Genomic DNA, 72,089 nt, shown 5'->3' on the forward strand with positions numbered 1-72,089 from the left:
AGTTTCTAAATAAAATCACAACTTTTAAACAACAGAAAGAAAGAGGGAATGCATTCAAGCTAAGCAAGTAATACAAACTTTTTCAGACACAGTTGTTCTTATCATGAAGAATAAAGAAGTCAACCTTTGCTCTTAAATAGTTTCTCTATAACCGATAAAATTGACTTTCTGGGAGCAGACAAAATGAACTGGAAGAGACTAGTAAAAACCTCACATCTTACACTCAGCAGTATCAAGAACTACAATGGATAGTTCTCTATTTTATACTAAACAAAAGAAGATGTTTGGCAGAAAAGATATTGTAAATAAACAATTGAATAAATAAGATATAGTTCTGCAATATTAAGATATTTAATATAGTAACTATTGTTGGCTCAATGATTGGTGCTTCCCCATAATATTTCAAATAGGTGAATTTCAGATGGAGCAAGTATTCGCCCAAGTAATAACTCTTTAGTTTCTTTTGTTGCAGTCCATATAGACTTTGTTTTAGTGACTTGGAAATTCCTCCAGTATTATTTAGGATAATTGTTGCAATTTAAAGGCCAAGTATCTCACAGCCTTTGTTATATTTTTTTATTTGTTTGATTTAGTCCATTTTCCTGACTTTAGGGGCAGATTTATCAAGGGTCGAAGTGAAAATTAAAATTTTCTCAAAATTCGAATTCGATTTTCAAAATGTATCATACATTGGCCCTTTATGAACTCAGATTTAATTATTTGCCACCTTAAACCTGCCGAATTGCTGTTTTAGCCTATGGAAGACACACTGGGATCAATTTGGAGAAGAAAAAAAACTTGAATTCGATTCGAATTGGATTCGAATTTGTGGGTAGATCCTACTCACCCGAGTTTTAATAAATTGCAATTGGTAGAATTTTGAGTTCATGGTAGTTTATGGGAGTTTAAAACAACTGCCATGAACTCATACTTCGATCCTTGATAAATCTGCCCTTAGGAGTCACTGGATATTTGCATTACTGGTATAAGTAACTTCCTCTTTTTGCCTAGGAACATCTAGAGGCTTTGTTAGTGCCATCAGGGCTAGCTAGAGAAAAGTAGTGGCAAGTGAGGTCACTGTAGTAGTGAAAGTTAGAGAGGGCTAGCGAGCATAAATAGCATGTAGTCCCAAAGAGGACTACTAGTGTATCTTACAGTAATGGGTGCCCAGCAGCCACAGTTGGCTCCTTTACAAACATAAATACATTAAAGCATCACAGCCCTATTGCTTTTGTAATGTTTAAATAGTTTTGTTAACCTTAAGGTGTGTTGCACCATCTGTTTAGTATCTTAGAAATTGCTTGGCATATCTTTGAGAGTAAAGTCTCAGGACTCTAAAGTAAAATATTCCTTTTGGAAAATATTGGTAAATATACATAAACCCATACATGCATTGTACTATATACTATATACATTAAAGAAGAACAACAACTTGTAATGTCTAATGACAGGTTGCATCACTCAAAAATTCAGGGCCTTACATTTTTAGGTGTTACACGCCTACTTCTAAGTGATAAATCGATAGTATGACAAAATAGTATGACAAAATGCTGCAGATTAACCATTGTGCCATTACCCTAATAGTCTAACCTGGGGCAAGTAAATGGATTTCACTGCACCTAGATAGTAAGGTCTACTGTGGTCTACAGATATATATAATAACAAAAAAATTCCGGCCTTAAAGGTTCAATTAGAGTAACTGATTTTAATAGAGAAACAAAAGAAATTCCGGAATTTCTTTTGTTTGTCTATTAAAATCAGTTACTCTAACTGAGCCTGTTGAGTGCAGTATTTTTTTGTTATTTTGTACACGTTTTACCTGCACCCAGGCATGCTGTGTAGTGATGGGAGAATTTGCGCTGTTTCGCTTCGCCGCAAAATTCGTGAAAACGGCAAAAAATTTGCGAAACATCGCTGGCGTCTGGTTTTTGACGCCAGTGGCCGTTTTTGATGCCGGCGTCCCTTTTTTCCGACGCGGCGAAAAAAATTTTTTTGCCACCGGCGAATTTTTGCTGCGAATTTTCACGGGCGTTTCGCAAATTTATTCGCTGGAGGCGAATCATGGAAATTCGCCACGAATTTGCGCCTGGCGAATAAATTCGCCCATCACTAATGCTGTGTTTTTATTTGGTCAGTGCTCCTCCATGTTCCATATATATATATTTATATACTGTATATATTATTTTCCATAACATTGTTTAACTATTGTATAAGGAGTAAGCAGATCATGCTGAAACAGTCGCACCATTACGCTGTCAATTAATTGCATGGCCTCACTATAAATCTGAAATAATTACATCCTACAATTTATAGCACGTTATTTCATTCTTATATGTAACATAATTTATCAAGGCAAAGAGTAATAAACTTGTTACTTAAATGGTTCGGGTTTTTTTATTTTACTTACATTATGGACTTTAGTTTAGAAAATCCATTGACTTATTTTCTTCATTAGAGCCTGCTGAGTCAGCTTGAAGCTCTGCAAAAGCATCTAATTAGTTTCCTGTGCCTCTGGTTAAAAATAGCACCCAGTAACAATCATCAATGCCAGTCTTGTTCACTTTTCCATGAGGTTAAATATTTCATTGGAAGTGCATTTACCTTATCTTAGAACAAAAGTCATTCATCATGAAAAAACATGAGGGGTTTAATCAACTTTGTTGGTTGAACTTTTCAGCCTCCTAAAAACAAGTTAAGCATTTTCCTTTACTTCAACCATCTATTTTATATCAGCACATTGTACCCAACAGCATACATTGTGTATATATAGTGTCTATTAGACAATATTTAATTGGATTATCTTTATCTGACTGTATGTATACTGTATGTTGCGCGTAAAATCCAATTTATGAAAGGTACTGTACTTGTGTCAACATGCTCTCTTTTTACTTCTGCATAGTTGCACTTGGTGCAGCTCAATCCTTCCTGCCTCTCATTTTGAATTGAGTGCAGTTACACCCATTGGATATTTCCATAATTTGGGTTATCATACCTTAAAGGGGACCCGTTCCCCAAAAAAAATATTCACAATCCTATTTTATCACATCAGTCAAGCAATATGAACTTTAATTACACCATATAAATTATTTGAATCTTGTTTCCTCCAGTCTGGGAATTCATAATTATAGCAAGCAGGCAGCAGCCATTTTGTGGACACTGTTATTAAGACAAGCCTTGTATCATCTCAGAATCTTGTTTGTGCACCAGAATGGGAGACCTGATGTCCAGCCCTGGCTACACAATTAAATGGTGAAGAGAGAGGGGGAATGTGGGGAGAGCAGTGACATCTAGGAAGTGCTGAATGGAAAGTGAAAGTAATTGTCTGCCCCACCTCTATGCCCAGGGCATAGAGGAGGGGCAGACAATATTTGATTGACAGCTAAGATGTTGAAATGAGTTTACAACAGCTATGAATGCTTTAAAAAAATAGAAATTGGATTTCATGTTTAATTTGAAAAGGACTTTTATCATACAGCTTTTTGTGTCTGGGTGACAGGTCCACTTTAAGTCAACTAGAAAATCATGTAAACATTAAATAAACCCAATAGGCTGGTTTGGCTTCCAATAAGGATTACGTATATCTTAGTTTGGATCAAGTACAAGGTACTGTTTTATTATTACAGAGAAATTAAATCATTTAAAAAAATTGGATTATTTGGATAAATTTAAGTCTACGGGAGATGGCATTTCCATAATAACAAATGCCATACCTGTATATCTTGTATCTAGATCTTGAAATAGATATCAGGAGATAGAACTGATATGTTATTGCTATAACTCTAAATCAATCATTAGAGGGATGGAAGACATAAATTATGAGGGGAGACTGTCAAGGTTGGGGTTGTTTTCTCTGTAAAAAAGTCGAGGGGACATGATTACACTTTACAAGTACATTAGAGGACATTATAGACAAATGGCAGGGGACCTTTTTACCCATAAAGTGGATCAACGTACCAGAGGCCACCCCTTCAGACTAGAAGAAAAGAACTTTCATTTGAAGCAACGTAGGGGGTTCTTCACAGTCAGGACAGTGAGGTTGTGGAATGCACTGCCGGGTGATGTTGTGATGGCTGATTCAGTTAATGCCTTTAAGAGTAGTTGGATGATTTCTTGGACAGACATAATATCAAAGGCTATTGTGAACTAAACTCTGTAGTTAGTATAGATATGGGTATATAGAATTTATGTGAAAGTATGGAGGGGTGTATGGATGCTGGGGTTTCATTTGGAGGGGTTGAACTTGATGGACTTTGTCTTTTTTCAACCTGATTTTACTATGTAACTATTAGGGGCACTCAAGTATTATGCTAACACAGCCTGAAGGTATGGTGATTGACTGGCCCATAAAAACCAGCCCTCTGGCTTTTCAAGGGCTCCATTCAGTCAATTATTTTCCATCTATGAATGTAAATAGTTTAATCATAACCCATAAGGTTATTGGAAAACTCAATATTTTGTATTCTGCAGGTAATGAAAGGCTTAGAGAGAGCAATGAGAATTATCCGCTAGTCAGATTTCTCTACAAGGCCAGATAAGCAGCTGTGCTGGAACCCCTCTTGTTTTATTCATACTATATCATATTTTAGTTATCAGTATGCTTCTTTATTTCAAGTTCAAGTTTCAAGTTTTAATAAGCGAGAGTAGAAACAAGTCAGGGGCTTTATCATGGAAACTCCTTTTTTCTGTCAGAAGCAGGAGCCCGTGAATTTGTTTTGTTGTCAGAAGTCACACCTGCTTGCTTTCCGATATCTCACTGCCAATGGAAGGATAATAGATCTGAAGGCTGCTGTCCAAAGTTGGCGGCTCCATGCATAGATCCAACTCTAGCAGGTGTTGTTTTGGAACATAGGATGCCGAATAATATTTTGCAACATGATTTAATGGATTTCAAATGTTATCTTCCCCAGAAAACACACATATATTTCAGTGCACACTTAAAGTTTTATTGTAGTATTATGTAACAGACACATAAAGCTACAGATTTTATTTGTTGTGACGTGTTCATTTGAGATGCAGAAACACATCTGCCTTTAATAAAACAGCAGTAAGACAGGGGGCAGACTAACTTTAAAGCTTGCACTGTATACTGGTATGGGATCCGTTATTCGGAGACCTGTTAACCAGAAAGCTCTGAATTACTAAAAAGCTGTCTCAAATAGACTCCATTTTTTCCAAGTAACCCACATTTTTAAAAATGATTTAATTTTTCTCTGTAATAATAAAACAGTACCTTGTACTTGATCCAAACTAAGATATAATTAATCCTTATTGGAAGCCTATTGGGTTTATTTAATGTTTAAATGATTTACTAGTAGAATTTATGTTATGAAGATCCAAAAATGAAGGTCCCATACCTGTAATACACCTTTCAGCATCTTCATGTCTGCAGCCTTTCACTGTGCAGTGATGCAGCAATCATTTTCACTTCAAATCTTTTAGTTATAAGTAGTGATGGGGGAATTTGTCTAGTTTCAATTCACCCGAAAACGGGTGAAAAATTCGCGAAATTACAATTTTGGCGTCTAAATGGGCGATAGCGTCAAAGTTGAGGCCGGGGCCCATTAAAGTCAATGGGTGTCCATTAATCCTCGCCGGCGCCTGAAATTGTCGCCGGCGTCGATTCCATCGCAGGCGTCACCAAAAATTTGACACCAGCGAATTTTCACTGCAAATTTGCAAATTTATTCGCCGATGGCGAAACTCGCAAATTCGTCACAAATTCGCGCCTGGCGATAAATTCGCCCATCACTAGTTATAAGGCCTTAAGTCTATGGTAAACAACGTGAAGTAGACCAGTTTCAGGGCTGACCCCTCTTTCGCTGTTCAGCAGAACACTAATAACATTTGTATCTAGGCTCACTATGAATTTAACTACAGTATATATAACTATAACCATTACAGACAGTGGAAAGAAGCCTGTGGAGATTCCAGACAGCTGGATCATATACACTCTGCATCAATATTCAAAATAAAATATGTTTAAAAATTGCGGTAATTTATTAAACAAGGGGGGAAAGTGAAAAATGCAAAAGGTGGTTGCAAATTTGAACTTTGCCCAATTAAATTTACATCTAGCTCCCATAGACAAAACTCCTTGTGCTCAGAAAGGAGTGCGAGTTGCACCTGTCTCTGTGTAAACTGTGAGTTTAGAAGCCAGCCCATACAGAAAAGACCTACCCTAACTAGACATATTGAGCTTGTGCATGCAACTCAGGATTAGCCCACATGCATCACCAGAAGGTAAAATCCACATATTAAATCAGTGTTATTGTGCCCCATGAGATAAAAGGGTTCATTTAAAAGCAAGTATAGAGCACTAAAATGGATGCAAACTTTGAGCTTACACTATTCTGAAAGGTACTTGTACATGCTCTTTTGCAACCTGCAAGGAGTGCCAATGTGCCCTTCCAGCCTGATCTAATAAATTACGTGCATGTATTGACTCAAGGGTGTTGTCAGTCTAGACCTGGACAGTAATTCAAGAGTATCTTAGACACAAATGACTAGTATGCCAAAACTTGCTGCAAATGTACCAAAACTGACGCTTATTTACATCTATATTGTACCTTTTTCCTATGTGTACTTATTATGGCCCTAGTAAATTATTGAGATGCTATGACAATTACCATCAGCATCATCCTCATGCAGATAAAGTGATATCCTTCCATTCCTGACTTCATCAGGTTTCTCAGTTTCAACCTGATTCCTCCAGTATGTTGGCACAGGTTTAGCAGGCCACCCAGAGTTGGACTGATCTGGCAGGACACCGGGCAAAATAACTGCCGACCCAGACATTCACACATCTGCTTCCCATATGGGCCAGTGCTGGCCCTGATTTCCCCTGGAACCATTCGCAGCTGCAACTAGAGAAAAGTTGTGAATGGAGGGTGCACAAGGGGACCTAGATGGGGTAGGAGCCCCTTTGACAGAAGACACGATGGGCCTCAGACCCTCCAGTCTGATGTGGTGTTACCTTATGAAGCAGGTGGCCAATAACCATGCATGTGCAGATATGGGCTAGTCCTTCCAGATTGAGTGCACCCTGAATAAAATTAGAAGCACAGAGAACAATATGCTATTACAGGAATCTACGAAATGCTCTGCACCTAGGGTAAGTTGGATCCCAATACTTTTAGTCTACTAATTCATAATTTAAACATTAATAAATAGGATTGCTGTGCCTCCATAAGAATTAATTATTAGCATTAATACTTATGCTACTTACATGTGACAGATTAGAGTAGTCCCAGAGCTTTAGTTGACCTTTATATTTTAGCCATGAAGCAATGAAATGTCAAGGTGGCAGCCTAAGTTAAAGCTGATTTTGTTTACAGTTTATAATATTGTTGTTTACAGTCAGGTTATATTATTATTTGAAAACCATTCAACACAGAGCAAAGTAAGGAAAATTGTAATTATCACGTAGTGTGTAGGCACAAGCATTTAATAAACATATGTTTATTATGTTTCTCAATGGAATATTCCTGCTCGCATGAAAGCACTTGAGCATGAGAGACGCTAAGCTGGCAAGCTCCTAAAACACAATTGTTTTACGCACGGGAAGCTCATTTTATCAAGAGAGCAGTTCAGGGAGTCAAGGGTTGTGCTTACTGCGCTTGTTTTCGAAGGAAAAATTTTTGCTATCTCTTCAAATCAGTATCCTGGAATAGGAAGTGCCAGGTCTGTAGTAGGAAAGAATCTCCCATCCTGAGGAACCAAGAAATGGCAAATGTTTCACAGCGAGTGCTTTTCACATGTAACACACAATTAGGGTTACAAAAATGGAAAGATCACATAACAAAACACCTTCACAGGAACATTAAAAGCAGTTAAAGGCTGCTGATTACTTCTGATTTGATGAAACTAGGGGGCAGTATGAGTTTAATTTAACCGTCACAAGATTCAAAAGGGGCTAATCCCCATTGAATGGAACAACAGAAAGGTTGGAAGAAAAAGGGGGGTCACCTCGTACACCCTAGCTGTCCGAATCTCGTGACACCTGGTGCTCGATGAAGGAGGTATTGGCAGCCTCCACAACAGTCAGAGAAGAGAAATTTTTTATTAACCTCTTAATTTTTATTATTCTGATGGATATTTGGGACATTTTTTACAAGTCCCCTTTTTTTGAATCACTAATTATATATTTATGGCCTTTTACACTTGGGGGCCGATTCACTAACTTCGAGTGAAGGATTCGAAGTAAAAAAACTTCGAATTTCGAAGTATTTTTTGGGCTACTTCGACCATCGAATGGGCTACTTCGACCTTCGACTACAACTACGACTTCGAATCGAAGGATTCGAACTAAAAATCGTTCGACTATTCGACCATTTGATAGTCGAAGTACTGTCTCTTTAAAAAAACTTTGACCCCCTTGTTCGGCATCTAAAAGCTACCGAAGTCAATGTTAGCCTATGGGGAAGGTCCCCATAGGCTTGGCTAACTTTTTTTGATCGAAGGATATTCCTTCGATCGTTAGATTTAAATCCTTCGAACCGTTCGATTCGAAGGATTTAATCGTTCGATCGAAGGAATAATCCTTCGATCGTTCGATCGTACTATCTGCGCTAAATCCTTCGACTTTGATATTCGAAGACGAAGGATTTTAGTTCCTAGTCGAATATCGAGGGTTAATTAACCCTCGATATTCGACCCTTAGTGAATCAGCCCCTTAATATGTATTAACTATATAATTATTTTTCACTAATTATGCAATCACTTTAACCAATTATGTCTAATTGATATTCTTTTAAATGCTATGAGCATTGATTCCCGGTATGCTTGACAAAGGGGTTACGCCCCAAAACGTTGCATCCGCAAATAAACGAGCAAGGGTTTCCCTGCTAGAAATATCCTGTTGTGCTGGTGATTTTTCTCTTCTCTGACAACAGAAAAGTTGCCATATGTTGTATAGGCTCTCATAATGTATCTGTCGATTTGACCCATGGCTTGATAAGTGGAATAACAAAAAATATAGGTCACTATATGACACACAAATTTTGGATTAGCACGCATAACACAATGTGGTACACGCAAGGAATTTTGTTTGAAAATGTTTATTCGGGGTCCCTCACCTCTCTGCAAAAAAGTTATTTTTGAGATAGATGCTTTTAAAGTACACAGGAAAGGTCATTCATTTGTGCCCCAAAGATGGAATTGTGAATACAGGTATATCTTTTTTTTGAAAAATGTTTTCTAGAAAGATGTTCTTTATATTTTTCAGGTTATATATATATATATATATATATATATATATATATATATATATATATATATATATATATATATATATATATATATATATATATATATATATATATATATATATATATATATATATACAATATGTATGTCAGGTTATAATTTTAATGGAATGATTTGGCAAATAAATGCATGCATTGTTAATTCTGTGCCATGGACCAATTCTTTTAATATGAGACTATAAAGATTTTCATTCATCCAGTTCATGGTATATCTAGTATAAGTAATTCTAAAATGACTGGACTTGCTAAGTAATCATTGAAGATGTTTCTTTTAATATAAACATGAATGTATAAATAGTATTTAGACCACTCCCTCCACAACAGATACTTGTATATGAAGAGCAAAAACTGGCATTACTACAACATCAACATCACTACACATCAGGAGCAATTCCTCATGTTAAAATACAGATTCATATAACCTCAAAAGCAAGAGCAGTGTGCAAAGTCATGGTTGAACTGGGGCAGTGGGACACAGGGAACAAACCAGGTGGGCACCAGCCATTATGGGCCCTGCTGACCCAGACCTGTTCCCCAAGTATGCTACAAGAGGGGGAGGCAAGCACCCGAGAGGGGGGCCCTTGTGAGGTCACATTGGGGGGCCTTTGAGGTTGGAGCGCCAGTAATACGCAGACACCCCAGTCCAATGATGTAAATTGTCATGTTTTTTACCCATAATAAAGGGTTCTTTTGCACATAATTTATCAGAAGCAGGATTAGGGTTGCCACCTTTCCTCTCATAGGACTCCAGGTGGGGGGGTGATGTGGTGACCTCAAGGGGCAGATATGTTGATGTCAGGGGCGTATCTGTTAATGTCAGGGACAGGACAAGTTACATAAGGGGTGGGCTATCACCATTGGCGATTGGCCAATCACCACGTCAATCACCAGAATTCCTGTCCAGATTTTCTTTCTTGGAAAGTCGGGCAGTTTAGTCCTGGACAGCCACTCCAAAAACTGAGCTGTCTGGGTCGAAAGCAGACAGGTGGCAACCCTAAGCTGGATGGACATAACCATGTGAATGTACAGGGGCATGTTTGGATGCAAGTTCCTTAATGATCGTGTTAATATGTGACCATTTTAGATGCACATACTGGTGCATTCATAAGTGACCCTTTAATGATGAAGATGCTACATGCTGATTATATAATGCAAATGTATACTACTGAGTTAAAGCCTCATGTTTTTACTTAGTTTATTAAATAATTGTTGTGCTTCTATGAAATATATGTCTGGTTTCTACAATACATTCTCTACCATGGCACTTGCAATGTTCCTGCACAAATGTGTTTATTTTATATTTTTATTTCTCTTCTTGATAAATGCCTTTTCTTTAGACAAGAATGTGACTTTGGTGGTGCTAGTGAAGGATGAATCTTCCCAAAGTTTCTGTATCAATCTTTACTTTTTTGCACTTGGAAATATTAAAAAAAAGGCTTAAAAGTTTTACTATTCTTACTTTGAAATATAGCCGTTTCTTCTGCCTGATGCTACGCTCACCACATTTCTCTTAATAATATATATTCAGGAAATTGAATGAAAGGCAGCAGCAGTAGTTGAGGATATTGGTGCAGATAAAATCATAGAACTGGGTAAAACAGGAAGACTATCATTTCATCTTGATAGCCCTGACTAAGTGAATTACTCAAAGGCTGGAACGTGTTCAGTTAGGGGAAAGCCATCCATCTTTCCACAAAGTGCCATTGAGTTGGGACTAAAGCACGTACCCATGTCAAAGCGTTCTTTATGCGACTTTTAGAGTTTAAAGAAAAATTAAAACCACAATTTCCCTAGATTGCATGGGCTGCCATAATTGGCTGGTAGTCATCTGGAGTGAAGTGGAGAATGATATCATGTTCATCTAGAAATGTAGACCTAAAAGTGAACTGTTTAAAATTTCCTACATAACATGAATAGCAGTAAACAGGCAGCATGGTGGCTACGTGGTTAGCATTGCTTTGCTGTACTGGAGTTCAAGGTTTGATTCAAGTTGGGGCACCATTTCCTCTGGCAAATCCAGACAAAGAAGTATTGCTCCCTCTCTAAACACACCACACACCAGCCAGCTGTTCTGTGCTCACATAGATCCCTACCACTGGCTCCTTTCCCCACTGATGCTTCCCCCATTATTTTACTCCCAACTGTACTGAGGCAAGTGCCTCTGCTGCCTACCCCTATTTCTGCCCCTGTCCTCTGGATACTCCAGGTTTGTCCTACATACCGATAACATGCTGGCTCTTGACCATAGTGTGGGTGAATGTGGTTGGGACCTCATATTGTAAGCAGGGTCAGACTGGGCTGGTGGGACACCAGGAAAAAACCCAGTGGGCCCCAGCTCTCATGGGACTTGCTTGTCCAGACCCACTCCCTGCACAAATCCCTTGCCACTGCCCCCAACCTCACTACCTGGCCCTAGTCACGGCTACGAGAAGAAAAAGGTATGTGTGGGGGGGCTGGAGGTGGCTTGTGGCTCATGTGGGATGGCCAGAGGGGGCTTTGCGGCTAGGATTGGGCCCAGGAGGGTGTGGGGGCCCTTGAGACAGCAGCTCCGGTAGGTCCCAGTTCCTCCTTCCATTTTGACGCTGATTGTAAGCTCTACTGGGGAAGGGACTGATGTATTATCTCTGTAAAATTATGCTTAATATGTTGGCACTCTATATATAAAGGATAACAATAATCAGGGTCAAACTGGGGGGGCCGCGACTGCCCCAAATAAGGAAGATCAGGGAAGGAAAAAGAAGCGCAGGGTGCAAATCGGGGCCAGGGGGCCCACAAGAGCCTGGGGCCCACTGGTTTTTTTCCCGGTGTCCAGCTGGCCCAGTCAGACCCTGATAATATTCTATATGTAGGGCGTTCTTAAAAAGAACCGTATTGCAGAAAAGGTTATCTGATTTTCAAATAGCTACTAAAGCAAATATATTATTAGTCTGGGGAGACAATGTTTCAAGGTATAGTTTACTTTTGTGCTTTGTCTTGTTCAAACAAACTGTGCACAATTTAGGGAGCAACAGGAGATGGAAGTACTTGTTAGATGAACTCTAAGGGCTGCACTTTTGCACCCCTTAATACTCGAGCACTTGCATCCAGAGATAAAATAAATGACCCCCCAAAGTGTAGCATCTGTTCCCATCAACAATCACACTTTATGCAATCCTTAAAAAACATGAAATTTATATATCTTTAAATCACTATGAATTGCTTACTCTGTTACAGCTAATTTCTCTTTCTGTCTGTTGCAATGTAATTCTGAGACTGCTACACTATGCTTTAATTTCCATTGATGCCAGTCCCTTTAGAGAATGTTATGGAAATTCCTTGAGCCTAAGCAAATGAGGCTGTGCCTGCTGAGCGTAGCTAACAGGTGCTATGCAGTCAGATTTCATAGCTCGTGTCTGATGTGACTCCATAGAAAGTGTTATCTTTGTAAACTGTCAGATGCCTTTCTTTTATTTTCTAACACTCGGGTGGCATCTTGAGCAAATTGAAATGTAAATGACAAGTAAAAGTGTGAAGAACCAACAAAATGTGCATTCAACTCCCTGCGTAGTCTTTCTATATGGACTGAGAATTCCTTTGATTTTTGCAAATTGCCTGAACTAGTGTCATGCTGGAATGAGGAATGAATTTACTTAAAATCTCTTAGTAAAATTAATTAAGACAAGTATATGACAGGTAAACAAAGGTGAATTCATCTATATAAAGTTCATTTTTTTCTAATGTCTCTTCTGTTTCACTAATTAGAAGACGCTTGCATGCTTATTGTATGTCTGCATTATATACATGTGTGTGTGTGTAAATAATGGCTTTGTATAGTTTATGGCAGTTGGTCAGTTCTGGTTTGTCTGAGTAGTGTAAAAAATAATGGCTGCTCAACACTTCAGAATGGTTTAGACCAAGTGCTCTTGATTTGTGTACATTATACCTGTTATTTTGTCAATTGAAAGCCACCTTTATGTTTAACCTTATTACATGGTTAAACCTGAGTATTTCAAGGCACAAAAAATCCTCAATAAAAATGACTAGTGATGGGCGAATCTGTCCCGTTTTGCTTCACAGAATAATTCACGAAACGGCAAAAAAATTTGTGAAACGGCGAAAATTCCCAAAACCCATTAAAGTCTGTGGGCGTCAAACTAATTTTGACACTCATCAATTTTTGATGCACTTTACTGTTTTTATACGCTCGACTATTTTGTCCGAATGCATTAAAGTCAAATAATTTTATTGCACAACAATTTTTATGCAGCGGATTTTTCATGGGCAAATTTTCTCCACAGTTTCATGAACACATTTGTGGGCGACGAAATGTGGATTTTGCTCCGAATCCATGTCTGGTGGATTTATTCGCTCATCACTGAAAATTACCAATTTTAAAAACACATTTAATACAAACACTTAGGGGCAGATTTATCAAGGGTCGAATTTCGAAGAAAAACTTCGAAATTCGACCCTTGAATTGAAAAACTTCGAATATCGAATCAAAGGATGTTTCACTGAATTTGGCCATCGAACGATCAAAGTAAAATCGTTCGATTCGAACGATTTTAGCGTACGATCGAATGATTTTACTTTGATGTGTAAAGACTTAGAAAAATAGTCTAGAAGGTCCCCATAGGCTAACATAGCACTTCGGCAGCTTTAATTTGGCGAGCTATTGTCGAAGTTTTTTTAATGAGACAGTACTTAAATTATGGAATATTCGAATATTCTAACTATTTTACTTTGAATTGAATTCGAAGTAAATTCGAAGTCGTAGTATCCTTTTTGATGGTCAAAGTATCCAAAAAATTACTTTGAATTTCAAATTTTTTTACTTCGAAAATTCCCTTGAATTCACTTCGACCCTTGATACAACTGCCCCATACAAAATCCACCAGGTGAAGGAAATCCTGCAACAGGCTGCATTAATGTTTGCTTTACTCTCTTCGACTGATACATTTTAACAAAACCGGAATCCTAAAACTATTTTCAAGCTAGAATGAAAAGAAATGCTGAAACAAGAAACATGACCCAACAATATCTCTGTCTTGAAAAAACACCAAAGAAAAAGATCATTTATTTAACCACTGGAATTTATATTTTAGCAACAAAAAGATATCATATTGTCCACTGCACAAGTAAGGAAAAAAGCCTTACCCATGGGTGTGCTTAGATGTATGTGCACTTTGGGATGAGTAGGAAGACAGAAATGAAAATTGAATTTTTCATTCTTTACTATATGGGGAACAGGTATCTTTAATGTACTCCTGGAAGCATGTGCAATGCATGTCAGTGGTAATTCAGTGTATTGCAGTGATCACTGGAACCTATGCCGTTTATCATTGTAGCTGTACACGTCCTTCATTTTTTGTATTGTCGGAAGCCAAATTCGGTGACTTTCAAAAAGAGCAGCAACTCCACATCTATGTAAAATGTAATTATATATTACAAAATTATAGATTATCTTTACTTGTATAGTCTTTCCACAGCTTAATGAACAAAACTATTAATGGTATTTATCGCTATGTATGTATATTCAATACCTATGACCTTACTCAATGGCTACAAAACTGTATATTGTCTGATTAGCCCTAGGCCCAACCTCTTATCACTATGGACTATCAGTTTGATCAGTTACAATAAAATCTGTATGAACTGACCGAACAAAATTGCTGAATGTTTCTCCTATGAAGTCTGCGCCAAAGGCATTACATGGAAACAGGGGGGCTGGGTTGTCAAGCTCTGTTGACTGAGTTATGCCCCAGTAGCTACATAATGCAATTCAGAGCTCCTCGGGGATATCTGATTGACTGAATGAAAATACACTGGGTCTGTGCTATACAGCGTTGACATGGTGTGCAGTGTTTTTCATGGGAAATTATAACTGTGCAAAAGGGAGCCCTATTCTTGTGGGAATTGTGGGGAAGTAAGGTTGTTTTTGGATATAGGAGAACTGTGAGTAATATAGATGCACTATGATAAAGATTTTGTAATGCACTGCAGGGTCAATCATAGTCTGTGTTAATCATTACTGAGTGCTCTGTGATGCAGTGCAGACTGGGGGCCATGCAATACTTTGCATGCACAACTGGTGGACTGTGTAATGTATGCTATGGTGTGACTGAGGGATGGTTTTCAGGGATATTATGACACAGTTCTGAAGGGCAGAAAAAAGAAGCAAATCAGATAGCTTGAATAGATTAAAACTGGAACGAATGAAGGAGAGAAGAAAGAATCATGTAAAAGAGACAGACAGAGATTACAAAGGCATAGAAATATTAATGCTAGAAAAAAAAGAGGTTAACTAGAGAAAAGAAAAACTGAAGGCAGCGGAGATTAAGAACACATTTCTTATGTGGCATTAACTTAAGAAGGCAATTTTTAGTTTTAAGTGGCCATTGTTGCTTTCAGGACTATGGCACAACAATCCAAACAGCTTTAAGAAAAAGCAAAACCATTATTCATGTTCTACTTAAAACAAAACATCTTCATTTTCAACTAATTTGCTTTTTCTCTGTATGGGACCTGTTATCCGGAAACCCATTATCCAGAAGGCTCCGAATTACAGAAAGCCTGTCTCCCATAGACTCATTTTATTCAAATAATCCAAAATTTTAACTTTGTACTTGAACCCAACTAAGTTATAATTAATCCTTATTGGAAGCAAAACCAGCCTATTGGGTTTATTTATTGTTTACATGATTTTCTAGCAGACTTGAGTAGACATGAAGATCCAAATTACGGAAAGATCCATTATCTGGAAAGCCTCAGGTCCCAAGCATTCTGGATAACAGGTCCTATATCAGTAATGATGAAACAGTACTTTCTATTGATAATACCCATGCTAATATAAGTATATGTTTATTAGTAAAAATCCTATTTTTTCATGTAAAACAATATTTTTGTAATCTTTAGCCATGGTGTTTCACATTACAAAATGAAATAAATTCCAGGTCCCAAGCATTCCAGATAACAGATCCCATTCCTGCACAAAGCTGACATTATTATTGCGTCTTTTGTCAATAAGTAGATAAAAATAAGTATTAAATGCCTAATTTTTAAGATGCACATTGTAATTTTCTTTCAATTCCTCATTCCATTAGAAGTAATATATAAATAATAATTTTTCCTTGTAATTCAATTTTCCTTGAACTTGTCGCAGATTACTGATGCAAGAATTTAGCTATAGACTATTAACAACATAGAAAAAAATGCTTGCTGTGGTTTTATAACAACGTGTGGGCTGTGTTTTGACCTAAAAAAAAAATGGGATGTGAGTATGGGAAAATATTCCTCTTTTGTTCTTGAATGGCAGGGCGCTGCATATGTATCCGAGCCAACACTGCGTGTATTCTTTGCAAAACTGCCCCGTCGATGAAATATTTTAGTAAATAACAGAGTATATTTTGTCTTCTATAATTAATGTGTAATCGTGAGAAATGTTTTTTTTTTAATAAAACAGCAAGTGTCAGACATGAATGTTCTTTAACCTCCATAAGTAGGAAGAGATCTGCATGGTAATCCCTGCCAGACTTTGCTCTGTGGAAAAGAAGGAAATGATATACAGTATACCAATGTCTGTAGGCTGCTCCACATAAAAGGATATTACAAAAGGAAAGCATGATAGTGGTATTTTGACCCAATGTACTTTGAGTATTAGTGACTTAGTTCTTCACTACTTAAATACAAAAGATTACTGTTCAAATATCATTATCTTAAATAAAATATACGGTAAATCAAAAGAGTTGTTAAAAGCACCTGTTCAATATAAACTATTTCCTGCTTTGTACAATTATTTGCTCTGGCTAGACACTTAAATCCAGCAATCCAGAACAAAGAGCAAAACAAGTAACAGATACTTATGTCACTTACATAGAAGAAAAATGTTAGACAAAAGAATTTATTGGAATAGCAGATATGCTCATAGCAATAATACAATAAATACTTGCCATTAAAATGAAATGTTCTGCTGAATAACAGTAATAAAAGGGTGCGTGTTTTGTTAATAGCGACCATGACTAAAATACAGCTTTTTATACTGTAGCCAATTAGAAATTCTAAAGGGAAAAAACCTTGTTCTGAACTGTCTGTGCTGAGTCTACACAAGGACAGAATTACTAGTATCAAACCAACACATAGTGATGGGCGAATAAATTTGGCAGGCGCAATTTCGCAGCAAATTTCTGCTTTTCGCCGCCAGCGAATAAATTTGCGAAACTGCCACGAAAATTCACCAAATCAAAATCATCTGAAAAGTTATTTGCGTCAAACCCGTTGTGCGTCAACATTATACTGACACCCATTGACTTTAATGCCAGTGTCAAAACTGACACAGGTGTCAGAATTGATGCATGCATCAAAATTCACGTTTTGCTGGAAATTCGCAAATTTTTCGTCTAGGCAAAATGGGACGAATTCGCCCATCATTAAAAAAAAATAATACCAAACCATTTTTTTAGGCTCACACAAATATTTGTAATTTATTTTTCTTTAAATCAAATTGCAGTAAATATTTTCTTGTTCTTGAAAATATGTCCTCGGTTACAATTTGCAGAAGGTCAATCAACAATAATTAGAAAAATTGTTTGAATTAGATTAATTTAAAATGAATTATTTGGAATCAATCCAATTCAGAACTGTGTTCCAGGAAAGCAGTAATTCGGTAAATATTGATCAGGATAGAGATTTGTCATGTTAATACAGGGATACTTAACCTATAGAATTAATACCATTCTGTTTAGGTGGGTGTCCATAATTGTCCTTAATAATTTAATTTTCTTTCTATAATAAAAAATGGTTATTAGAATAAGATGTGTGACTTAATCAAAACCGGTTTTTGGGGCAAAAAAGTCGATTCTGCAATTTAATGTGGATCCCCTGAGAAAAAAAGTCTAAAGAACTGCAAAAATGTAAATAAAAACACAATTGCCCATTTTTTTGGTTTGTCTGGGATATCAAATTCTGAAGACTAAGCAATGATAAATATTGATTTTAATCTGGCCTATCAAACCCATTGACTCCAACAAATTTACAAGTTTGAATGCTTGCCAATCCTACAGGATTCCCCAATCCAAATTCCACAATCTGCCCCTTGATCTGTCAGATTTTGGCGCCAGACACAAGCTTAAGTGTCAGCTAAGACAGTCGCTTATGAACACTTCAGTAAACATCATTCCAGTGACAAGTTGGCTAAACCCCATAAACTGTAGTCAAACTAAATTTGGCATATGGAAGATGTGAAATTCATTTTGCCTTTCAAATATTTTAAATACAAAGATTGCACATCCACTGACATTATACAGGTATTGAACCCATTTTCTGGAAACCCATTAGCCAGAAGTCCTAAATTGTGGGAAGACTCCATTTTAATAAAATAATTCAAATTATTAATTTGCTTCTCTCTTTAATAATAAAACGGAATCTTGTACTTCTTCCCAACTAAGATATTATTAATCCTATTAGGTTTTAATGATTTTGTAGCAGACTTAAGGTATGGAGATCCAAATTACAGAATGATCCCTTATTTGGCATACCCCGGGTCCCAAGCATCTTGAATAACCAGTCCCATACATGTACATTGGCTGGAAGCTTCTAGATATTAAGGGGCACATTTACTTAGGCTCAAATATCGAGGGTTAATTGACCCTCGATATTTGACTATCGAAGTCAAAGGATTTACCGCAATTCGTTCGATCGAACGATTTAATCCTTCGAATCGAACAATTCGAAGGATTTTAATCCATCGATAGAACGTTTTTCCTTCGACTAAAAAGTTGTTAGAAAGCCTATGGGGACCTTTATGAGGTTCGGTAGGTTTTACTTGGCAAAGTAGGGGGTTGAAGTTTTTTCTTAAAGAGACAGTACTTCTACCATTCGATAGTCGAAGTACTGTCTCTTTAAGAAAACCCCCTACGTTTTTCCTTCAACTAAAAAGTTCTTAGAAAGCCTATGGGGACCTTTATGAGGTTCGGTAGGTTTTACTTGGCAAAGTAGGGGGTTGAAGTTTATTTCTTAAAGAGACAGTACTTCGACTATCGAATGGTCATATAGTCGAACGATTTTTAGTTCGAATTGTTCAATTCAAAGTCGTAGTCGAAGGTCGAAGTAGCCAATTCGATGGTCGAAGTAGCCAAAAAAATCATTCGAAATTTGAAGTTTTTTTTATTCTATTCCTTCACTCGAACTAAGTAAATGTGCCCCTCAATGTAACCAAAAACTTCTACAAGTAAACAGTCACCTCTTTTCAATTGCCAATATAAACAAAGGTGGCTGCTTTAAGCTATTTACTTTGTGAGGAACAGATCATAGTGAACAATCAGCCACCAGCAATATGATTGGTAACAGTCACCCATCATCAGCTGCCAAAAAGATGGAGAGCGTTCAACCCCATTAGATCCTAGGAAAATAGCCATCAACATGTCTCTCCTGCTTCTTCAGCAAACAGAGCAGTCATTCAATATGAGCTGCCAGAAAGACAAAGACCAGTGACCCATTCTCAGCCCCTATTCAGTTTATGTAAATTTGTATTGCCATCAATTTTGTTTTTTTTCCACCATTTGTAGAACAATGCCATTCATTGTATGTATGCAAAATTATTCTAAAATACATAAATACAAACACTATACCTCTCGGTTATTAACAAATACTGATGGCTGCAAGTCTGCATCTGTAGAGAATACATTATGCTGGAAATAAAATTCCTCGGGCTATGTACAGTTTAAATATTCTCAAATAAAACCAGATGAATAGAGAGAAAGTTAAATATCATTCCCCACCACCATCATTTGCACAACGTCGTTTTTCAGCTTAAAACTTGATAACTGAAAGATAGCTGAACTTATTCACTCTGGTGACCATACCACAAATACTACTCACTTTAGCCAATATTTGTGTATATTGTGCAAAATCTCAGCTTGCAAAGGAATTCTAAAGAGAACTGTCATAGTGTGTATATTATTTATATATTGTATTTGTAAAAAACTTTCTGGCGGATAGCTAGACAAATGGGGTAAAGCAATAAAGTGCAAAATAATTAAAATGCAAATCTGCCTCCACCAATGAGAAGTTAATTTTAGACAGCAGATCAGTAATTGCTACCTGTTAATTGATTAATATGGGTTACAAAACCTGGAGGAAATTTTGCTCTTGTTAATACATAAATCTGTGATTAAAAAAATGTTTTGAATTCAAATGAATTTCTTACTACAAGAAAATGAATGTATAAAACTTTTAGTAAAATTATCCATAAAAATAATCAAATCAGTTATCAATTAAGAATATCAGTATTCTTAATAGTATTCACAATAATTTGTCTAGTTTAACTGACTTCTAATGCTGTCCACTTTTTTAATAAAGCTGTCAAATTGTATTCATTTGTTTGTTCGACAGACTACTGGGTAATTAATGGATTTCCATTCAAAAGTGTTCCTACTTGTGAATCTATCATAAACATGCAGAGGTAGACGCCATCTTCTACCTATTCGAATCCTCTTCATTCAGTAACACTTTTGAATGGGATACACTGTGCAGAGAAGTAGCAGGGAGTGGGTCCAATGGAGGTCAGTTGAGAGTGGGGGGTGGGGTTAGGGAGGTTCAGTTCTCCTTTAAGTGCAGAATTTCCATTTTTTTAAAGAAAAAATATGGTGCCTTGAGGTAGCAGGAAGAGAAACCAGTTGAGGGAGGCTGGGGTTTAAACAGGTCTAGGATGGGATTTAAAGTTATCAAGAGCAACTTTTGGCCACCTCTGGTGACCCTTGAGACAAGATTCTCACATTGCTTGGTGCCGGAAGGACTCCTGTTAGTAATATTAAATTATAAATTATTAATTTCAATTTGCATACTGGTTAGTCCCATAATTAGCTTTGCTTAAAAGCAGCCACATTTCCCAGTTTATTAGAAGAAACTGTTATATGTTTGTTCTTTTTAACTAGCGATTGCTTTTAAAAGACACCACTTCAAACCTTATTTGCCCATTTTGCCAAAATAAAACATAAGTTCATTGAAACCACCGCCAGCTGACATGCATCAATTACCAAGTCTCTCACAAGCCTTAGTCATAAAATAAGGGTTCAAAGCGCAGACGTAACTGGCCAATGTGTTTTTTAAAATATGCATTTCATAGTAACTGGATAGCTTAAAGAAAAAGCAAACTGTGCAACATGTATGAGACACAGAGGGGTAGATTTACTAAAGTGTGCATTTTCTCTTCATCTAACTTCAACAAAGTTCACCTCAATTCACCAGGTGTATTTTCACAACTCATATTTACTAAAAATAGTACAAATGTGTTGAATTTTTTCCTTCTCTAAATTCTCTGTGAAAATTCGCCAGCATATTTTTCCCATACAATAGTAGTATTGAAAATTCTCTAGATTTCTCTAGAGAATTTTCACCATGAAGAAATGGCATATGTGGAAAATTAGCACAGAAAGGGTAATGTTGATAATGAGATTCAAAAGTGGCTGCTCTATCTTTATAATGGTATTTCGCCAGTCTGAACCTGGAGAAATTTCTCTTGCTAAAAAAAAAAATGTTCTTGTGCTCTTCGTGAATTGGAGAATTTTCACTGGAGATAGTTCACCTGGAGAAGAGATGTGAATTTATGCCAATGCAAAGAGAATTTTTACCACTTTGAGGTTAATTCCCCAAAACTTGGTGTACTCTCCTTTTATTAAATTGGTGATGTTGAAGGGAATGTTCATTTTTGGTGAAACTACTTCAAATTTTCACTTTCACCCTTTAGTAAATATGCCCCATAAAGAGAATGAAATCAGATTTTTTAAATGAAGGAATTAGGGGATTGACTTTATTAATATAACATGGAAATTTACATAAATCAGGGGAATGACTTATGTATCAATTAGTTATTTATTTTCAGGCATTTTACAGCTAATTGAAATTAATGTTGACATGTATGCATGCTGAGCTGAAACAAATCAGTTTACATGAAATCAAAATACAAGCCGCTTTCTATTCTCTGTCGGCTAATAATTAAGTACAAGGACTGCTCTTCATGTAGAAGGTATTTATCCTTAACTGAAATTAAATGCTTTGTTACAGTCTGTAGCTTATTATTTAGATAGAGTTGAGCGTTGAGTGGATTTTTGTTTGATGGCTTTGAGGATGAGTGGATTTATTTGGGTCCAGATCAGTTATTCAGTAGAACAATTTATGACTTGATTCCAAATGGATTCTAATCAATGTATGACTTAATGATTCCCAATGGATTTTCACAACTCATATTGGGTGTCACAGACATTTTCCAAGATGGTGACCCCCTGTTACAGGTTTGAAGTCCTCAATAATTGCGGCTATTGAGAAGCTGAAACTTTAGGCTGGTTCAATAAATTCATTATATAAAAGATGGAATTTTTAACTATATTCATTTTTAGGGTTTAGTTCTCTTTTAAACCACATCCTGCTAAAACGCAAGGGCACTTTACCAGCGTAGAGGTTTTATACCCTAACCTGCTAAGGGCTCTCAATGTGTTCTACCAGTAGTACAAGGGTACAGTGAGCGAAAATGAACCTATGACTAAGGGATAACTCCCGAAACGCGTGAGGTTTCCCCAGCAGGAACTCCAATAAACCCCATTTTCAGAAGTGCCGTCTGCCTTTCGAGTTTTGTTGCGTTTACAGTGGGGACACTGTCTGACTGAGCACCTACAGTGAGCTGAAAGCCTGGCCTGAAATCTGAAATCGTTATTGTTTATGGAATACAAATGAGTGCATCTAATTATGTGGATTTTAAAGGGATACTGTCTTCAGAATAAGTCTTTACATCTAAGAACAATGTACAATATTGCATAAAGTAGTGTAACTTGGCATTAATTCTACATTATAGCTAGAAAAGTTAATATTACTTTTCATAGTCACATGGAAAGAGCCATTTCCTGGTGGTGTTTCAGTTTCCTGGCAAACAACAGAATCCCTATGATATCTTTTGGCTGAGATTCTAGATAATTCTCAGTATCAAAGCCAGCACCCTGCAAGATATAAAGAATCAATTACCCTTTATCTAAAAGGTTCATAAACATTTACTACACTTCTGCTAGGAAATACTGTGGCTAATATAATAGTAACAAAGAGATAAGGAGACCAAATCTCAATAAAAACTGGCAAGTCAGGCACTCCAGACTAAGTAAGCAGTATTCTGGCCTTGTGTATGGGTGCCTTCCCAATGGTGCCCCATTGACCCACAGTATGATCCAATCATTGGCCTTCAGTGATCTAATCAATGAACCTGAATGGAGCAGCCAATTTTTGATTGATTGCTAATTGCTACTACACGTGCAATTATTTCATAAATCAACACCACAATGTCTGGTTTTATGAGATTAGCTTTAGACCACACACTTGTTGGGTATATCTGCAACGGGAAATTGACATGACCCTATAGTCACATCCTCTATCCTGTTGCCAAGTTCCAGACAATTTCCAGCCATTTCTGGTTTTCAAATTTGTTCCATGTTTAACCAACATAACAATGAAGTCATGTTTTCAAATGTATTATCATTAAAAACCCTAAAGTCTCCATCTTCATAAAAAGCATCAATAAATTACTTCTATGTTTTTTGCATCAACTGTCACTTAGTTATTGTTATTTAGTGATAGATCAAAACACAGAATCCATAGAATTTTTTTTAGGTTTGAAAGAGCTTGCATATTTTTTTAATCAAATTCAAAATGTTATTACATTTTAAATATAATAATAAGGAAAAAAGAGTAAATGAAATTCAGTAATAATTACTTAAACTCAGTTTTCCCTTGGATTACATTTTTCTCCAGCGATCAACACACTGTAGTTACTGGTTGCCAGAAACTGGATCACACTGACATAGATGATTCATTCTCCAGGATAAAAAGTAATAACTGAAAAGCAAGAGGGGGATATAATTAAACAACCTTGGACATTTTTAATTAGAGGCAGGTATTTGATCTCAGCTCATTTCCTTAAAACCTAATGGCGCACGGCAGTATTTACATTTTAAGGAAATAAAAAAATGATTGTTCAGTAGAAAATAAAAAGAGGACATTGTCAATAAATATTTTTACAGCAGTACCTTAATTAATGAGATAGACCTCACACAGAAGTCCCTTCCTAACTTTTTGGGTAATGTAGAAATGAAATTGTAGAAATTAGAATACTATAGTAAATGTGAATTTGTGAGTGAGCCAGTTGTTGGATTCATTTAGAGGGTTATTTATCAAAGGTTGAATGTTAGAGAGTTTTTTATACCTTAAATAAACCCACAACTCAAAAGGTTTCTTATCTAAGAAAAAACATGAATGTAAAAAACTTGATTCAGTGAGTTTGAGTTGCAAAACCCGTAAACTCAAATTAATCGAGTTTTAGGCAAAACCCTCAGAAAAAAAACTTCATGAAGACTATTAGCTTCTTCAAATGGCTCTGCCATTGACTCCTACATGTCCCTGAGAAGTTTTAGATGGTGCATTTTTGTATTCGAGCAGGGTTGGGGTATAATAAATCTCGAAAAAATTTGAGATGTTTTTAAAAAAAAGCTCAAAATATTCAAGTTTTTTTTTTACCTGAAAATATGAGTTTTGACCGAAAAAATAACCTTGAATTTAGTTTAATTCCCACTTGTCCACTATCTGCAGGGAGTTTGTCTGTGTGGTTTTCCTCTGATGACTCCATTTTCCTTCCACATTCCAAAAACATACTGACAGTATAATTGGCTCCTGATTTGACCATTAGTGTAAATAAGATAGATACCTTGAACTGTAAGCACCACTCGTTTGGGGACCGATTTGATTGATGTATAATCTCTGTTAAGTGTTACAGAAATGTATTGGTGCTATATAAATACCAAAAAATACTAGGAAATAAAAATATGCAGGTGAATAGAATCAGGTTTGTTGGTGTTTTTCAAAATAGGCCATAAATCTAAAAAACGATTTAAATGGCTTGACCTGATAATAAACACAATCGCTTTGTGCCATTTAATCACAGTAACAAGAAACAGGGTAAGGCTGAAAGAATAGATGAACTAAATAGAGGGAGAAAAAGGCAAAGACAAGTGATATGCTCCACTTTCATTTCTTCCAGTGCCCGGCAGCACTAGACAGATGCCTAATACATACTCTCAATCAAAAATTGTTTTCTTATTTCTCTTCTCCCTGCTGGGCAGTTTATATTACAAAGAAGAGACCTAATTTTGTGCCTGTTATTTTGTTTTCTTATTTTCTATTGCGTCTACTCAAAATTATATAGGATTATCCTGCCTGTTCTTTCAAAGGTGTGACTTACAGAACAACAGGCAGTCAGAAAGTAGTGTCACAGCAGAACAGAAATCATATACATTTTCAACAGAAGCTGAATTTTTCTGCAAATGAGCAGATTGTTCATCCCAAGTTCCTGCCTTGAATGAATGATGTCCTTAAGCACCAAACCTATTCTACTTTAGCACTAACTCTTCTCAGCTGAAATCTCTTGCAGGAAAATGCAAGAGTGTATTTTTCTATAGGCTTGGAGGGTACTGTACCTTAATTTGTACTGGGACATCCCTGGAAAAGAGAAGAAACATTTTTAACTTTCAAGTATTTGTGTCATAATGTTCTGTTTCCATAGCAAGTGGCAATGTAAAGATAATGTCCCTTTAAGACTATGTACTACTTGGACTAAAGTACAGAGGCTTTTGTGGCCATACCATAAGCTTTCTGATTATGCTGCTGGAATCATTTCTTTTGTGCACAGATTGAATTGCTAAGACACAGTGTGTGCAGCAAATACATAGCTTTGGGGAACGCAGAATCTCATCAATGTATGCAGGAATGTAAAGACCTGCAAAGTAAGATCTCAAAGCAAACAGCACAAACTCCTAATTAATAAGTTTTTTTTCCAAAGAGCTCTGTGTGGGAAAACTGCCCACTAAAGAGAATAACTGAGGAAACTTGATGAATGAAGCTTCCTCCTTCTGTAAAATAACAACTTAAAGGCACTTTAAACCTCCAATCAGTGCAGGGTATCTCCTGTTTCACTTATTTCATGTGCATGACCTCATCCCCCAGTGTTAGAATCAGATTTCCCAGACGTTAGATTTTTCAAAGTTTCTTTGCATAAACAAATACTTTATATTGCCAAGATTTGGGAAACACTGGTGTGGCAAGAAACCCAACACTGATTAAACTGTAAACTAAAAGCATTGATTTCTTAGAGGTTTCTCTTCTGTGAAGGCAGCGGTTGCCAAACTTTTTCAGTTCAAGCCCCACTTGGACCAACCTCTGTCCAGGCTTTCTTCTTGCATGCCCATCCTTTGGTCAGGGCCCAGCTCATCTCATGAAATGAGTATATATATATATATATATATATAGATATAGGAAATTATCAGTGATTTAGTAGTATTTATTCTTCCCAATTTGCACTCTAACTGGCCTTCAGGCTTAGTTCCACTGCCCCAAGTCCCTCAGCACTACATTTTTGGAAACAATGTGTAAAGGTGGTTTTTAAAGCTGTTTGCAGACGTGGTCCTGTCTTATAATTCTCTTCATCCTTTCAATTCTAATAGATATATGTTTTCCTATTAATTTGTTTAACAAAGTTTAATTTATATATTGTTTGTTGCCTAAACAGCCATAATAATTAAAAAAGGGAGGAGCAAATGGGATGTGACATGGCTGTGGCCATTTTCCACTACACTGGGAAGTAAACTGGCATGCTTCTTAAGGCCCCCATACATGGGCCTGTGGGGATTGGCACGTGTATGGGGCCATCCAACAGGCGTCCCCGGTCGATATCTGTCCGAAAGTAGGCCAGAAGCCGATCGGACAGGGAAAAAATCCAGTCGCATTGCGCCCGCATCTGTTCTTGATGCAGTCCCGTGATCCGACCACCTGTATGGCCTCCATTCTGATCCGATCGTTGGGCCCTAGGGCCCACGATCAGTTCAGCCAGATATTGCCCACTTCAATGTGAGCATATCGGGGAGAGATCAAGCCATTTAGCAACATCGCCAAACAATCGTATCACCCTGTGTATGGCCACCTTTAGTGGTAACAACTCTCTATGTGCATACTTCTACAGGAATATTTTAAACAAATGTGCAGGAAATCCTTACATTTTTGCAATTATCCTAAAATATATGAAATATATGAAAATATTACAGGTATCAGACTTGTTCACCAGAATGCTTGGGACCTGCTGTCCCATTAAATTATCTTGCTGTAATTTGGATCTCCATACCTTAAACACAAATTAAATCCAATCGGATTGTTTTGCCTCTAATAAGGATTAATTATATCTTAGTTAGGATCAAGTGCAAGATACTGTTCTATAATTACAGAGATATAATTACAGAGAAAAAGGAAATTCACTAAGGTAAGTTCGATACTTCGCCTATTTACTAGTGGGCGCTGGCGAAAATACGCTAGCGAAGGAGATAGACTCTAGCGCAACTACGCACTCTAACGCCAGGAGAATTTTTGCCAGGGCTAAAGATCGTTACTACGCAAATTCACTAAGAAGTTGATTTTACTGAACGTTACCTCTTACGCCAGACTTGTCTTCGCCAACTCAGACCTGGCGAAGTGCAATAGAGTAGATAGGACTTCAAAAAAAAAGTAAATCTAAGGTGATAGGCTGCAAAAGGCTGAAAAAATATTTTTTGGGTACCCTGCTTCCCCCCTACTTTTTATAACATATGGCACATGAACTATAATCTGGGCACATGTGTAGGGCAATAAAACATCTCTATTTGCAATTAATAAGGTTCCCTGGGCTTGTGTAGTGTAATGTATTTGCGGAGCGCTGGCGAAAATTCGCCAGGCGAAGTGTGGCGAAACCATCGCTGGCGCAACTCCGCCGGTTAGGGAATTTGCCCCTATGGGAGATGACCTTCCTGTAATTCGGATAACAGGTTTCCGGAGAACTGATCCCAAATTAGGCACAACTAAGCAAAGGTTTTCAAGGTTATGTACCTACAAGAATTTTTAATGTATTTTAGATCTCTTTATTTTTAAGAACAAAATAATGCTTACATTTTGAACTTTGCCAGAGTGTAACACATCTCCTATGCTGTGCATGCTCAGCTATGACATCTGCATAGAGAAGCTTAACAACTTAGCATCAACAGGTGACCATCTGGTATCAAAGACATCCACACAATAAAATCCATTCTAAAAACTAGCTTTGAAATGTGGCAGATTCCAATGTTATACCTTGAGGCTAACAAGGGCACGCAGTTCATTTAAAAAGCATAAAAGACGTTTATTGAAGTATTCCACGTGCAGCATGCTGATCAGGTTTGGAATCTCTTCATCAAACATACTTATCCCAAAGGTCTTTACATTCAATTTATGTTTTAGTGATACTTGATCAGAATATACAGTTTGCGAATCACTGTTGCAAAATCCATATCTAAGTTTAGGTTTTTGCAAACCTGAGAAAAGGAATGTCTTTGAAGTTCAAAGGGAATTTATATGTATTTTTAGGTCAGCTTTACGGATTTGTTGACGTACCTGTTCTGATTTACCGATAAGCCATTCTTTATGACTTTATGTAAAATGTATGGGCTGTTCACTAGGCTTGTTGGGTTGCTGAAAATAAACCTTAATTCATTTTTACAAGGCAGGTAGATTACTTTAAAAAAAAAAATACATTTATAAAGCACCACCATAATCACAGGCTCAAGTGGAAAATTTTTATTCTTGTTTTGTGTGAAAATTGTTTTCAAATTGTAATTTTCTAATATTGTGAGTTACATATTTACTTTAACATGGTGTTTTACTAATAAACCAAAAATACTGTATATAGTCCAAACCTATCAAATATCTATTTATATCTCTAGCTATTCATCCATCATTCTATTAACCTATCCTTTTACACTACAGGTTTAAGACCTGTTATCCAGAATGCTTTGGACCCGGGGTTTTCCAGAAAATGGATCTTTCTGTAATTTAGATCTTTATACATTAAGTCTGCTAGAAAATCATTTTATCATTATATAAACCAAATTTTTTTGCCTCCAATAAGGATTAATTATATCTTAGTTGGGATCAAGTACAAGCTACTGTTTTATTATTACAGAGAAAAAGTAAATCTTTTTTAAAATCTGAATTAGTTGGATAAAATGGAGTCTATGGGAGATGGCCTTTCTGTAATTTGGAGCTTTCTGGATAACAAGTTTCCGGATAACGGGTCCCATACCTGTACTACCAATAATAGTTAAAACAAAAAAAAATGGCATTATAACACTGTGCCATATATATATATATATATATAATATATATGTAAATGAGATAACACTAAGCACTAAGCACCATTACTATAGAATTTGCTTACCAATACATTACTTTCCTGTCTCATGAATTTAGCATTAATGAATTATATAGAGCTATGCCTTCGGAATTAAAGTTAGCTAATAGAATTTTAAATAAAAAATGCTGAATGCTGATTGTGTATAATTTAATGCATTTAAATGACTGGTTTGAACATTTTAAAAATCTATCTTGGCAATGGCCTTCCATTTTGTCAAGATAATTATTTTTCCTATTATTCAGACTGAGTCTGGAACTTTCATTTTTTTTACATATGTTCATCAAGGGAAGATTTAAAAAAAAAATGGCAAAAAAATTAAAAAAAAAAAGGGCTAAATTTTTGTAGAGAATATACTGTATCATGTATAACATTACCTGTGTTCACAAAGTAAATGAAAAAGCCTTAGAACACTCAATGTGAAGCTCCACAGGAGTCTTAAGAGCAACCACGTTTAAACCCTGTGCATAATAAACTGCTCCTTATCTTTAAAACCCGAGAGAAAATAATATATTGTGTCCCTGTAGTCAACTAGAGAAAATGTGTGTTTGCAAATAGTTTACCTAGGACCGGATTTATTAAGGTCTGAGTTGAGTTTTCCATGAAAAATTTGAGTTTTAAAGGTTATTTTTAAATCAAAGATTCAAAAACTTCAAAGACTTTTTTGGGTTAAAAAAAAACTCAAATTTTTTAAGATTTATTATACCCAAACCCTGGAAATAGCTCAAATCTGAAGATACACCAGCTAAAACCTGTTGAGGTCATGAAGGAGTCAATGGCAAAAGTCCCTTAAACCATTTGAAGATGTTAATAGCCTTCATGATGTTTGATTCTTTTTCAGTGGGTTTTGCTCAAAAGCGGTTCGAGGTATTTTTTTTAAGAAAACTCGATCAATCAAGTTTTTTGGTCATTAACCCAGAACTTGCTGATTAAAGTTTTTTCCATTCAATTTTTTTCATAAATTAGAAACAGTTCAAGTTGTGAGTTCATTTGAGGTATAAAAACTCGACCTTGACCTTGATCAATAACGCCCTAAAATGATGGTTACAGAACAGCTTACATGATCTATGATCTTACATGTCCTTTATTTCAGCAGACAGGTGCATTTGATAAAATAAAGTATTGTTACGCAGAGTTGATATTTGGATAATTATAACAATCAGTAGCAAGAAAACAAAGGAATAAGTATATTAGATTATTATGTTGCTGAAATAGCTGCAATAATACTATTTAGAATTAAATTTTAAGAACGTTTATGGTACTTTAGTTTTTCCTAACCAACATTCCTTGTGGGAAATATAATTTCTAGTTTTAAAAGAAACATATATAGCGAGGCAGCTCATATCCTGTAAGAAACTCTCTAAACAGGAAGCCAATGAAAATTGGGGCTCTCGGGAGACAGTTTGTCTTAAGAAGCCAGATCTCCTGGTGGTCTTCTAATGAAGCAAGGTAAATTGCATGCCTCAGGCTAAAGGATTTGGAGGGTCAAGGATATGTCTGAAGTACAGACAGTTTTGAGTGATTGGTAGTGGCAGCCTCTCTGATCTTTTATCAAAGGCTTCACAGGCCATTCTACCATTGTCCACTCAGGTAGCTTTCATTAACTGCAGACATACTTTCTTTCTTTCTGAGATTGAGCTATTAGTTAGAAGTCTATACTACCTGTAAATGTATGTAACACTATTTTGGGCTATACAGACCAACTGGGTTAATCACCAGCTAGTGCACTAGAGCATGGGTTACATGTGACTCTAACACTTAAGGCTAGGGCCTTGGCTAAATGCAAGCTTAAAGGTGTGGTGTAGTGTAACTACAACTCACACAAGCTATTGTGCAATAAAACAGGAAAATAATGAGTCAAACAGAATAAAACTTTTATTTGTCAGAGACAAATGATCCACAGGGTTGTACTTACAAAGCCACAGAGGCCTAGCAGACAATCATGACATGATTACAACATGTCCCTCAGAGACAGCATATTGGAACTTCCTGAGGGGATAGCGTCACATCAGGATAGATACACCCTTAGGATCTCAGCACTATGACCTGTATCCCACACGTTGGATAAGGGAACTCACTAGCCATAATTCTCTATTAGGCTGTGTCCCTACATTACAGGCCAATATTGCCTGAGGGGTGAGCTACCTCCCTGCTATCCCTCCTAGTTGGAGCCAAGTTGCTCTTACTACTTAACCTGCCTATCTCACTCTCATAGAGAGTATTATTACAGGTAGTAACCTATCTCTAGCTGGCCTCATTCACAGGGTCCCTGCTCCCCGACTTATCCCTCTAGAGGTACTGGTCCCTCTAGGGCACATGGCTTTACTGGGCCTTGTTGTACCCAGGCTCCCTGGAGCAACCAGAAGCCAAAGAGGAAGTGCCACCTCTTCTCTCTGACTATACCAAAGTGTGGCAGGGTGTGGTCACAGCGTCTCCTGGCCAAATATATAAATTACATCTAGCTACATGGGCCTCTGCCCAGCAACTAGAGAGATCAGGAAGTGTAGGGAATTAAAGCCATAGTGGCATATTAACCCCATGGGTCCCTACATGTAGAATGTCAGTGTAATAAAACCACCTCTTCAGGGCGATCCTTTGATGTGTCTGCCACTTCAGGGCTGCACGGTATATTCGCCCTTATTAGGAAGAGCCATGTGAAGTCATTGCACACTGGTGCACAGTTTAAATATTTAAAAGGCTACTTGCCCTATGTGCATTGCCCAACATAAAAAGGTTCTTTATGGTTCCTGGGTGCTTCTAGTTGATTCCTTGTATTGATATCCTGTGTTTGATTCATGCCTGTCCCTGAATCTGCTGCCTGAACTGACCCTGGCCAGTATTGACTAATCTCCTGTGTCCGTATTGGTGCTGTTACTCCAGTCCGTGTATGACCTTGGCCTGTGACACCGACTTTGATCTTGTTACCCTTTTTGGTACTGCGTTGCCAGTTTGGTTCAACCTGGCCTGTTCCTTGACTTCGCTAACTGCTCCCCAGTCCCATCCGTACACTTTTGATTCCCGTGCTCGCCCAGAACTCTCTCCCTTGTTCTCCCACAACAAGACCTGGTGCCATCTGAGTAGTGGACTCCACCCAAAGCCAAAGGTTGCTGCTATAGGCAGAAGAGTGGGCTAAGACCGGAACCTTGGAGTTCTTTCTGGGTTTAGGATAGCATATGTTACAGTCAAGCAATTTTATCTTAAGGTTTATTTGAAGTTTTATTTCTTTGACTTTTGTATTTTGCATTCATGAAGAGATTAATACCAGTAACCCAATGTAACTGTCACATTGGTTCATGCCATGGTTCCAGTCATGGCTCACAATTCTACCTATAAAAGGTTATGCACTTCCCAGTTCATACTGGTGCTTTCAATATATCAGTCCATTCTTCCCAGTGAATTTCAACCCCCATGCCATAAAGGGGCATGAACATACTTGTTTCCTATTGTTTTAATTAAGTAACTGTTTGTTATTCTGTGCACTGAGCAGGGCAAAATCTAAAATTGCAAGGCAAGGCTGCAGATGGGGCTTTATAAAAAGTCTTCTCAGGGAGTTAACATAGTTAGTCAGTTAAATCAGGTTGAAAAAAGACAAAGTCCATCAAATTCAACCCCTCCAAATGAAAACCCAGCATCCATACACACACCCCTCCCTACTTTCACATAAATTCTATATAGCCATATCTATACTAACTATAGAGTTTAGTATCACAATAGCCTTTGATATTATGTCTGTCCAAAAAATCATCCAAGCCATTCTTAAAGGCATTAACTGAATCAGCCATCACAACATCACCCGGCAGTGCATTCCACAACCTCACTGTCCTGACTGTGAAGAACCCCCTACGTTGCTTCAAATGAAAGTTATTTTCTTCTAGTCTTAAGGGGTGGCCTCTGGTACGGTGATCCACTTTATGGGTAAAAAGGTCCCCTGCTATTTGTCTATAATGTCCTCTAATGTACTTGTAAAGTGTCATCGTGTTCCCTAGCAAGTGCCTTTTTTCCAGAGAAAACAACCCCAACCTTGACAGTCTACCCTCATAATTTCTTCCATCCCTCTAACCAGTTTAGTTGCACTTAGTCTCTGCACTCTCTCCAGCTCATTTATATCCTTTTCCATATCAATTTTAGCTTGCCTTATAGCTTTTTTGCATGATTTATTTGCCTCCTTGTACCTTATAAATGATTCGGCTGTCCCAGATAACTTGATAGCCTTAAAAGCACATATTTTCTTACCCACCTCAACACCAACAATTCTATTGTTCCTTGCTTACAAGTGGAATATACTGACGTATATTTATTAAGCAGAATTTTAAAAACTTCCCATTTTTGTTCTGTGTTTAACCCTGTGAAAAGCATTTCCCACTTAATATGTTGCAGAGATGCCCTTATACTGTCAAAGTTTGCACGTCTGAAATTTGGTGTTTAAGTTACTCCCTTATAGAATTGCTTCTGCAACAGAATCTCAAAGGAGACCATGTTATGATCACTATTCCCTAAATGCTGACCCACACAAATGCTAGAGATGATTTCAGTATTATTAGTTATGACAAGGTCCAAAAGTGATTTATTCCTAGTAGGTTCTTGAACGAGCTGGAATAAAAAGTTATCATATTTACAAACCTACTAGCTTTTTCTGTCTTGGCAACCCCATTACCCCAGTCAATGTCTGGATAATTAAAGTCACCCATTGCAACAAATTGACCCAGCTGTGAAGCCGCTTGTATCTGCAAAAGTAGATGGGTTTCATACTCGACACTTATACGAGGTGGTTTATAGCATACACCAATGATAATTCTTTTTGTAACCTTTTGCCCAGTCAAAATCTCTATCCAGGAGGATTCTACACCCTCACCAGTCCCAACTATGGTTATTTCTTTAGTGCATGGCTTTAATTTAGGCTTTACATACAAACACACTCCTCCACCTTTTTTAATCCCTCTGTCCCTCCTAATAAGGGTGTAACCATTTAAATTCACAGTCCAGTCACATGTTTCATCCCATGTATTGTGAAATGTGGGAATCACTCACGACAGCAGGTTAACTGCAATTATGCTGTTTATTGTGTCACCACACACATGTTTCATCCCACCAGGTCTCAGTGATACCAATTATGTCATAATTTTTGGAGCATGCAATTAATTCTAGGTCTCTCATTTTACCTGACAAACTCTGTGCATTAGCCAGCATACAGTGGAGGTTACTACTTTTACTTTTGAAATCTGCATTACTTAGTGGACAATTATATATTAAGTTAGTATTAGTCTGTTTTCCTTGTAACAGAGGGACCTCCTTAGTTGGTAAACTGTATGCCCCCCTCTCTCCTCCCACATAACCCCTTACTAACCCCACTGCCCCGTCTACCCTAGCTTCCCCATGATTCTTTATCTCGTCCACCCCCTTGCCAAGTTTAAACACTCCTCCAACCTCTTAGCCATTCTTTCCTCTAGCACAGTGGACCCCCTTCCATTGAGGTGCAAAATTTCAGAAAACAATTACATTGGAAGACCTTCCCTTGATCCCTGAAATCACTCTTTAAGGTCTTCCATCTACCATATATTTTGTCATTAGTACCGACATACACTAAGATAGTTGGTTCATGCCCAGCCCCACCCAATTATTTGTCTACTCGATGAACCACATGCCGAACCCTGGCACCAGGTAGACAGCAAACTGTTCGGTTGTACCGATCTGGATGACAGATTACCCTATCCACTTTCCTGAGTATGTGATTTTACCTTCAGTTTTAGATTTTGCCCTGTTAAGAACAAGAAATAACAAAATTCATTGATATTTCATGATTAAAACAATAGTCAAAAGGTTGTAGTTCAGTAGAAGCCCTATTCAATGAATGTTTAAAAAGGGGATGTACTGTCTCTACAATTGCCCAGTTACTTTACCCTATGACCATTTACATTACTTTGTTTACATTACTCTACATATATTTATGTTGATCTCTTACCTGTCATATAGTAACATTGTAATAAATAAAAAAAGCAAAATACTTGTTCATACACCAGTCAGCCAAAATGGTTTACCAACCTGGTCAATTCTGAGAAGAATCCAAATCAGAAATATACTTATTCTGAGCCAAACCCATGGACATATATTAAGCTGTTTATGTATACCCAGTTTAGGGTGAGTCTTGTAAGTCTTATAACAGGGATTTGCACTACTTATCAATAATCAGAATCTGTGTAAAAATATTAGACAATATTGAATGGTGTATATACAGAATGTATAGATTACATAGAAAAATACAACCACTAACTGCAATAATAACCCTATTTCTCAATAGATCTTTCAATCTAAAATGCAGTATATTGCATGACAATTGCTAGATACGCTGAGTCCATATACAGTATCAGGCATATCCAACATGTCCTCCCTTGGGGTGCAATACCCAACCACTCCAACAACCCAACAGCTTAAGTGGTACCCAGGGGCTATCCAATTCTGACCCTAAAATAGATTGAGCCCCTACTGTAACAATCCACAGTGAAATAAAAAAAAAAAACAGCTCCATGACCGTCATTAAATATTCCTATAAAATTCCAAAAAATATCAAGCTGCAAACGTAACAATGTTTAAATGAGCACACCGATTTTATTCTTAAGAAACCATCTGTACATGTTCAGTTGGATTATGTATTGAGCTTGAGCCAGGAAATATGGGAATAATCAATTTGGTTGCAGGATTTAGGCCCATTTTACTAATAACAAGGTACAAGTGTTTATGAAAATCCAGCATCTGATGAAATGGGTTATGATTGCATTATAAATCAGAAACAGAAATGTCTAACTAAAAGGATTCCAGCTGATTTGTGACATTTATGACATATTAGATGTAATTTAATGTAAAATACCAGCTGAAGTTTACTTACACTATAAATCCAAAAATAAAAATAATTATACGTTGTTCTGTTATACAATGACAAGTGCAGGCAGCTAAGCATATTTTATGCAGAAATAGACTTTAAGACAGCCATTATTGAAAGAATACTTAGGAATATATTACTACAGGGTTTCGTTTGTAGAGGATGTGAAATGATTGACTTATCTTACTGTGCATAGTGAAGCCTATGACCTGTGGGAGGGATGTGTCCCCACTGACGCAGGGCACTATGGGAAATCCCAAGTCTATAACATGGAAGAACTCTCATAGTCCTTCTGTGGACACCACTCCAGGAGGGTAATGGATGCTGCTGGAGAGGCAGGAGGTCTCGTTAAAGTATAAGCGTGAAACGTGAAAATTGACTCCCTCATCAATTTTGGACATGCGTCCAAAAATTCGCTCGCGTCAATTTTGACTTTGGCCGATGGGCGCCCAATTTTTGCGAATTCGCCAGAGAAAAAACGTAAAAATTCACAGCGAATTAGCGCCAGTTGAATTTATTTGCCCATCAAAGTCATCATAGTCATGTTGTCCCATTATGATCTACATCCGTTAAATCATTGTTAGCCTTCTGTTTCATGGAAAATATTTAGTTCAAAGTACACTAAAATTACCTTAAAATTCTAATTTTAAAATGCGAATTTTCACTTCGACCCTTGATAAATCTGGGGGTTTGAAAACTACATTTGCCCTACTCCATATATTTTTTTTGAATGACATCATGACTGCAATTATATAGGGCCATCGAACACCAAGACCCAGCAGAATCGCAGTCATCAAGCTATACAATTCTGGACAGCCTTTATTGCAAAGTAATGTTTTCCCATAATGATCTATGTCATGCCATTGTTTAAAAATAAAAACTGGCAATTTGCATTAGCAAAAGGTCAGTACTAAAAAGCACATAAGCGGCAACAGGCAAGATATTAGCAGAACTATACCAATAAGATAAAGACACTTGATTTTAAGATTAAGAGAGATAGTAGATAGAAAGGCAATAGACAAACAGATAGCAGACACAAATACCATTTAAAACACCGAGTGAAGATGACCTTGGAAAATTGTGTATTAATCAATAGAGAGAATGAAATCAGGCATGTAATAATGTATATTGTATTACAGAACATAACTGAAAAGGATAGTCCGAAAAGGATATCAGATTAAGCAGAAATAATAAACATTTTAGCACAAACATTGAGATGAGGGACACCTCTAGCTAAACAAGAAATCTATCATTAGCTGCAAAAATCCAGCATACGGAAAAGGCCAGGTCCTAAAGGAATCAAGGCTAAGGCAGTTAATGCAAGTGCATGCAAGCACATGTATGTATCAAGCGGAGGAAAGAAAAGTGCTTGAGGGACTGGATGTGTGATGTTTTACTTACTGTGTTAAATCTGATGTAATTTGCATTGACCTATTTTCTAATTGGAACTTTATAAATGCATGATAATCACTTGGTAGGTACATTTTAGTAATGACAGTTATTTTATTTTAATGAATGATTTTAATTGCATTAGAAAAGAATAAACAACACATCTCTATCTCTGGGATATCCCAATGTTATCTGAAATATACCAAATTCCTGGGGTGAATTTGATTCAGTGCAGCATAACTTACTGGTTAATCTGTTTGTTTTCCGCATGTCTTATGGGCTACCGCAGGGTTCTCTGGTTTCCTCCAGTGCTCCAAAACAAAACATACAGGAATTGACCCCTATATATCACTTTATTTTGTAAGCTCCACTGGACAGGACACATCCCAAAAAAAGAGATCAGCATCTTTTCAGCCACTGAACCAAATTAACTTTTAGGAAACCTGATTAGAAAATCAAAGGTATGCAAGATGAGCAGATGGACACATGATATACAAGGGAATGGGGAATGGAGACAGTAATGTTATAGAAACTTTAAATAGAGATGTAAGAAAAAATAAATACTATAACTAATACAATAAATAGAGGCTTTAAGGCTGTTTGAAAATAAGTTTATAAAAGGCCTATGGGATGGATAGATTCTTGGATTAAAAAGGATGTACCATTAGACGTGACTTGATAAGAAAGAAGTGGGGTTTTATGATAAGACCTGAGGGAATTAGAATTTTGGGAGGAATTTAAATCAATATGATAGGGACTTGAATGAAAGTGGAGGAGGCAGAGCAGCGTTGGACTGGTGGGTCAGAAGCCTAGTGGGGCTTCCACCACAGGGGCCCCACCCCCTCTCCAGGCCCCCTGTCTCTGCCGCAACCCACCTCAATCACAAATGCCCTCCAGGTCCCCGGAGGCGGGAGATCAGGCTAAAAACAGGTGCTGGTCTAGGCTGGTGGGGCCCATGCAGGCTGGGGCCCATTGGGTTTTTATCCGCCTGCCCAGTCCAACCCTGGACAGAGGTACAAACATATATTTTAGGTAAGGTTGTTGAAAATATGACAAGTTTAGAGATGGGATGACAAAGGCAGAGTTAATAGTCCTTGGCAAATAAGGCAGGTACTTGGGTAAGAATAAAAGTGATTGGGGCATAGTATGGGATTGGATGTGATGTGGAGAGAACTGAAGCAGAGAATGGAAGTGGTGGCACCTATGCTGCAGTCAAATTTGAGATGAGAATGAACACACACATTTAGAAGTTAAAAAGGAAGACAACAACAACTCAAGAAAATACAGAATAGACTAGTCTTTTACTTGGGAAATTGACATGGAGGGTGATACTACCAGACACTACACTACTGAAGCAAAATGGCTAACGGGACAAAGCCACAGCCAAACTATGTGATTATGTAGCTGGTAATCCTTATACTATGCACCTGTGTTAACAGTACTATAGGATATTGCAGGAAATTCATGAGACTCATGATTCAATCATATAAATTATGGGGCAGCTTCATTTATTATCAGTATGAAACAACCAACTGTAATGAATGTATAATGATTACTAAAACATATAAATGCAAAGATTAATTCATAATAAATAGAATTGATTCATTATGAATTGAATGGATTTTACTGATATTAAGGGGCAGATTTATCAAAAGTCTAGGTGAATTTTCGAATGAAAAAAATTAGAATTTCAAGCTATTTTTTGTGAACTTCAACTAGGGAATAGTTCAAATTCGATTCGAATTTACTGTACTGTCTCTTTAAAAATTCGACTTTGATCATTTGCCATCTAAAATCTGCCGAATAGCTGTTTTAGCCTATGGGGGACCTCCTTGAACCTATTGGAGTCAATCGGTGGACTTTAAAAAAATCAATGTTTTTTTTGGGAAATACTTTGAATCAAATTAGATCGAATGCGCTATTGCTTCGATTCGAAAGATTCAAATTCGGCTGAATATGGACCTATTAGATAGAAAACTGACCTATTCGACCAAAAAAAAAACTTTGACTTTTCAGTTGGCCTTTTTGAATTAGAATTTCAAAGTTTTTTAAATTCGACCCTTGATAAATATGCCCCTAAATGTAGACTTTTCTCAAAGATATTATCATTGTACTCAGTTTTCCTATGGCATTTGACTTCCTGGACAAGTCATGGGACAAAAATAAATATGCCTACAATGCAGAATGATTATTATCAATTGTTAAATGTTTCTCAAAATGAGTAAGCCTGCCAATTAGTTTGATTGGCCAGAAGGACAATTTCCACCAAAGGTCAGTTATTTTGGTGTCTATGATTGATCTTTGATAAATCTGTCCCACAGTTCATCCACATGCAAAGAAGTCAGAACAGAATGCACATGCACAAACGTGCAACACTGTATATACAGAAAAAAATAGCTGACACTTTGGATCAGCCTGCCAGAAAATAAGCATCAGGAGTGGTGCAACTGGATATTACTGGGTCCGAAAGCAAATTTAATGTAGGGCCTCAAAGTATTTGTAAGTTGACTTTTTGGACCAAGTCATGATGAATTTGAACATTAGTGATGACCTTACTGGGCTCTCTACACTCCTGTCCCCCCCTCCCCCTCAACCTCAGGTTCTGCGTCCTCTGTAGTTACACCCCTGAGCACCAGCAAAAAGAAGCAGTAAGACAATTTGCACTGAGTTCTACCTCTTCTAATCTGCCCTTAGTACTGTAATCCTGGACCCACTCAGAACACCCCCACTAATGTGTCCTCTTAGTACATGGACTTTAAAGTGAATATACATAGTAATAATTTCCCTTTGCTCCAATATTGTCTTATAAAAACTGTAAAATATAAACCATCTTTTGGATCTGGCATAAGTCCTTGGATGTCAGAACTTTTCCTTGCACTCTGCTGTCTGATTACTTGCTGTAGCCTGTTGTTCTGCAGAGCAGGGTCCCTTCAGACAATCAGCCAAATAAGAAACAGCATGTAAGCATATACATATATATATATACAGTATGTGCAGGCTAACTATAATTTTCTAAGAAATCATTTATATAATTTTCTAACTCCATAGCAAATATTACAGGGGATGGAAAACAGGCCCCATAACAAAACAGACAGTAACTTTACCTTTACTTGGAAAATGCAGTTTCTTTTATAGGAGAAAATTGCTCCTGCAAAATTCCACAACACCGTGAGTTTTACAGATGGAAAAATATATTTCATGCCTTTTAAATCTATGAGCTTCTTTTATCTCCTGCTGTTTTATACAATACCAATATGAAAGTAGGCCAGAGGCAGTGTTCTGCTTGGCAATGCATTGACTGATAACACTACTAGGCCTCTACAAGTACTTAGAAAAAGCAATATGGTTTTATATCATAAGGATTACCTGGGAAATACGTACATCCTATTTTTAATTCAGATTTCTTAACAAAGCACAATACAATATGATGACAGTATAGCTTGTTACTTCTCTGTCTATTTACATTGTTAGTGAGTAGAAGTTGCCATACTACTTTAATCTGAAAACATTCTTGCTGTAACCTAATGACTTCCCTTTGTGTTTTTATAAGGAAATGTCTTGACCTGTCTCCCATTTTTTCCTCTGCCATTCCTGTGCTTGATTTCCAAGTAAACATGATGGACAACTACTTCTTGCATGAAATGTTTGGTTTTGCCCAAAACAAACTTAAACTCCCACCATTTTAAGCTACTTAAAAGTCTTACGAATTCTGCTTTTTGCAGAAAGAGGAGAAAAAAAGTTTTTCCTCCATTAATCCCATCTGCCAGATAATCAGGACTATACTTTCATAAAGTGACAGCTAACATTGAGCCTATATAAAATTGTGCCTTAGGGAGATTCGGGAGAGTAGTCGGCAAGCGACATAACCTCCTCTTCTCCAGGCGACTAATCTCCCGCAAAGCCTTCCCACTGTCTAGAATCTAGATAGCTGGCGGGATGGCACTTGGAGCCTTTGTTTTCTGAAGTTGGCCTCAGTTTCATTGTGAGGCAACTTCGGGTGACCTCGAAGTGCCTGCCGATAAAACGCCTCTTGTTCGGGCGACTAATCACCCCAAACTGCCTTCCCGCCAGCTAGAATCTAAATCGCCGGTGGGAAGGCAGTTCGGGGTGATTAGTCGCCCGAACAAGAGGCGATTTGATGCCAGGGGACTAAATCTCCCCGAATCTCCACGTATGTCCCTGCCCTTATGCCAAAGGTTGAACACTTCCAGATTTCACTTTTATCTATGCTGCTCTGTGTATTCTCTGGCAACATGCACCGGAGCCACTGAAAGGGTTCAAGGGTCACTATCCTATGGAGCTAATTAAACTAATCTGAGGGATTTAAATAATGCTTTAATTGCTGTGCAAAGCTGGTATACAGGCAGTTACTTACAGTACCTAGGTTTCATGATCAAAGCACCTGTGTCCCATTATGTCTTAGTTCAGGCTTTCCTAAAATTAAGAGAGTAACTTGAACAAACCCTTCATCTAGAAATAAAATTACAGTGTTTTGTGTATATAACATAATAACAACAGACACCACAAATTAGCAATAGTTTTCTCTCTTGCCATTTTTGATGTTAACTCCCTTCATTCTTTGGTAATACATTGTTAAAAACAATAATCCCAACCCGGCCCATTCATTCCAAGTTTATGCAAGGACCACCCTAACATGTTCCATTGAATAAAAGTCACACGGCATTGTCCCTGCCCTTCTAGTTTCAGTCGTAGTGCTGTATTCCTGGAAGAAGTATATTTAGAAGCAGAGTTCTTCCAAAAAAGACGCATTGTAAATAATGACTGTGAGATAAAAATAATGTTTCCATCAAATTGCTGCATAAGGAGTCATTAGTTGTTCTATTTTCAACCACTTCCTGACATTGCAAAAAGCAGTATCCCTAACTGCAATCTGGGAAGTGACCAAAAATGTTCGCACACCGGCTCCAAATAATGTCTTTATGGCCCACACGCTCACTAAATCAATAATGTAAATCATCAAAGTAAGGAAGAGAGGATGTGAAGTAAAGGCAGAAGCTTAATGTCTATGTTGTGGTTTGTTAAATAAACAAGAAATTTTATACAAGTCCTCAAATACATGAGGTGGAACATATGACAGCTAGAATACAATGTACCCTCCCTTGATTCAATAAGGAATTAACTAGATGGGATGTATTCTCAACCACAGACATGTATAAGAAGCTGTCCCCTAAATTGCCTAGATCTCCCCAAGTATAAGATATACAGAACCCATATTTATAATTTATACCTCCAGGAAGCCCTGTCATTTTTCATTTTTAATATAGTTGACTCCCCATATCTATGTTTACTTTTTCAAGATACGGTTCCTATTTTGCATATAGCCGCGACTTCACATGGCGAACTGAGCTATGAATTTGACTTGACAATCCTGTATTATGTGAACTGTATCCACATTTATGTGTTAACCTTACTACTTACTAGACCTTAATGTATGCTACATCATGTTTCTTTTATGTTATAAAACTGTTAAAATCTCAATAAAAATTTAAGTTACAAGACTTGTGGATACCAGACTGGTGCAATACGTCATCTCCCTAAACCATATCTGCCATCAAATCTGATGTTCTGTTCTGTACTTCTTTGATAACAGTGGTTCCAGATAAGGAGCATTGCCGGTATTCCTCATGAGGCGACTTTGGGAGACTTTGGAAAACGAATCGCTGCATGTGATTAGCGTCAGCGTTTTTTCATTTTAGCTGGCGCAGAGTCAGGGAAGGCGTTTTGGGAGATTCTCCCCAAGACGCCCAGTGTGGCCTTACCCTAAAGGCTATCAAACCAGTGGGCAGCAAGATCCAGGAAAGAAATTCTCATAAAATCAACAGATAATCCAGGAAATAAGAGTTAAGGTGGCCATACACGGGCCGATAAAAGCTGCCGACAGACCAAGTCGGCAGCTTATTGGCCCGTGTATGGGGGCCCCCGACGGGCTTCCCCGATCGAGATCTGGCCGAAAGTCGGCCAGATCTCGATCGGATGGGGTTAAAAATCCCGTCGGATCGCGGCCGCATCTGTTCGTTGATGCGGTCCCGCGATCCGACCGCCCGTTTGGCGAACGCTAGGATCCGATCGTTGGGCCCTAGGGCCCACGATCAGATCAGCCCGATATTGCCCACCTCAAGGTGGGCATATCGGAGGGAGATCCGCTCGTTTGGCGACATCGCCAAACGAGCGGATCTATCCGTGTATGGCCACCTTTAAAAGAAATCCAGTTTGGGGCTATGTTTGTCTGCAAAATATATCAGTGTGTAGCTGCCAAAGCTTACTTGAAGGAAACATGAAAAAGAAAAACATGTTGTTAATCTTTAAACTTTTCTGTAACTGTATATACATATCATTGTTTCTCCACCGAACATTTTGATCTGAATGTGCTGTTAAAGAACAGAGCTATTGACATTGCATTGATAAATTTGTTTCTTTATTCCTTGGAGCAATACCCTGCTGTGCTGTACAATAGTATTCAATAGGATGCCAGGTGTTTTGATTTGCTGTGCAGCAAGGAAGTGAAGGAAATTTGCTTTCTGAGATCACTGGTTTCACTTAGAGACCACACAGGCCACTTCAAAGAATCAGTTTTACATAGTGATATAGGTTGAAAAGAGACCTTCAAGTATCCAGCCCGCTACTCTTTATTGCACTACCTTTCATCCAGGGGAAAAAGACTTTAAAAGCACCATCATCATTGTACAGAAAAAGAGAAAATGCCTTCCTCACTTCAGATATGGCAGTGTCAATTTCATTTGCAAATGTTGCAAAAATGTTACAAGTTAGAAATGAATGCTATTTACAAATGTATAAAAGTCTTGTTTGGGATCCAGTCCAGTTCCAGGTATAGTCCAGCCTCAGGCTACATAATATAACTATGATACAAACGCATACCAAGAAAGTGTTACATTATTGACCTTGCTAGGGACCTACATTGCATAGCACTCAGTTGGCTTTCTTCTCTTCTTCTGTTTGTTCTATCTCAGTCTACCCCTTTGGGGCTGATCCGCAGGGACAAGAGCATAAAAATAACTGGGTTCAGAATATCAAGGAGACCTCAAGGTTTGGATTGTCAGAAGTGCAAACATAATGAAAGACAGGCAAGTCAGGTAAATCAAGGCAGACAGAGAGGCAGAAATGTTCTTGAGAAAAAAACAACAAAAAGGGAGGAGGTACTTTTATTAATGCTAAATTGTTTTTGGTACAAAGTATAACAAAGATACCAAAGGTTAGTAGTATACATCAGCCCACCTTAAAAGCCTCTCTAATTAATCTGACCTGGTGAACAGCATTGAAGATGAATTGGCACTCCCTTTGCTAACTTAACATAATCAATCAAACCAGTTCAACGCAGGGGAACCCTGTGGTTTATGTGTCAAGCAGGATACACCATGTTTTGAGGGCATGCCCCTTCATCAGGTGTTATGCTATTAAAATCATAAAACATAAATTGTGCATAAGGGCCCTATGGGGGTGCACCACGTAGCACTCAAGCAATGGCGCCTGTAGTCTTTTTACATTAACCTTCATTCTTTTGCGGACACACACGCTTCAAAGTTACAAGACTGGGCAAGCACAAAAGCATTTGTTGCAAATACCAGCAAGTGTGGGGAGTGTATTTAGGTGCAAGTACCTTTAATGAATGGTGATGAGGGCTTCCATTTTTGCTTATGCGCCACTGCAACTGTGGTCATAAACAAGGTCTAAAGCAGTTAGCAATTTAAGCAGTTTAATCTGAGTTTATAAAACTATATTATTTTGTATGTATTTGTCAGTTATATTAAAGGCAAGTAGATGATACTCTACACTTTCTTAAATAAAGCAATCACTCCCTTCCCCCACATAAATTTCCACTAGACCCATAGCTTGCAAAAACAGAGGAATCTCACAGGAAAATTACAGCAGCCTTAGCATAAAAGTGTGAGTTTCGGCTGAGTCTCTTTTGTGTGCTTTGCACCACAGGGAGCTACTTCAGCTACTTCCACAAATTACAGTGGAAAAGTCAGTTTTATGATGGCTTAAGAGTTAAGACTGAATGTTCTGTAACAAATTTCTCTCCACATTTTTGTGCGGTTAACTGACAAATTTCTTTCTAAATGAATTGTGGCAAGTGCAAAAACAATGCAAGAAAAACTATGTATTTTCTTTTTCTTCATGCTTCACTCTGCTTAGTCTAAAAAAAAAAAGATTTTGTTCATAAGTATATGTATTAAAGAGCATGTAAACCTCCCACCAAGAAATCTAATCATGTAAAAGCCTCTTTGCAGTCTTTATATACTTGTCAAACTGGTTGTTCAAAAGTTGAGGCTGCTGCACCCCCCTTATCACTCCGCATTCCTTCAGCCACTCTCCCCATTCCCTTCTGAATTTGCTTTGGAGATCTGCAAACAGAGCTTGCGCACTTCTGGTTTTCTGGAGCATGCGCAATTAAATTGAATGTCCACTAGGACCATGAGGTCAGTAGGTGGGGCAATGTATATATTCTTCCTAGAAGTTGTCACTGATGGCATTGCAAGGGGAAAATGGCCACTGTAAGAAACTCTATGGCAATGGGAGCAGTTCTGGGCAGCAATAACACATTTGGGTGGCAGAGAAGGGCTCTACACATAGTTGCTGTAAGTGAATTTAACTGTATTATATACGGAATAATGTAACTGCTATTGTAAAATTTAAGGATAGTATAAATTCCAGGACCAGTGCCATTATTAATTTTACTGGTCCCAACAGAAAATTCAACTTAGGGCTCCAAACCATTGCTATGTTGACTAATTTCACCAAGACTTATCATGATTTAGGGCCTTACTGGGAGCCCACCCTGCAGGACTTGTTTCCTCTGTAGCTACAGCCCTGTCCATGACCATATAAAGGCTGAAAGCTTTGCGCCTTTATAGGAAGGAAATTACAAAGTTGCACGATTGTGTTTTATGGAGACATTGCTATGGATAAAATAGATATAATTCAATTAGTACATTTTATGAGGGATTTTATTTCTAGAGGGTGCTTTTAGGTTAGGTTCTCTGTGGCACTTCCCTAGAGAGGCTACATAAGGAGAAGAGAATATTATTTGTGGCAACTGTGTGAACAATTGAGACTGGACTAGCTGTATTAGTGAAGGCGAGTAACGATTGTTACTGTGTTCATCTGCAAGATCATGTGCACCTCCAGTTTATTCTCTTCAAAGTGGTCAACTCCAAGGCGGTTAGGTAATAAATGACAGTAAGTTTGCCCAGGAGCAGTAACCCATAGCAACCAATTAGCAGGAAGCATTTACTGGTCACCTGTTCAAAAGCAATCATCTTATTGGTTGCTTTTGTTTACTGCTCATGGGCAAACTTAGTGCCTTTTATTACATATGGGGGTAGGTCTCCCATTCTCTGTAACAGCAGTGTGTTCCCTAAAGGGTTCATTTGGCCGTTCACTACAAAAGTTATTAGCCTCCGGGTACGCCAGGTTACACACACTACACAAGTGATTGTAAGGGAAAGGAAAAGAGGATTAATCTATATTATTAGCAAGGTTTTTATGAAAACAGCAGCACTGTTATATAACCCTAACAATATTATATACCTAAGCAGAACGGCCAACTTATGACCCTACTCAAGTACTAGAAAATCTGCCCGGAACCAAAAGTAAATCAGTTTATTTTTAGTGGCTGTGATATGTATGCGCTGTCATATAATTTGCATATCCTTGTGGAGACACAGAAATCGGCTTAGTTACACTAAGAACCATTTACCATATCTGCTTTTCCATGAGAGGCCTGGGGCAGTGTTTTCATTTAAAATACATTTGCTTCCCTAAAAACTAATTTAACTGCACACAAATCTAATTAAAGCAAATCCAGCAAATTCTCCATTCTAGTTACAGTAAAAAATGATTCCATGATTTTACGACTGGGGCTCTGGAAAATAGTCCTATTATTAATTTCTACAAAATGAAGTATGATAGAAGATTACATTTATTAACCAAATGCTCCAAGAAACCATTTCTACACAGAAAAATAATATACATGAACATATACCAATTAAGGAGTTTTATGATATGCGCATTGAACCGCATCCCTTTAAAATACCGTGTGGGTTTTCAATATGTAAAATCTTGGAATGGAACCAGGGAAATCACTTTGCAAGATAATTGTGCTACAGTATTCTATGAGTGCTGGATACAATGAGCCAAAGGGGAACCTATACATTAGTTACAGAGCTCACAGGGCCAGAGATAGAGCAGAGATGGCCCAGGCTAATTGAAACAGACTAAACCCCAGGCCTAAAATCCAGAATAAATCCCGCAACTTTTTTAAAATACAAAGTTAGGACAAAATGCATCAAAAACACAAATGTGATTTATTCCAAGATGTTTCCCCAATGGGCTCCTCATATCTAAGATTACTATGGCTAAATCCCTCCTAAATTGATCCTTACAGTAAATCCTCTTTGTTTTGCATTTGCAAATGGGCACAGACTAGAGAACTCAAAGTCTTGATTAGACTTTGGGAATGTGCTGGCAACAGAGAGACCCTACTGGTGTGTAAGGCTACTAGTGAATGAGTGTGACCAACTTCATTAAATGAAACTAACGTGTCATAATCAAGAAGCAGCAGACTATATAGCTGGTGGTAGGCCATTGTTTCACGATGGGATACATTTATATATAATCACCATCGATACTCTGGCTCCAGGGCCCTTCTGATCATTTGAATGTTCCAAAGCCGTTAAACAAGGGATTTATAATTCATTATATGTATCCCATTGATAGTTAATTGTTTGGAGAAATGGACTTACCAGTTGGAATAAAATAGAGGCGACAAGCCGTAGAAAATGTTCTTCTTCATCTGGTCATTGCTTCCCTTGCAGACTCACATTTACATCATCAATCAGCTTTGCCTTTTTTGTCAAGTTTCTTTGTGAAACATCTATTCAGAGATAACAGGAACAAGTATTCGGTTAAACAGGAAAACAATGCATTTAACAAATATTGACTGATAACAAAGCCAATTACTTTTTTTTATTGACGCTTGTTTTGGCTCTAAAGCCGGGTACATGGTAAACCGTTTCCTCTGATCTGATGTTATCATCTGATATTTGTATGGCTCTCTACAGTGATATCTAACATGACATTGCTGAAGTCACTTTAGGTGGCAGCCATTCAGAATTGCAAGGGTTTTTATTATTCCAAGGGATGTTATTTCCAAAAATGTTGCAACATGTATTGATCCAATTACTTATGAATATCTGATTGCTCATGTTTCTATGTTTTAATTGTTATAATGACCCAACAAGCATTAATGATGATAATTAGAGTGACCCTCTCATATGGAAGCGGAACATACCCCATCCCAATGTATACATTGTACAGGCCCTATGGTGTCCCAAACAAGAACCTTTGGGGTCATATATTGACCCCTCTTTGGGGTCATGCACTGACCCCTGATCTTAAGCCTTGGCCTACATTGTCTGTTAAAACACTCCATTAGCACAAATATTCTATAAAGCTAAGGCTTAACTGAAGCATAACCGATTGTTAATGTAAAGTCGCCAGAAATGGAACAATATCCTTTTAAAAAAATAAACAAACAGCTGATTTCATTTTATTACCAAGAGATTTTGTTAAAATAAACCTAAGTTTGGAGTCTTCAGAGACAGCAAAATAAGTATAAATTGACAATGTCATTGTTTTCCCATAAATTCAGATTCAAACGTTACCATACAGCTGATATTGAAGACACAAAAGGGTTTCCTACAACTCCTAATAATCACCATCTATTCAGTGAATATGGAAATGTGTTTTTCTGTGGAGAGCCTATGGGCAATTTTTTGCTGCAAAAATGTTTATGCCAAAATTTTGCAGTGGTTTCACAAAAGTATTTTCCAATGCAAACAGGGTCAGACTGGGGTGTCTGGGACCCACTGGGCTGTGATTGGAGGACCCTCCTTGTGAACTGAAGGGCCCTCTTCTTGGCATCTGCCTACACTTCCCGTACTGTACCTTTTACCTTCCTCCTCCTTAACTTTTCACCTGTGATATTGGAGAGGGGTCCAGCAGGATAGAGGTCCTGGGTCCCTGGTGAGGGATTAGGCCTGGGCCATCACGATCCATGAAAGCCTGGGCCCAGCAGGTTTTTTCCTGGTGTCATGTCGGGCCAGTCAGACCCTGGATGCAAAATGTGGGATTTCTTTATGAATCTGCAAGAAATTTCACTTTTAACTAAGATTGACTAGTAGTTTCTCCTCATGTTGGTTCTAAGGGCAGAGGCATACGTGGAGAATCGGGGAGATTAATCGGCCAGCAACAAATTGCCTCTTCTTCATGCGACTAATCTCCCTGCAATGCCTTCCGACCGGCTAGAATCGAAATCGCTGGCGGAATGGCTCTCGGAGTGATTTGTTTTCCTAAGTCGCCAGAAGTTTCCAAGTGAGGCAACTTCGGACGACTTTGGAAAACAGAGTGCCATCCTGCCCACGATTTAGATCCTAACCGGGGGGGAGGCAGTTCGGGGATATTAGTCGCCCAAAGAAGAGCGGCCGGCGACTAAACCTCCCTGAATATCCACGTGTGTCTCTGCCCTAAAACACTGGAAACTGAATAATGTATTTACTTTATGGACAACTTCTCAACACTCCTACATTTTGCCCAGGGAGCCTTATTTGTTTTAAAATTTGTGCTTATTCATATAATTGGAACTTGTCACATTAATTAATGTAATCAGAAACATCAGCTATAATGAAACTCAAAGTAAAACAGCAGTCTTCTTCAGCAGCTAAATTTTCATGAACCAATATAAAGCTGCTTGGGCTTCACTGAGAAATCATATGGGGCTTGCTAAAGTTCCTGTGTATTATTTAGCTCACTCGCAGGGCCAATATAATCACTTTAATTTGGTAAAACACAAAGATAACATGCTGCTTCATTTCTGAACTTTAATTAAAAGAAAACTAATTACACTTTTAAAATGTGACTTCCAAAAGGGACAGAGTCATTATCCCTAAAATCTGTTGATCTGCTTCTGTGGAAGCCAGGCTGACATTGAGGAGACCATGTGCCTCAAATGACAGTGGGAATCAAAAGTTAACTACACCACTGTAACCAAGAGATTCAGCATAACATTCCTGGCTCACACTAGTTGCACCACCGTTGAGACTCAAACTGAAGGAGCTTGGAGGATTCATTTCATTGAGCCCACTCGAAAGGGAACCTTATGGTGAAGACTAAACTGCATGTCAGTTCCTGACAAATGCCTTGATGTCCTGGGGGTTATGTAATAAAAGGCACAGAGTTTGCCCTGGAGCAGTAACCCATAGTAATCAATCAGCAGGTAGCATGTACTGGTTGCCTGTTTAAAAGCAAACATCTTAATTGTTGCTATGGGTTACTGCTCCTGGGCAAACACTGTGCCTTTTATTACATATGGGGGTTGGACTATATAGTATATATCCAGAATTCTTGAAAAAACAATGATAGATTTTTTTTCATTTCTTCCCTATCTCTGCAGTTCCAGGCAATAGCCATTTGATATATAATGCGCTTTGGCTGGTACTTCAAAGATATTACATCTTATTTGTTTAATGTAGGGCAGGGTGCAAAGATTTACCAGACATGGCAAAGAGGTGCTAGAATTTCTTCTAGTGCAGATGGTGCTTCCCCTGAACCTGGGAGGTGATGGGGGAGGCACAGGGGCAAGAATCCCCCCTGCCTGCACCCTTCCATTCCCTATCCATACCCTACTTTGAGTGTCATTAATTTTGTCCAGCACAAGATGAAGAATGCAGCCAGACCCTGAAGCAGGTCCGGACTGAGAGTTAAAACAGGCCCTGCCATTTCAGGTACACAGAGGCCCAATCAGCCCACACCAGCCCACTAAATACTGACTTTCTATGGGACCTTATAGCAGCCCCTCTGACATTTGCCAGAACCCACAGATTGCCAGTCCGGGCCTGCCCCAAAGCAATTGCTTTTTTAAAATGTGCTCTAAGGGGTGTGCTATTGTGCACTTGTATTAGAAAACAATTCCCTTCCTTTATGGCTAACTGGTTAGCACTACTGCCTTGCAGCACTGAGCTCCTGCTTTTATTGCAGATTTTTAAGCTCCACTGGGGCAGGGACTGATATGAATGATAAACAATCTCTGTAAAGCACTGTTTACCATGTTGTCATTATATTCTTTAAGGATACTAACAGAATTATAGAATTTTTAACCTAAAATACTAAAAATATGAATTGCCATAATTCTGGGCAACAATCGCAGCTCATGGGCTTTTCACGGCACTTTCCATTGCTGTCGGTGAAAATCAACCTGCAGCAATCCCCTTACCATATCAATTGTCTCCACAGTGCCATATAGCCCCTATAGCTACATGTAAACATTTCAGAACCATCCTTCTAATTATAAAGTTCTATAAAAGTTTATTGAGCTAGTCTGGTTCTAAATCATATTGCTACTTCGGTGTATACTTTGTTCTATAAAAGCGAGCACAGAAAATTTTTAAATGTCCTGCAAACACTTACATATATTACAGCATACATTTTAATCGGCATAGATGCATTAGCTTTGCCTTCGTAAATAATGTTTCTCTCTTTTTATTGACCATTAAAGTGTAATTACTTTGCAAGAAAAGATTCAATTGCTTCTCAAATAATATTCCTTATTTTGTACCTAATATATTTTATGATTATGATTGCATGGAAGACAAAATGATGGCTTGCTTTTAGGATTAGAAAGAGATTGAGACTGTAGAAAGCTTGTGAAAATTCCCAAAAGCTTTTATTAACTATTGGAATTTTTTACCTACAAATTTTGTTACATATAGTAAATTCCTCCTATAGGCCTGTGTAATTAAAGGACCACAAACACAGAAATAAGATAATAATTTTTGTAAATTTTCATACTGAGTGTTTATATCCTATCCTTTCCAAGTATCAGCACTTGTAGCAAATCTTAGCAATCTGTTATCTGTTTTTTAAAGGAGAAGGAAAGGCTGAGTTAACTTGGGGGTGCCTAACTTTTGGCAAGTGATTATATATACTTACCTGAAACCCCCAGGCCGGTGCTGCTATCAGCAGAAAACTGCACCGGTCCAGGGTTCTTCTAGTGAGCACCACTGAGCAATCACTTCCTTCTCCTTTCTTGGTGTGGGTGCGCATGCGCAGTAGCGTGAAAAGCTGTACTTTAACAAAGAAGTCGGTTATTTTGTTCTACTGCGCATGCGTCTGCCCCGGGAAATTTGAAGAAAGAAGAAGTAAGCCGAGAATAACCCAGTTTTCTGCTGATAGGAGCACTCGCCTGGGATTTCAGGTAAGTATATATAATCACTTGGGGGTGCCTAACATCTGAAGTGCACTAAAGCCTTTCCTTCTCCTTTAAACTTACCTAGTTAATTGTGTCCAGTGGATTTTTAGCCTTTGGCTATTGGAGCCTTAGGGGTAAATTTATCAAAGAGTGAAGTTCCGCCACTAGAGTGAAATTCCGCAGCTCTCAATTAATTTCTATGGGATTTTGAAAGGCGTATTTATCAATGGGTGAAAGTGAAAGTTCACTCGTTGATAAATACGCCTTTCAAAATCCCATAGAAATGAATGGAGAGTAATGGAATTTCACTCTAGTGGCGGAACTTCACTATAAACTTCACTCTTTGATAAATATACCCCTTAAGGTGGCCATAGACATAAAAATTACGATCTTTCCTGCAACCATTGGTTTATTTTCAATACAGAGCTGAATAATCAGATAAACAGGTGGAATCAATAGAATTCTAACTGTATCTGGCAATTCAGCAGTAACAGTGGCCGATGTCACCGACCTGCCCGATCAATGAGCTGACTGATATTAAATCCTCTGCCAATATTGGTTGTCTTCTGCCTTACACACACTGAATATAATATGCTCCATGTGTACACTCCACTCCATGAATGATGGACCCCTACCCCCCACCTCTGCTCCCGGATTTAGTAGGAAAACATCCAGCAGCAGGGGAAGTAGGGTTTTTACCCCACAATTTTTTTTTCCATATAGATAAGTGCCACCCCGTAAAAGCTGCTGCCCTAGGCACAGGCCCTTGAGTGCCTATATGGTAAATACATCCCTGCATGTGCCTCCAACTCCATAGCTCTGGGTGCAGGCACATAAGAAAGCTGTTAGGAGCATGGGGACTGATTCACGGTCTGTGTTTCTGGGGTTTGTGGGGGTGTGGGAAGCGACCCAGGGTATGTGTGCAAGCCCCTAATGTTCCAGCCCCAGTGGGCCCAGACCCCCCCATCCAACTCTGCAAAAATACTTTGGTTCTTCCCTGCTGTACAGAGGTAAACTGGTAAAATGTGCCATTCTGGACAACAAAAAAGTGTTGGTTTTGCACTTGGCACTGTTTAGTGAATGAACCATAAAGATAAGTATTTAAATTCCCCTCACACATATATTCATTTGGGCCCCCAAGCAAGCCAACCACAGTTTGGGAACCTATGTGCTAAAGCAACACAAGACATTAGGGAAAAACAATGTTACAAAAACACGCCATAAAGTATCAATCAACCGACATGCTTCCGGTGCAACAGAATGCAAGACATGTGGCCCTTCCATAGCCTTTGGCTGTGAATGAATTCTGCATTTAAGTTCCAAAACGACTCCGGGGATGCATGTTGGATATCAACTAGATAATACAGGAAGTGCTGATGTGTTGTGATCAGGGGAGCAATGAATGTAGTTGCCATGGTTTTTATTTTTCAATATATAAACACGAATCCAAAGATACCGAGTACTTCATTTGGCTTGTGTCAGCAATAAAAGATAAACAACAGATGCATGATTTATGAATTAAAGAATACACACATGTTTTGAGCATTTACATCTCCCTTTGTTATGATGCAAATGTGAATTATGTTCATTTTACATTCATAATGAGACAGGGAGAACAGATGGTAAAAGTTTAAACTGGCATCTATTAAACTAATCTATAGTTTGAACTAATTGTTTTCTTTTAAAAAAAAATTATTGAATTGCTGCACATTGGGAGGATGTGCAGAAGAATGACACGAGACTTGGAATAAAATAGAATTTCGCTGCCAATAAAACGCTACATCTGAAAAGACCGTTTTCTTTTTTTAAACCTATTTATTAGATTTAAGTGACTCACAACTTGCCAATCAATTGTCCAGAATGTAAATCGTTAATATTACTCTGCAAAACATTAGTAGCTTATGACTCACTTGCCATCACTACTACCAACAATGGGAATTGGAAAGATAAAGGAATCAATAGTGAAGGTTGCCAATCACAATGATTGCTGTAAAACTGCAGCCTTACCGAAAGCATTCTCTTAACACTCATGTTTACAGAAGCTATTACTGCCCAATGACAATAGGTGATCACATTTCTAAAATATTCTCTTAATAATTGTCTGTATTTATAGAGCATTTATATTTGTATTAAGCACATCCTGGCATTCCCTTTGCCTCTTTTCTGTAACGTTACTAACTCTGCAGATCTTGTAAGTTTGACCGTTGATAAATCTGCCCCTGAGAGTAAAAACCATATAAACATTAAAAAATATAATAGGATTGTCTCACCTTCAACATAGATACAAGCTAGCTTAGTTACCTTCAGTACCTTCAAAAGGTACTGGGGGTCATTGCATGAAATACTTTGCACTAGGGATGTGTGGGCTGGTCTAATCACTGTAAGTAAATCACTGTTTTATGTCTGTGGCAGGGCAATCTTTTCCCACCCTCATTGGTCATATATATGTAGCCCTATTCCACTACTGCAGGGAATCTAGCTCTCCTTGTGTACAGGAGTCCTGTGTCTCCACTACAGGGGAGAGCAGGTACACTAGGATTTGGCGTGCCTCCAACCAGGGTCAGGGCAGATTGGGATGTAATACCACTTCCTGGAAACTTCCCTGATCCGCTATCATACACACAGGAAAGGTTGATGGGTTTACTTTCAGGCCATTATACCGTTATATAACTGTGATACATTCAGCTTGCAAGCCAGGAGCAACTTTACTCAATACTTCAGATGGTTTTATCCAGGGTCAGACTAGGGGGCCCGGAGCCCACCGGAGCTACTGCCTCAGGGCTCCCCCCCTCTGCTGCAGCGCCGCACCGCATGTGTGCGTATACACACTGTGCTGCGTACTTATGCACGAGTGCAATGTTTTTGCCGTGACCGCCTGACAAACGGAGGTTGCGACATTAAGAGACCTTCCAGCCGCAGATCTGGGTGCGGATCTGGGCCCGCGGAGCCCACAAGACCCGGGGGCCCACCGTGTTTTTCCCGGTGCCACGCAGGACCAGTCCGACCCTGGTTTTATCTCAGGTGGCAACCCTACCTCTGTCTATATTCTGCCTGACGAGTAAGCCCAATGCTTTAATTAAAGGTATGGGATTTATTATACATGAACTAGTTATCCATAAATCTTCGAAATTCAGTAATGCCAATCCTTTATTTTGGACTGATTTGCTTTTTTTCCCCCTGTGATAATAAAAAAACATGATTGGTGATACCTAAGCCATGTTAATATAAAAAATCACAGTGAGTATCAAATTATAAAGATGTTTTTCATTTATTAGGTAAATTATTGTTCGGTTTGACAAGGCAGAAAAACAGTTTGGGTCAAAACCATGCAGGTGGCAATCCTACACAGGTATATAAAGAATGGTTCTTTGGGTTGGGCCAGGTGTGAGTCAGAAGTGGGTGGATTAGGTTTGACCTGCATATCATTACTTAGCTACTACTACTTTTTAATACAGTGCACTGCCTGCATTCTGTAGTGCTGCATTCATAAGTGGTGGGGGGGGAAGCACTTAGGCCTCTTGCCTTCCACCTCCTAACTTGAATGTCAATCAGATGCACATGTTTGGCCCCGGACACACATGCAGTTTTCCTCTGCGTTTTTGGCGTGGTCTGCGCCGCATTTTTTAGAAAAAAGCAGACTACTGCGTAGCTACGCATAGCAGTTAAGCTTAAAGGAGAATGAAAGTGTTCTTGCACTTGGATGTGCCAAACTTGGGGGTGCCTCCTCTTTCTTCATGCAGCTGCGCATGTGCAGTAGAGCAAAAAGCCAACTTTAACTGAAAAGTGGCTTTTTCGTTCTACTGTGCATGCATCTGCCCTGGGAAATTTGAAGAAAGAAGAAGCAGGAAGAGGATCGATCCGTGGTGCTCACTGGAATAACCCCGGGCTGGTGCAGTTTTCTGCTGATAGGAGCACTGGCCCGGGGTTTCAGGTAAGTAAATACGTTGGGGTATATTTATCAAAGAGTGAAGTTAATAGTGAAGTTCCACCACTAGAGTGAAATTTCGCCACTTTCCATTAATTTCGATGGGGTTTTTAAAGGCGTATTTATCAAAGGGTGAACTTTCACTTTCACCCATTGATAAATATGCCTTTCAAAATCCCATAGAAATGAATTGTGAGCTGCGGAATTTCACTCTAGTGGCGGAACTTCACTCTTTGATAAATTTACCCCAATCACTTGGGGGTGCCGAACATTTGGCACTCCCAAGTGCAAAAAGACTTTCCTTCTCCTTTAAGGGCAGGGCACATTATGCTAGCTGATATGAGGTGGTCAGCTTTTTTAAAAACCACGGTGCAAACCGCGGCAAAGATCCACATGTGTGTCCATGCACTTAGGGAACACCTACTGTACAACATTCAGAGAGCAGCACTGCCTTTGTGTTCAACTAGGTCATCTGATAGCCAAGTATTTTATTAGGGCTTATTATTACCAAGCTACAATACGAGCAGAGGATGATCAGTGAAGCAGTGAAGGCCAGACACTGATAGTGATGCAGCTCAGTTAGTAATCAGCTAAAAATCTGTGTATATGTGGTCAAAAGCAGTGGCTTTATAAGCTCCATCATTAACATTTCTCATATCCAGAAGAAACAGATGTGCTATGCTACTATACCCAACTCTTATAAACTTTATGCTAAGCTAGGCTATGCAGCTCATTTCATTTAATCTTTTAACAAGCTTAGAAATGTCTATTTTAACATTAGTGTCCTTTTAAGTCAGGCAGAAATATAGTGAAGTGGTGACTAATGTTGTTTCAATGACATTTACATGAAGCAGTTGTCAATTAAAGCACATCCTACTCATAAAAGTGCATGGGGTCAGGAGCCAAGCTACAGAAAAATCTTTGAGCAAGCAAACAAAATAAATTGAAAGGCTGACATTAATAAATATTGCAGGACTATATTAGTTATTGCCATTTAACATGGTTGTCTTTGAGATTACTCTGTTGTTATCTTTTAGTAGGCAATAAATCCCCACACTTGCACATCTCCACTAGCTACTTGTTTGGAGGGCACCAAAGGGTGTAGCGAAGGGGCCAATGACTGGGAGGAGGGACGGCAGGCCAGGGGATTTGGTGATTGGGGTATTAGGCTGGAGCATTATTGGTGGAAGCAGAAGGGGAGGGCAGATATATATAACAAGGAGTGCCTTACCTGCTTCCTCTTCCCTCAGGATCCTGGAGCGCTGGTGGAGCTGCTGCCATCAGTGTGTCTGGTTTCTCCATGATGGCCGATTCCTTAGAGGCCCAGGTGAGGGAAAGGCTTAGGCAGCAAGGGTCAGGCTGGGTGGATCAGCTTTTAGCTGAGCTGACCCCCCCTCCACCTGCAGCGGTGACAGGGCGCAGCAGGACTGCTGCGCGCAGAACTGCTGCGGGTCCCGCTCGTCGTTCCCGCCCCCCCTCCCGGCTCAGTCCCAGTCCCCCTAGAAGGAAGTCCAGGCCTGCGGCTCGCAGGACGGGCGCCGTTGCCGTTGCAAGCCGAAGTACGGCGGGTGGCACGGTGACAGGAGTACTTCCTCCTGTCACCACGCCTGTTAGGCCCCCTGTAACAAGAGCGCGGGCTGCTGCGCGTTCAGCAGTGCGCGCTTCCTCTCCCGCTGCCACTAATGCCCCTACAGTGAGGCTGCCTCCTGCAGCTCTGGTGGATCCCCGCAGCTCCCCTCCTTCCCCTGTTCACAGGCTGCTTTCTGCCGCGCAGAATGTCCCTGCGCCATCTTTACGACACCAGCACACTGGGGCCCTTAGAACACGTGATTTAGATGTAGTTCAGCAGCAGGTGGCCCCAGTCTTTTCCTCAGCCAGTAGTTCCCCTGCCCATATGTCAGATGGCTCTAACACTGATATTGGGGGGTTTCCTACAGCTCAGCAGGCTCTACACCACGCTGCTGTGCTACCCACCACTCTCAGCACCCCTCATTCCAGTGCTAACATAGCTGCCCATGGTTCGGCAGCTCGGGTGGCTGCCACACGTATTCGCCATAGCCCCCCTGGTGGATTTAGGAACAGAGGCGAACGGCCCCCTAGGGATCCCAGGGGTAGGCGAGGTTCACGGGTCCAATCCCCAGTACCCTCCTGTTCTTCTGCATGGGAATCTCCAAGGCCATACTCCCCATCCTCTTCCTCAAGAGGGAGTTCAGAGGATCGGCAGGGGAGCAAGCGTCGCAGAAAACATCGGGGTTCCCACCGGTTTCATGGTTCGTGCCGGGAAGACACCACCTCTTTTCAGCGGAGTCGGGATGCTGCTACACCCCTGCCTTCTCGATCTGGTGGGTATGACTGTACCGGGGCATGGGTGGGTTCTGGTGACTCTAATAGTGAAGTTCTTGTAGCACTTAAGCAAATTTTGGGCAAATTAGTTGCCAATACACCTACTCCACCGACGGAACTCCCGTCGGCTGGCACATATAAAGATGTATATTTTTGTGGGGTTAGCCCGCTGGGCTCTCATTTGTCAGCTGAGACCAGGGAAAAAATTTGGAATAATGAGTACATTGATATTTGGTCCCTGATCTCGCCTGATCAAGTGACGGTTGATAAGGAGAGGCGTTTTGACAAAAGCGAGGACAGGAAGCCTAGAGTCGCTAAAACGTTTGGAAATTGGCTGCAAGCCTTTTCAGTGCTTGCGGGGGTTATCGGTCAGAAACATCCCGAAAAGTGCTCTCAGCTTTTTGTCTACCAGGATCTTATTTATGGGGCTTATAAAGTACACGGGGGTTCAGCCTGGTGGAGGTATGAAGAAGAATTCAGGAGGAAACTTGCTCTTCATCCTGATCTGGGTTGGGACATGAAAGCGACAGATGTGTGGATTCGGCTTATGATGGCCCAGCGTCCCCCTCCCTTTCTGGCGGGGGCCGCTGGGCACTCACAGGCCAGCTCTGCGGCCCCAAGACGGCCGGGGGTTTGCTGGTTGTTCAATGAGGGTCATTGCCGGTTCTTCGGAACGTGTAAATTTAAGCATGAGTGCTCCATCTGTGGGGGAGCCCACTCGGCCCTCAGGTGCTTTAAAAAGGGCAAGCCCCTGTCAGCACCTCAACTCCCAGGTAGAACAGAGAACCCCAGTGAACGTGTCAGCAATGTCACCTTGGTTAGATCGGTACCCCAAGAAGCGGGAAGCCGCCCTGCTTAGATGTGGTTTTCTTTTCGGGTTTTTCATCCCTTTTCAGTTGAAATTCAAACCGTTGTTTTCCACTAACCTCAGGTCAGCGGAGGAGCACCACAGCGTGGTAGCTGACAAATTAAGAAAGGAAGTGGAGTTAGGCAGGATTGCGGGCCCCTTTGCATCGTTACCTTTTCCCAATTTGAGGGTTTCCCCTTTGGGTTTGGTACCCAAAAAGGAGCCCGGTAAATTTCGTTTAATTCACCACCTATCATACCCTAAAGGCGAATCCGTCAATGATGGCATTAGTAAGGAGGATGCTTCAGTGTCTTATGCCCCTTTTGATCGTGCAATTGCTTTGGTCTGTAAGGCAGGAAACGGTGCACTTTTGGCTAAAGCTGACATTGAATCCGCATTTCGGCTCCTGCCGGTCCACAAAGATTGTTTTCATCTTTTAGGTTGTTTCTTTGATGGACGATTTTACTACGACATGTGCCTGCCCATGGGTTGTTCAATCTCCTGTTTCTATTTTGAGGTTTTCAGTTCCTTTATAGAGTGGGTTGTCAGTTGCGAGTCAGGCTCTCATTCTTTAACCCACTACTTAGATGATTTTTTATTTGTAGGCCCAGCAAACAGCAGTAGTTGTACAGGCCTACTTGCCACCTTTCGTTTCGTTGCTCAGCAGTTTGGTGTCCCTCTCGCTGAGGAAAAAACTGAAGGTCCTACTGTAGTTTTGACTTTCCTCGGCATAGAGATTGACACCATTCGGATGGAATTCCGTCTTCCCAGCGATAAGCTGTCTAAAATGCTAGCGCTAGTCGAGCAGGTACAGAAGGCCTCCAAAGTTACCCTGAAGGAGCTCCAATCATTGTTAGGTCTTCTGGTTTTTGCTTGCAGAATCATGCCCATGGGTAGGGTTTTTTCCCGACGTTTGTCACTGGCTACGAAAGGAGCGAAATCCCCCCACCATTTCATCAGGATTACTCGGCAGTTGAAGGAAGATCTGGAGGTGTGGAAACAATTTTTGCAGGTCTTCAATGGTAGGTCCTGTTGGATGAGCCACGAAGTTTGTAATCACGAAGTATCCCTGTTCACAGATGCGGCCGGCTCTGTAGGTTTTGGGGCCATCCTAGGCAATCAGTGGTGTTTTGGTGCTTGGCCCGAGTATTGGGCGGAAGCTGGCCTTTGCAAGAATTTGACCCTACTTGAGATTTTCCCTATCGTGGTGGCGGTGGAACTCTGGGGCAACTGCTTGTCAAATAAAAAAGTTTGTTTTTGGACTGATAATTTGAGTGTTGTATTTGCAATTAACAACCTGACGTCTTCTTCTTTGCCTGTTTTAGCTATGTTGCGCCACCTGGTCTTGCTTTGCTTGACGCACAATATCTGGTTTCGGGCCAAGCATGTACCAGGGGTTTTCAATTCAGCTGCTGATGCTCTCTCTCGTTCACAGTGGCAGACATTCCGGGATTTGGTCCCGGAGGCGGAGTCCCTCGGACAGGAATGCCCGACTACCTTATGGGAGATAGTGGAGCGCAACTTATGAACATGGTCCGAACTTCGGTGGCTCCAGCCACGTGGGCGGCGCATGGTAAGGCTTGGGCTGAGTGGTTCTCATTGTTCCCGGTTAACACCCCTTGGGCTCCCGATAACTGTTTTCAGGTTGCCGTGGATTACCTTTTACTTCTTCGGGGGCGTGGCCATTCCGTCACAGTTGCGAAAAAGCGATTGACGGGGCTGGCATTCTTGTTCAAGCTAATGGGGGTTGAGGATGTTACGAAACGTTTTCCCATATTGCAAGCCATGAAAGGTTGGGCCAGAAATTCGGTTAAGAAGGACTCCAGAAGACCAGTGTCATTTGCACTACTGTGCAAGCTGTTAGCTATCTTACCCAAAGTGTGTACATCCAGTTATGAGGTAGCTCTTTTCAGAACCGCTTTTGCCTTAGCTTTCTTTGCGGCATTGCGAGTTAGTGAACTGGTCCCGCAAAGCAAGTCAAAAGCGGGGGGCCTGTTATCCGGTGATGTGCTCGGCACTTCATATTCCATTCTTCTATGCATCCGGCGTTCTAAGACTGATGTTTTGGGTAAAGGGTGTTGGATCCCATTAACGCCAATTGAGGGCCCTGCCTGTCCCTGTGCCCTGGTGTCTCAATTCTCCACAATTAGATCTCTGGGGGACCGTTTTCTTTCACACCTTGATGGTTCCCCGTTGACCCGCTTTCAGTTTGCGGCCATGTTTAAACGTTGCTTGTGTCAGCTTGGTTTTAATCCTACTGAATTTGGGACTCATTCGTTCCGCATAGGTGCAGCAACGGAAGCGAGTCTTTGTGGCCTCAAGGATGAACACATAAAAAAGATTGGTCGCTGGAAATCAGCGTGTTTTACAACATACGTACGGCCTGATTTACTGACGTTTTAATTTCTTCCAGGGCATCTGCGTGCGACTGTTTGGATGGTTGGTCATTCCTATATTCGGCGGGCTGAACAGAGAGCGTCATTTCGTCCAGGAGGAGACACTTTGGGTTTTACAGGGGTTAATTTTCAATGGCGTGGTATGGGAGGTTTACGGTGGTTGCAGGTCTTACCGGAAGTCGTGGCAATCAGCAGGGTTACGCCCCCCCCAGTCATATTGCTCATTCACGCAGGTGGCAACGATCTCGGCCGCGTACGGGTAGCGGAGCTGTTATCCCTCATCAGGTCGGATATGGGCAGGTTTAAAGCTTTTTTCTCGGATATGGTTTTAGTTTGGTCGGAAATCGTTCCCAGGCTCTGCTGGAGGGGAGCGAGAGACCCGGGGGCTATTGAGAGAGCCAGGCGCCTTCTTAATTCCCGGATTTCCCGTTTTGTTCGTGACAGGGGGGGTGTGGTAGTGCGGCATAGGCAGTTAGAAGGTATTGATCAGGGTCTCATGTTGCGAGACGGCGTCCATTTAAATGATATCGGCCTTGACATTTTTCTTGCTGGTTTACAGGATGGTATTGGGGCTGCTCTTCTGCGTTTGGGGGGGGGTCGGAGTCCCGTGTAGGTTTACAGGTACTCCTCCGTGGCGGGGTAAAAGTGTCCTTGCCATTGGTTATCCAGGAGGTATTTGGAATGACACACATGCCCACCGCGGCTGCGGTGGCTGGCATTTGGAAATTAATGGTTGGTAAATTAATGGCAAGTTTTTCGGTGTACGGTATGAATAAGAATATGTTTAAATAAAAGCTGTGGCCGACCCTAACCCACTAAAAGGAAGTCTTGCTTCAGTGTTGTTATTTACGCTATGGGTTATATCAGTTAACTGTTAAGTTATCACAAATTAAGCAGGCATGCCTCCTCACAGTCTGGAGGGCACCAAAGGGTGTAGCGAAGGGGCCAATGACTGGGAGGAGGGACGGCAGGCCAGGGGATTTGGTGATTGGGGTATTAGGCTGGAGCATTATTGGTGGAAGCAGAAGGGGAGGGCAGATATATATAACAAGGAGTGCCTTACCTGCTTCCTCTTCCCTCAGGATCCTGGAGCGCTGGTGGAGCTGCCCACCCACCCTCCCGTCATTTCCAACAGTCAGTGGTTTATGCAAGTTTTGTCTGTTTTATAAAAAAAAAAAAAAAAAAAAAAAAACAATATCTATATATATATCTTATTACCATTCTTCAGTAATTGTATTTCCTTCAGTGTTTGTATTTCATTGTCACAGCGGGGTAAAAGTGTCCTTGCCATTGGTTATCCAGGAGGTATTTGGAATGACACACATGCCCACCGCGGTGGCTGGCATTTGGAAATTAATGGTTGGTAAATTAATGGCAAGTTTTTCGGTGTACGGTATGAATAAGAATATGTTTAAATAAAAGCTGTGGCCGACCCTAACCCACTAAAAGGAAGTCTTGCTTCAGTGTTGTTATTTACGCTATGGGTTATATCAGTTAACTGTTAAGTTATCACAAATTAAGCAGGCATGCCTCCTCACAGTCTTTGTCACAGCTTTCACACAAATTCTCATCAGAAGAACAAAAGGCAGGAAACTAACCAGGATAGAGATGAGCAAAACCTGCCAGTCATCCAGGCATACTACTGAGACTACTGACTTTCCCATGGAGATTAAACAGAACACCCCATAGTGTCTGCTGCTCGTTGCAATAAGCTGTCAGAAGGGAGTGCCTGCAAGTTTCTAGTAATCAGTATTCTCTTGGATTCTCTAGCCATCTATTTGCTGCAACATTCACCACTGGAAGCTGCTACAAAGTGCATTCTCTCTCAGTTTCAGGTTATGAATATATTTGTAATGCTTATTTGGGTTAGACAAGCCACAAATAGTTAATTTCCAGCTAAGATAGGAGCATGGGTTACATTGGACTCTTCAGGATCAGGGCCTTCACTAACTACAACTCCCAGACTACTGTGCATGCAAAATATACAAAAATGATTGGGCGCCAGGAGGTTCTTATGATGCAAACAAAGAAAAGGTTTATTAGTCCAAGAAAATGTCCCCAGGTTTACTCACATTTAAATAGGTGTTAGCAGATAATATATAATTTAGAACAGGTAACACAGTAATCAGCTGAGGAACAGAACTCCATTAGGCAATGTAGTCAAGTAGTACAACTATTCCCGGCAACCAGGGTCAGGCCAAGGGGTAGGCAGAGTAGGCACGTGCCTAGGGTGCAAAGCTGTGGGGGGGCCCCAGGCACGTACCTCTTCTGTCCCCATCTCTGCCCGACTCTCTCTGCCCTTTTCTTCTTTCTGTGCATGTGCGAACACAAATTTGCGTGCATACGCAGTAGCGCAGAAAGAAGAAAAGAGCAGAACCGGTCATGCAGAGAGGGGGCCGCACGCTGAGCTGGCGCTGCGTTGGCCCTGCTTGCCTAGGGCGCTCGTCCGGCCCGACCCTGCCGACAACACACCTTACAGTGATCCATCTTCTCCTAGTAAAATGGTCAGGGAGAAGTAGTCTAGCCTGACACCATATTTGCTGTGATCCCTTCCTGTAAGGCAACATCAAAAAGCCTTGGGAAGCTACTCCCTACTACAAATCCTTGTTGATACTTCAGCTGCTCTTTCTACATACACTCTCTGCCTTTCTCTCCTAGAGAGACTATTACCCTGTTCTAGCTAACCCTCATTCACGGGGTTCCCTGGTCCCCGACTCAATCACTAAAGGTGCAGGTCCCTTTAGGGCACATGGTTTTACTGGGCCTTGGTGTACCCAGGCTCAATGGCACATCCAGTCGATCCAGACACAAGCAGCCAAAGAGAAAGATCCACCCCTTTCCACACACTATATTGAAGTGTGGTAGGAAGTGGTCATTACACCCTTTGGTCAATAACTACTGGTTATGAAAATATAACTAGAAATTAGATACATAGGCTTTTGCCTAGTAACTAGGAAAAGGAAAAGGTAGGGCCTTAAAGCCATAGGGGCAAACTAACCCCTATAGGTCCCTACATATATATTGGGTGGTTTTCTGTGAAACTGTGGGATTTTGGTCATTGGGTATGATTAGTATCCCAGTTAGGGTAAGGATGGCATAGATAAAAGACACAGAGACTAAATTTACTTTCCATTGGTGGAGAACATCTACAGGTTTATTAATATATTTTAATTCAAACCATGTAATCTGTCTTTTTTTTTACAAACTGAAACCACTGGACCCACATGACAACCACCTCAGCCACGATAGGCATGTGAACTATTAACCGATGGCAAGGACATAAATACCCGCCAACAGCTGTGACATAATCCACACAAAATAAAGTGCAACCTACAGATTACAGAAAAAGAACAATAGCAGTAATGACAAAGAGAGACAGATAAAACGTATCCATAATCCATGGGTAAAGTTTGGTTAGCCTTCTAGGTTGCATCAGGCAAACAGGAAATGGCAAGGTAAGGCTGCTATACCCTTAAATACTCACACACCCACCCTCTACAGACCAATCAGGATAGGGAGCACCCTGTGGTAGTAGATTTGGAGGCAGCGCACTCCGGGGCATCAAACAATGATCACTCTTCTCTAGATGATTAAAAAGTTAAATTTTTTATTTAAACATAATATCAATCAGACAAATTTAGTATCTGAGGTCTACGGGGAGCACCCTGTGACTTTCTCCTTAGTTCCTCCTCCTCACCATTGTTAATTTGATGCCATGCAATCACTATAGTAATATAATATAATATTAATATATGAATCCCTTATATTTTTACTTATTTGACCAAGTCATCGAGATTTTACAATATAATGGAATTGAATCAGTTCAGTAGTCTCACAAAGAGACTGTGTGGTCATTCTGGTAAAAGAAAGAAAATGTTTTTAAGGAAATCAACAATGTAACCAAATCTGGCCCAATAGCCACACCCTCTGTAACACCAAACAATGCTAACTTCCCCTTTTCTTTGTCCTTCAAATTACCTGAGCAGTTTGTTGACATCTTTTAAGTAGTATTTCTTCCAAATAATCCTCTATAATTTGGCCTCCAGCATACCACAGTGCATTATGAAGAAGAGAATAAAAAGAGGTCAATGTCCTTTGTTTTTGTTGTCTTAGACCAGGAAGTCCACACACATCTTTATAAACATAAAAACATATGATATATGTGATATATGTGTACAGTCTAGTAAACATATTGACAGAATGCAGTCACAATAAATCCTTTATATTTTTACATGTATTTTGATATTTGTTTACATACAAATTGTTGTTTTGGTAAAAATTTTATAGATTTGTCACCCATTTTAAAGAAAAACTAAAGTTCAAGAAGTACTGGAATTGTCCATGGTGTTGTTCTGCAGAAACTGCCTCCAAAAGGATCTACACATGTAATGAATAGCCAAAATGGATCTACCCAACCATAATATTGCATTTATAACCCTTAGACTGAATGGGCAGGTTTCTACTTCAAACATTTTTAAATACATGTGAAATCGTTTAATGTTATCTCTGTTCAAATGAATCATTTTCATTTTAGGGTTTACTGACTTCATGACTGACTTCTAGCCAATTACCATTAAGCTGGGAGCAGTGTTCAGTGAGGAAAGTAAGTGACTGTACAGTGACTACAGAGTGTGATACAGTTTCCAACATCATTGTGCCTGCAGTTACTGTATTGCTTTTGGTGCCAAATAAAAAAGGACCATGGGTCAACGCTTGATTGTAGCTCTTACTTTCTAAATTCTTAGGGATTCACTAAAGGACGAAGTGGCTAATGCTAGCGAGTAGCTACAATTCGTCAGCGTTGCCACCCGCAGGTACATCACCAATTCACTAACAAAACTTTTTTTGGGTAACCGGTTGCCTCCAGACATTTCATAACATATGGAACATTAATTTTACAGTGGGCTCATGTGTAGGGCATTATATTAACTCTGTTTCTTGGTAATACAGGTCGCCGATGTTGGAGTCCACTACGGCACAGTGTCTCATTGTTGGTCGCTGGCTCTCGCGAGATTTCGGCAACTCGCCCCAAAATTCTAACAGAGAAAGCAAATAACTCACGTACAGAGTGCTAACCAAAGCATATCGAGGGATGCCTTTTGCAATGTCAGTGCGGCTTTATTTCTGCATACAGTGCATTACATACAGTGGGTGTGTAGACAAGTCCTACGCATTTCGTGCCCCTATACCAGGCACTTCCTCAGGGAACATTCATTTTACAGTGGGCTCATGTGTAGGGCATTATATTAACTCTCTTGTCTTTATTAAGGTTCCCTGGACATTTGTAATAAAAAGTGGTAAATTCAAGCATTTGCACCAACATTTATAATAAAGACGTCCATACAACTTTAAATTACCCGCCCTATGCTAATTGACATAAGCGCAAGATCACTAGCGAATTTTCGCTAGGCACAAACGAACGCTTGCACATCTTAGCTAAGAAATGCTCACACTGCTAAGTAATGCTAGCGAAAAGTCACCAGCGTTCAGTGCCCAGGACGAAAATCTGCATATTAGTGAATTGGTGTAGTCGTAGCTCATTTGCGTCTGGCAAACTGTGCAAAACTTACGCTGGTGAAAATTTGCCCGTTAGTGGATCTACCCCTTGGTCAGATTCTGACTATCCTGAATCTTCTGATACCATACCACCGGACTTCTGCTTAATCTGCCTGTTCCTTACTGTCAGCTTCCTCCTTAATTCCAACTTCTTGGCCCTGACACAGATGAACTATGAACCATTCATTCATTTATTTTAACAATAATAGATTTAATTTGGGGGTAGTGAAGCAGAAATATAACAGCCAGGAGAACATTCACTTTCAGATAATTGAAAAAAAAAAAGATTTCTTGGTGGACAGATAATACTTGGTATATTGTGGAAAAAAATGTTACCTGTTCATGTAACAGTATGACAGTGTCACACTTTGGGTTCTGATTCTGCCTGCCCTGTCTTGTGTAAAAAATCATACATTCCCATCAAGTTGATCTGATTGTTTGGCCATGGAGGCAAAAGATCTGATTACTATGATGGGGATACAGACCATCTGGAAGATGACTGAATGAACGAGCTGATGCAATCCTTGACCTTACAGAATGTTCAAACCTGCCTTTTCACATTAGCCCAACTTTCAACCAGATATCGGTCAGGTAGGCCAGACAGATGGCCCCACACATGGCTCTCTGCAACTTTTATCAGCATGTGCATGGCCACCTTTAGCCTTAAGACCAAAAAAAACCAATAAAGATAACAGAACCAATAAAGAAACCAATAAAGATATAGCAGACAAAGTAAACTTTTTTTGTTTAGCCTAAAGAAATAGTTGAGGTTGAGTTTTTTCTCTTTTGCAATCTTTTATTCACTGTATTATTTATCAAGGAAAATGTGGCATTTTTTTCTGGATATCATCTAGTGGAATAAATAAACTTGTACAGTGGAATTACTTTTTAGTCTTGTGAGGATTGGGTTTTCTATTTTAGACTTTGTCAGTGTCGGACTGGGGTGTCCAGGGTCCTCTGGGGCTGGAGTCTGGGGGCCCCCACCCCAGTCGTGATTGCAATCAACCCACCCTTGTTGCACACAGCATACCTTACTCGTGAGGGAGGGGAGCACTGCACTTCCAGTTGGAAGAAGCTAACCTGGGTTTGGGGGGGGGTGTCCCTCCAGGCCAATATTACCCTGGTCTTTATACATTTTTTGCCATGCATAAAAAGTATAGATTAGATAGAGGGGATTGATTAGAAACCTGGAGAATTTATATCACTAACAGTTCTGAATATATAAGCATGTTTAAGAGGATAGTAACAGTCCACAACTGAGGTACAAACGTGTTGGGTTCTGGTACAGGATATGAATCCTGTACAGCAGGGCTGCGACCCCCCCCCCTTCTTTGGCCCCCCTGATGCTGTGTCTACTTACATTATGTAAACTTTAAAAGGTATCACTGTAGAGATAAACTGGCCCCTGCATTGTTTAAACCTCAAATTCAGACTCTAATCCCCTGTATTGTTCACACCTGTGATCCCCCTGCATTGTTCACCCTTGTGACACCTCTATTGTACACTCCACTAAAACCCTGTACTGTTCACACCTGTTCACACCTGATACCCAGACTGAAACTGCCCACATTGTTCACCTGATCACACCTTATTCAAAATGCTCATTGGGCACCAGCACTGTGTCACTGTATGTAGTACATATTAGACTGGTCCTGATTCCTGTCTCCTGCTCTGTTCTGCCTTCCCTCTCTGCAGGGCTGGAACTAGGGGCAGGCAGAGTAGGCGCCCACCTAGGGCACAATCATGGGGGGGCACACTTTTAAGGGGAATTTCCTTTCTTTCTTTTTTAAACCCTGATTTGCTTGGCCTTTGATAGTGTTTCAACTTTATAAACCCCCTGTTCCAGACAGAATCACTCCCAGTTCCCTTTTGGCTGCTGCTGGCACATGTACATATATGGAGGCAATAGTGTGGATTTTTTGGCAGATGCTGGCTGGCACAGGTACAGATTGGGGGCAATATAAGGGATTGGCTGCTGCTAGCTCAGGTACAGACTTCCATTACCAGCCCTCCACCACATAGGCCAGTAAAATTTTGGCCCTCGGTACCACAGAACTTGGACAGCACTGCTGTACAGGAAACTCACTGAAAGTATGGGAGGTATCAGCAGACTGGATTTACTGTTTTGAAAAAAAGAGGAGCTTGCTGATGGGACTGTGAGAAACCTACTATTCTAGATGGTGAAATACGTAACTTATACTCTTTCATCAGCAATTAGGCTACTACAAGGTAAATGAAAGCAGGCATCTAATTGGCCATAACAGATAACTGAAATAGTACAATTTAGTACTTAAGTAAATCACCCCATAAGTGTCAAAAATAGCTTCACAGAGGATTCAGCCAAACACAACTGAGAGTCAAATTATCTCGTTATATGGACATTACTGTCAATAAGCATTACTCTATTGGGGTTCGACTGCAATAAATGTATTTCCTTTACAGTAGCAGAATATCAGGTAAGCAGCAGTCGCCAAATAACTATATTCTTGGCTGCACTGGTTCTATAAAACACACTAATAGCTTTGCTTGGATTTTTTTCACTTTTTTCAGCATTTATTTAAGATTTTTTAACTATATGTAAACTACTTTAAAAGTATATTAAAAAGAACCACAAGCGCCAGAATTACTGTTGCAAACTTTATTACTGAAATCCATCCAGATACACTACAGATAACATTGTGCGTGTGGTGGGGGGGAGTTTGCAATGTGCAAGAAAGTGTTTTCCCTCAAGGCATATGGTTCCAAATTAACTATTCCAGATGGAGACATAAAGCGATACAATATTTTAGACTGAATTCTCCCTTGTGTCAAGAGAGAGGTCTGCAAACTACGGGCTAGAAAATACATATGTTTTTTGTTTCTTCAATTACATAGGAACTGTCTTGAGGTATTTTTCAGAACAGCAATATATTTGAGATAAGCCACAGATAGAAGAAAGCGCACAAGCAGCATGAGCCTTGTCTCCCCTTTGAATAGCTTGCTATAAAGATTAAAAGCTTTATGACTACATCAAGCCGGGGCATTTAACTGGTTTTCATGTAAACATATATCTCCGTTCTGCTAGAGGGTGAATAGTAGCATCCCACAGAAATCCCCATCCAACAACAATCACTAACTAAAGCATATTGTTTAAATCACTTTCATCCTTTTCCCTGTGAATCCCGAGGGTTCGGATCATTCTATGAATTAGTCTGAAATGCTACTATCAATACAACAGTGCTGGTTTCATATTATTAAAACATCCCTTTATGCAAAATGGAACAATAATTTACATTTATTATAGACCAATTTACCATGCATGTACTAGGACAACAAACTATAAAATAAAGAGCAAATGAGGCCCTTATTAACATGGCTTTTGTTACTCAGTAAAGTGCATACCATAGACAACAACGCTAACATCCATGGCCATGGTATCTTGCACCCTAAATCAGAACACTGTACTGTATATGTATTTTGAGACTAAAGAAGAAGAACTGCAAGGATGATCCAGAAGTATCTGATCAGTATGATATAGTTACAAGGGGTGCTCTATCTTTAATATGATATTGGAACAAACTTGTTCTCCACTCGTGCTTTCACTGAGGCACTTGGAAATAACTAAAAGTGGCTCATAAACAGTCCTTAGAATGTAGCTGACATTGCAGATTGACAATATATTTAGATAGAAAAGAGTTTTTTAAATTCTTCTTCCTGTGACAAAAGGAAATCCATTCTGTGCACACCAGGGATGCCAACTCCCGAGAATGCATTTTATTGTATGCCCCACTGGGAAGTCCAGTTTCTTTAGCCATCTATTCCAAATAATAGTACACCACTGGCTAAATACCTGGACAGAAAGAGATTCCATAAATTCTTCAGGCTGCAGAACCAGTATGACTCCAAGCAAAACAGCATATTCTTGAATTGATCAGAACATTGTTATATAACTGGTAACAACCATATTCCACAGATCTTTT

The sequence above is a fragment of the Xenopus laevis genome, chromosome 1L, assembly GCF_017654675.1.
Source record: "Xenopus laevis strain J_2021 chromosome 1L, Xenopus_laevis_v10.1, whole genome shotgun sequence".
NCBI lineage: Eukaryota > Metazoa > Chordata > Amphibia > Anura > Pipidae > Xenopus > Xenopus laevis.